General features: G+C 47.0%; 1 protein-coding gene across 1 annotated transcript; it reads left to right on the top strand.

The window, feature by feature from the left end:
- The first annotated feature begins 28,801 nt into the window (after positions 1-28,801).
- On the top strand, positions 28,802-56,424 carry LOC147748548 (galectin-1-like). The gene is made up of 4 exons (XM_086963013.1): positions 28,802-29,061; positions 32,819-32,898; positions 33,791-33,962; positions 56,123-56,424. Exons 1-4 carry the CDS (start codon positions 29,053-29,055, stop codon positions 56,264-56,266), a joined length of 405 nt encoding a protein of 134 aa, XP_086819139.1. The 5' UTR covers positions 28,802-29,052; the 3' UTR covers positions 56,267-56,424.
- Positions 56,425-72,089: the final 15,665 nt, after the last annotated feature.

Below are 72,089 nucleotides of genomic sequence, written 5' to 3'. Positions count from 1 at the left end.
CAGGGCAGCGATGGGGGTCATGATAGCTCAGCTCGGAGTGCTACTGCTTCTGTTTGCCCATGCCAAGGCTGCTTCGAGGTTCGTCTGTACTTGGGTCATTGAGGCTGTAGTGCAATTATTGGATCTGTTCAATAGAGCCGACCTCCAAAGACTGCCAACGAGCAGGGGATACATGATCCCAAAGAGATACCAAAAATATTTCACAACACCGGTTGACCTCGTTGAAAACATCACCCCGTTCCAAAATGGCTGCGCAAGAGGTGTTTTTGTAATCTTTCTATTGTCCTACATGCGATTGCCTGACCACTGCTAGTTTCGGTCGAGAAGTAAGAGAAACAGAAGTGATGTTTGAACACATAACCACGACAATGCAAGAGATGAAAATACTGATACCATTCACAAATTCAATAGACAGAATCACACGTGCACTCGTAGTGATCAAAGCTAAATTAATTAGAAAAAGTATTTTTTTTATTTTTTTCATTTGTTGAATTTTCCTTTTAATTTTATCCTTAATGATGGATCATTAAAATTCCATCTTAATACACCAAGGTTCAACCAGCCCAAAGCCCCAACAGAATGAAAGAAACAACAAAGAAAGAATAAGAGAAAACCAAGGGAAAGTGAAAACAAATACCACAGAATAAGGGGGATGTAGCACTCTCCCTCCCAGGGAATGTTGGTCAAACAGTACGGTGTTCTGGTTTTATTGCCTACAAAGCTTCTTAATAATACATTGCTTTAAACCCAGACACCTCTCATTTATTGGCATACTTATTTAGACACAACAGAACAAAGGTCTACGCGTTTCAAACCCATGCATTATTTGTGGGTTTTCCTCAGGGCCTTCGGCTTGAGCTTATTTATTCATTGCGACAGCACCCTTGGTGCTTCACAGCTATTGGTTATTCCAACGACTTTTTCTTTCAGAGATCTGTAAAAGATCACTTGCTGGCCCAATCCTTTTTAGTTGGATAACGTGGCATAGTCACATCAGGGCCACATGACGTCCCCCGCCCCCCACATGCCCAAACCCGCAAATGATACACAGACACAGTGTTAGGTTTGGGAAAAAATTGCTGCAGGTTTATTACATACAACATATGTAATGATGGTGGGTTAACTGACGGGCGATCCCGGGCAGGCCGCATTCTCGCCACCTGCCCGCCTGTTGAGCCAAACAGCACAGTGGCGAACCACCCAACTGCTGTACAATTAATATATAAATACTGACACGCCCATTGCGGGGCGTGACTAGGCAAACCCCCGGTTGCACAGGCCCAAAACCGCCCGAAGGACTACTGGGGCGCCGACACGAATTCCTACACCTCCCATGGGGTTACAGGTTAGGCTCTGGCACCCCTATGTGCCCGCTGAAGTACATCGTTTGTACCTCTCTTCTTCCGGATCGCCCAGTAACTCCGCCTGCAACGAGAAATAAACACATTAAACTCCCCCACAACCTCCCTCATACTGACACTCTGGGTTTGAGGAAGGGAGGGGAAAAGAGTGTCCCGAATAGCAACAACGGCGTCCGGAGCGGCAAAGAGGCCCTCCAACGGGGTACCGGAGCTTAAGTACCCATGGAAGCCCCTCCCCGCCACCCCGGACGAGATTCACCACAAGCCCCCTCCTCCAACCAGTGAGGAGGATAAGCTGATCATCCTGTTGGGGGCGGGACAGCCCTCCGAGACTAGGAGCCCGCCCTCTCTTATGGCCACTGCGTGGCCTCGGGCAGGCGCATAGTCACATCAGGGCCACATGACGTCCCCAGCCCCCCACATGCCCAAACCCGCAAATGATACACAGACACAGTGTTAGTTTGGGAAAAAATTGCTGCAGGTTTATTACATACAACATATGTAATGATGGTGGGTTAACTGACGGGCGATCCCGGGCAGGCCGCATTCTCGCCACCTGCCCGCCTGTTGAGCCAAACAGCACAGTGGCGAACCACCCAACTGCTGTACAATTAACATATAAATACTGACACGCCCATTGGGGGGGCGTGACTAGGCAAACCCCCGGTTGCACAGGCCCACAACCGCCCGAAGGACTACTGGGGCGCCGACACGAATTCCTGCACCTCCCATGAGGTTACAGGTTAGGCTCTGGCACCCCTATGTGCCCGCTGAAGTACATCGTTTGCACCTCTCTTCTTCCGGATCGCCCAGTAACTCCGCCACAGCCTGTGCGGTGGTACCCGCTGCCGCACGGGCCCCCCCACCATTGCTACCTTTGCTACCTGCAACCTTTGCTCATGAGTGCCTCCTTCAAGTCCAGCAGGAAGGGGTCTAAGCCTACGGGCGTGAGGTGAACACCATCATCCTCGAAATAACCCTTCACTTTGTCCTGAATCATGTCATGTTTGATAAAGCCTAGACCTCTGCGCTGGGTGAACTTTTTCATGGCCGCATTGATCCGCCTCCTAGATCTCTCAATTGCCACACAGGACTTTGCACCCGCCAGGATCTCCTAGGCACTATTTCGGACCACTAGACCTCGCATTTGCGCAAAAGGCCACTGATGATGCCCAAATCATTCTTCATTTTAAGCAGAAGAGTGGATTTCCCCAAGTACGTAATGTCATTGCCACCCAAGTGGATTATCAAGTGATGGGGAGGTGGTCCACCCAGGGCAAGGGCCTCCCGAAGCCGAAAGAGTAAGCTATGCCATCGCATGCCCGGGAACCCCCACCACACACAGTCTATACTCGTGAAGGTACTAGTCCACTGCCTGACCGCTGCCCATCGCGCCAATCTGTCGACCATAGAATGCCCCATGACCCATACACGTGAACTTGTCAAAGAAAGACGCAATATGTTCAAGGGTGTTTATTGAGTAAATCACAAGTAAAACAAAACGCCACAACAAAACACAGCAAACAAAGCACAAAATCAAAACATAAGTGGAATCAAGGCCTAATGTAACGTCTATAGCAAGCTGATTCCCAGCGCCCAACAGACTGAACCTGAACTGGCAGCATACCAGCACGGAAGGCCGATGTGGCCGCCCCTATACGGAAGGAGTGGCTAGAAAACTTCTTCCCTGTACCAAAAGACCAGCCCTGTCCAGGCAAGCTAGCATGATTTTGTCCATCTGGTATTTCAGTCAAGGGGCTGCGGTCATCATGTACAAAAAGGTAACCCGGGCCCGCAGGCCGCATAGCAAGGAAGGCCCGTAGGACCGACACCGGGCAAAAACGGGGATCCCCAAGGGGGGAGAGCCTGATAACAGACCCTTTACCAGCTTGATCTGTCTTAGACCGCCTCAGCGTGATGGACAACCCACTCACAAAAGCGATATCCTCCAGTCCCAGCGCATCCCCAGTGGTATCTGTCTTAGAACGGGCCACCAGCTCACTACTCCTGAAGGCCCCAAAAAATGCTAGGACAAATGCTGCAGAAAACAGGGCCGCTTCATACTGCGAGTGAACAACTGCACGCAACACCTGTAACATAGCCTGTAGCGATGGAAAATCAATGGGGGACCTGTCATCTGGGGCCCTGGGATCCTCCCGAGCCCAACCCTTCAAAGCGGCCCTAATCACAAAAGATTTGGCAGGATCAGTCCCCCCACTCAATCTAGCCTCATGGCTAATGGCCGCTAAGTAAATGTGTAAATGTGTGTTTCGATTTATATAGCGCAACACTTTAACCCAGGGGTCTCAAGGCGCTTGCTTAGGGAACCCGTCCTGGTATTCCCCTGTGAGATACCCCGGTCGGGTATCCACAAGGTGAAAGCCAGGCATCCCGCCGCGAGGGGCCGTAGTGGAGATTAAGCAAGCTATTGCCCAGAGTCGCAGAGTGTGACCCCATGAGTCGAGTAGGCACCGGATCGAGAATTATCCGAGACCCGCCGAGGCGGGGAATCGAACCCTGGTCCAGGGCCGATCTCAGCTTCCGGGTCTGCCGCCTCTAACCACTGAGCCACGCTTCTCCGCTAAGTGGCCGCAAACCCAGGAATGAGACTTTTTCTGCTTCTTAGCCCACACAACGAATGCCTGAACTCTACTCTCCATCGACAAGGCCTGCAACCCCAGGTCAAAGATGACTTTAATGAAAGTAGCACGGTGACTCGCATAGCGTTTCCTTGTGCCCAGCGCTAAAGATTTCTCTCCTAGTTCTCTCAATTGCTGCTCCACTCCAAGATGTGCCAAAGCCCTGGTGCAAAGGGGGTCATCTCCTCTCTCGCCTGAGGGCAAGCTGCCCGGAAACGATCCAACTGCAAACGAGAAAGAGCGTCAGCTGCGACATTAGTGACCCCTGCAATGTGTCTAGCTCTAAATTCAACATTGCAGCGCAGGTACCTGCTAGCCAATTCCCGGAGTAGAGACAGCACTAGCGGACAGCTGGCGGATAGACCATTGATTACCTGCACTACCGCCATATTGTCAGACCAAAACAAAACCTTCCTGTTGGACAGCGTCTCAGGCCAAAGATGTAGAGAAATCACAATGGGAAAGAGTTCCAGGACAGTAATGTTAGCAGTAATATCACGCTTGCGCCAAGAATTGGGCCATCCCTGCGCGCACCACAGCTCTCCCAGAATGGCACCGAAGCCCTCACGGCCCGAGGCGTCCGTGAACATGTTCAACTCAGGACTCTCCACCCACGGGGACCTCCAGATCACAGTACCATTAAAATCAGATAAGAAGTCATCCCACATTTGCAAATCCTTCTTGAGCCCAGAGGTCAATCTAACAAAGTGGTAATGCTTGTGAACCTTGGCAGTAGCCCTGGCTAAGCGTCTCGCAAAAACTCGCCCCACCGGAATAACCCTAGCAGCAAAATTCAGCTTGCCTAGAAGACTCTGAATGACCCCCAGAGGTGCCTTATCCCTGCCTAGCAATGCATGAATGTCGTTCTTCAAGCCAACCACCTTTTCTGCCGGGAGACGAGACACTCCCTGGAGCATGTCGAGCTCGATCCCCAGGAAGGTCAGCACCTGGGAAGGGCCCTCAGTCTTACCTGGCGCCAGCGGCACGCCTAAGCGACTGGATAGTTCAATGAAACAGTCCAGGCCCTCCTGACACTCCTGCGTGCCCTCCCTCCCAATAAAGAGGAAGTCGTCCAGGTAATGTGACACTGCTGCCACTTTGTATTCCTCTGTGAGGGCCCACTGCAAGAAGGTGCTGAAGGCCTCGAAGAAAGCACACGAGACAGCGCAACCCATTGGCATACACTTGTCAAAGTAGTACCCCCCATTCCACTTGAAACCTAACAGATGCTGGCTGTCAGGGTGTACAGGTAACAAGCGGAAGGCTGCCTCAATGTCCGCCTTAGCTAGCCAGGCCCCCTCCCCTGCTCTCCTCACTAAGTCGATGGCCATGTCTAGGGAACAGTAAGAGACAGAGCAGGCCGCTTCTGGCAGCCAGGAGTTGACAGAGTTCCCCTCTGGGAAAGACAAGTTATGAATCAGCCTGTAGGCCCCAGGATCTTTCTTAGGGACTACGTCCAAAGGGGACACCACAAAGTCAGGAAGGGGGGAAGGAAAAGGGCCTGCCACCCTCCCTAAGGCCACCTCCTTGCTAATCTTCTTGTCCACCACCTCAGGGAGCTCCCTGACAGATTTTTGGTTCTCAGCATCCCTGCTGACCCTAGGACCCTGATAGGGGATCTTGAAACCTTCCAAGAAACCTAAGGTCAGGACATCCCTATCCTTTTAATTGGGATAAGCACGAAGGAGGGACAACAGACTGGGGATGATGACTGGAGACGGGCCTTTTGAACTAAGGGGTTGGGGGTCCCCCCAGGGTAGCACAGAGAATGAACCCCCCTCTAGGGCAGGAGGAGCAGAAAGCAGAGCTGGAGGGGGGGCGCATTAGGGGGGGGAAAGGGGGTAGATGGGATCATGGGGTCACTATTTATCCTTATTGGCAGCGCTGGCAGAAGAAGACCGCTTCTCGCAGGAGGACTCTGGGTGGGAACCTCCGCATTTGTTGCAAACGTGGGAGAATCTACATGCTTTCCCCCAGGTACAATTACCTGCATTGTACAACCTGCAAGTGGAAGAGACGTTCTTCTTGGCGTACTGCCTGTTGAAACTGCCCCCCCCGCGCCCCCCTCGAAAGGACTGCCTGAAATTACTTTTCCTCTGAGTAAATGACTTATCATTTTCTGTCTTCTTAACCTGGACAACACTGTTGGCACTACTCTCCGCTTTTCCTTTACCCATGTGTACCATCCACAGTCTAACTTCAACCTGGTCCCACTCCAGTTCTGGACAGACAGACATTTTTTGCAGAACTCACAATCATATAAGTACCACCCCATCCCGGCTGAGGCTTCAGCTTCATTGATTATGACACTGTTATACTGGAATAGACCTTACGCCTGATCTGGGAAGCGCTCTGTGATTACCGCTGCCAGGATGGCGAATGCCTGACGCCAGTTTTTAATTGTCTTTTCAGGCCAAGACTGAAAGCGCGCCTTCTTCTCCTCATCCTTGGAACCCATTCTCCTCACATCCACCCCATCAGCCCCCAGCATAAGGAGGGAAAAAATGTCTATAAATTCTCTACGCCAGATGCCCTCCTTCGCTGCCTGCGGGACCTGCCAGGCCAGGGAACATTTGCCAGACAAGAGCGGCGCCATAGTCATCAATACTGTGGGCGCAGGAATGGCCACCTCAGAAGACGGGGAGGCCGCAGAAGCGGTAGCTGGCAGGACAGGGGCGCGGCCGGGGAAACAGCCTGTGGCAGGGCCGAGGTCGCAGTGGGTGAGAGGGCCTCCTGGGACGCACTCGGGGCCAACGGCAACACTTGGGTAAGAGGCGCTGAGGAAAAAGACCTTTGAGACGTGCTGACCGGCAGTGCTACCACACCAGTCGGGGGACTAGCCTTATCCCCCCCTTGAACAGAAATTGCCCCCCACACTCGAGCCACGTCCGCCTCCCCTGCGGCCTGAAGTGGCGCCGCAACTAACGTTGCTACAGTCTGAGAATGCATTAAATCAGGGGACTGCACAGGGGCAGCGCGCAGACCGGCTCTGATTTCCGACATGAATAAAGCCAGCGAGTCTGTAATCTTACCCAGATCTTCCCGGGTGGCAAATTCCACACTAGGCACTGCCAGGTGAGGGGGCGAGGGAGGGCACACCCGGTTCACCGCCGGGGGGGACGCCGGGGCGTGCACAATGACATTCCTAACCGGGTCCGCCGCCCTGGTCTTAGTGGGGGGTTCTGCTGGGAAGTCCTTCACTGTCGGCTTCCTAGTGCGCTTAGGCCTCACTGTGGCCGGGTCCTCTGCCACTTCTATTTCAGTTATCTGTGGGGCAGGGGCCGGCCCGGGGGCTTTAGGGGGGTTGGCCAACAAAAGTTCACTGGCCCACGCCACCCCATTTGCCTTTATCATATCCAACAAAGCTTTCATCTGTGGGTCCTGGGAAGGTCCTATACCCGAATCATCAACCTGGGACGTCTGCGTAAAAAGCGAGGGGGACCCCTGACTCTTCATGGTGCCTTCGAATGTATCCTGAAAAAGAGATAACCATGAGCCACCATGTCCAACATCTTTTCCAAGAAAGCACACACACCCCACCCAATGACTGGTCGCCCCCCAATCCTTGCACCCCCATGAGGTACTCTCCAGCCAAGGCATGTAAGGAGAGGGCGGGGAAGGAGGTATGGGAGGGAATGCACGCTCAGGACCTGTCGAGAAAACGAGAACGATATTGCAAATGAGTGGGGGGGGGGCCGAAACCAGCACCCCCCCCCATAGAACAGGCCCACTCTAAAGACATACATACCTCTTCAACTATTCCTGAGAAAGCTACGAGCTTCGTGACTAAGGGGGGCGCCCCCGGATGCTGCTCCAATGACTGAGTGCACTGCGTAAGACAAAGGAGAGTAAGCCACTGGACCTGAAACATACTACCGGCTGTAACCGGAAAGCAAATACCCAGACAACCTAATTTGACGAAAAGCGTCCCCCCGCCCATGCCTGTACCCAGCCGGAAGCGGGCATTACCCCTTGATGAAACCAAAGTAGCGCCATCACTCTATGTAATACATACCTTGAGCTAGCACTGGCGAGGGGGGGGGGGGGGGGGGGGTTCTGACGGCAGCTCTGACAAGGGCCGAAATGCGGTAAGCGAATGCGAAACTGAAACTGAAATCTGCAAAACAAAGTACGACAGGTTACCAGATGCCCGCGCCCTAAGCCTCAATGGCCTTGCGCCCCTAAAACAGAAAGAGGATCGTTAGGACTGCTGCGCACATCCTGGAAGGAAAACATGTCCACACACAGAGGAACAAGTTAAGGACCAGCCTGCGCATGGACCCCTGCACCGACATTGGGGGGTGCAGGGCTGGCAACTTACAACGCTACCAATGGAATGGGTAGGGTCTGGGCCTGACCCAAGCGACCAAAGCACACAGGCGGCTCCTAGAGAAACGAAACTTATATAAGAAACGTTATTACGTACATACGCTACTGGCACTGCGCGGGAGCATGTGGCAGCAGGACGCTGGAAAAACCAGGTGGTAGCCAGGGGGGCATTCTCTCCTCAAGACATCGACCACAACGCCCCAAGCACGGTAAACCCTTGTGCGCACCCACGGGGCCTAAGGGATGGGGCCACCTTCCCCCCCAAGCCCGATCCGCCTTCATCGTGCTCGCCCCCCCCTCTAATCAGCAACAATTGCAATCCAGGCATGTACACTAATTGCCCTGTCCCCCCACGCGCACCGCAAACACGAGCAGGACGTATAGTGACAACTCATTAAATAGTCAGGCAAATAGGCAACAATGAATAGGCAATAGCAGAATATGCGCACAGTAGATACGTTAAACACAGCCTGAAGTGCTCGTTGGGTCCCGAGCCCACATGGACCGAACACCGACACGCACCACATTCCCTGAAAGTGACAATTAAACACTCCCCGGGTACCGGAGCCCATGTTTATGAAATAGCCAACGTTAATTTATTCACAGAAAGGGCGCGAGCGCACATGCCCGCCCAAAACAAATCTGCTGAAAATGGCCGCCCGAAATACCCCCGCCTAAGATGGCCGCTGGAAGCCGGATACGGGGTGGGGAGGGGCTGGATTGGGGGTATGAGATTACTTCTCGGCTGCCGGGGCTAAGGGGAAAAACCTTACGTTTAAGAACCAGCGCGTGGACCCCCACCACCACGAGGTTGGGCCCCCCAGAGGTTGCGAACACAAGCGTCGCCGCTGCGCCGCAACGCGGGCCACGCCGAAGGGGAGGAACAGAATTACTGCAGGACCCAGATCGGAAGAGATCCGAAGGCATGGGGACACGCCATCAGCAAGGCCGCTCGATTGCCGCGGCTGGGCCCGACGAGGTGCAGGCCGGACCCGCTAAACACACCCGCAAGAAAAGAGGGAGAGGGCAAGGAAACGGGGCCCACATCGGGGAACCGGACGTCCCCCCCCCCACAGCAGCCCACGCTAATGGGCCGCCTCGCCAGGCTCACGACTCCGTGGAGGGAGCAGGTGGAAAAAAGGGGGGGGCGATTAGGCCAAGACCTCGCTCACCTCGATAGCGAAAAGAGTGTCCCGAATAGCAACGACGGCGTCCGGAGCGGCAAAGAGGCCCTCCAACGGGGTACCAGAGCTTAAGTACCCATGGAAGCCCCTCCCCGCCGCCCCGGACGAGATTCACCACAAGCCGCCTCCTCCAACCGGTGAGGAGGATAAGCTTATCATCCTGTTGGGGGCGGGACAGCCCTCCGAGACTAGGAGCCCGCCCTCTCTTATGGCCACTGCGTGGCCTCGGGCAGGCGCAGATAAAAGATGAAATCCAGCACACCACTACAGGCTGGAGATCCAAACTTTGCCTGCAGCCCTGGGGTGGCTGAGTGAGCTAAAGAATGGTGATGGATTAAACCCAGATCAGTTGACTGGGGGTGAGTCTTTGATTTGCTCAAACGCTCCGTCCATCATCCCCTTTTGTATCGCCCTCTTCTATCACAGCATCCTGTTCGCAATTTCCCACCAAAGGCTGATTAAAGGAAAAGGTAAGAGCTGCTGCAAACAGCATAGGGTATTATTCAGAGCATACACCTGCACCGCACATATAGCACATCCTTGGGCTGCTTCGAACTTGTACCCCATTCAAACGTGTTTTACAGTTTAGTCCAGGGGTTGTCGGGTCTGTACCAGCATGAGGCCTTCCCATGCCAGCAGGGGGCTGTAGGCAATCCAACAACTTATGCTCATCTTCATCTACACAGCACACACAGCATTATGTTTGTTCTGGGGCCTTATGTCACAATTTGCGGTGTAGAAAGTGGAAAAAAAGCCAAATTCATAGTGAGAGCTGAGACAATACCGAACAAAAGATATGGTCCTAAACGAAGAGCCAAAGTCTGAGCTGCAGCATCGAACTAATTGTCAAGTAGAATATTAAAACAAGGACATTTAATGAACTGTTTGAAATTCCAAATGATGTATTTTTCTACAATTGTGGTGTAAAAAATAGGAATTCCTGGTAGTGGCAACAGACAAGTAAAAGATGGCACTACATAAATTTTGAGTCATAGATATGTGATGTATTATGAGCAAAAGAAACCACAACTTAGCCTTAAAGTTTTGTTTCTTTTGTTGGATATACTACAGCCAGATCCCAAGTTTCTCACTCCACTTTTCCCAACCTCCTGTGTGGTCAGGAATGGGTTCATATTTCTTTGGGTACACACAGCCAGGATTGGCTTGAGGACATGGTCTGCAGCGAGATTCTGCACCCAGCACACAACGTGCCAACCCCTTCTACACACAACTTCGACCATGTGCACAGAGCATCCAGCCAACTCCCCAGCTTTGGAAATGTCTGCAATCTACTTTCTTTCCCTTCAATCTAACGACAAACATTCATGTTGGCCATGCTATGCTAAACATTCCTCATTCCCCCCAGCGTTTGACTGAACTTATTACTCTTTGGGTCTTAGTGTGGCTTTTGATTTGAATATGGCACTCTCTGGCAATAGGCGTATGACACCCTGTACATAGCATGGATCGCCCCATGCATGTTTACTTAAATTTACCTATTTCTTTGCTCAGTAGATTTAAACTTTCTTCCCATAAATATGGATGTAAAAAGTCTTCAGGAATTTTTTGGCTCTTATGTTTAGGGATGTCTTTGTTGAGGATAGAAACCAAAAAGCAAATCTTGTTTGTGCATACTCCTCTCCATTCTTTTGTGCAAAACCACTATTTGGGTATATAAATACCCCATATACCCCACTTAAGTGTACTTAGTGAGGATATTTATGTTGTACCCGTTAATGCCATGCCAGCATAAATTATCCTGTTACAATACCTGCTGGGCAACTGGAACAGATACAAGAATTCAAAACCGAATACTAAAATTCCATGATGTAGCGTCAATCAGGGAATAAGCAGTCACAATGTTGGAAAAACAAAACATGATCTGAGCCCCAAGTGACTACGCCCAGCCCCTTCCCGGCACTTAGGCCCAATTACGAGTTATATGGTACTGCTGCAGTGGAAACTTTGCATCTGTAAACTCTGGTACTAAGCTTTAAACCCTCTCCAGTACCATGTACTTACAAACGAAGTTCCACAGAATGAGGAACACCTGCATGAAACCCGATCTACTGATATGCTCCCCAGTGCTTTGACTTAGAGTTGTGCGGGTGCTGGATAATGGGTCTGGGCTGCAATACAGCCCTTTCCCGTGCAATTTTTTTGCCAGCTGGATTTTCCAGTAATTAAGATTTGGCTCTATATTCCTGCACCTGGAAAATCTGGGGGTGGGAGCACTGCCAATGTATGAATGAGCAGAGAAGAGTTCCAAGCAGGAATTCTGGCCAACTCTTAACTGATGTGTGAGTATCTTACATGGTTGATCTATATGTTCGAATAGGTATGTACTAGAAATAATGTACGATGGTGTGGATGATTGTCAAATCTGCGTGACCGAGCTATAGCTCTGCTGTTTGTGACGTGAGCCGCGTACGGTCTGTGTAACTAGAGCAGGGCTCTCCAAACCGGTCCTGGAGGGCCGCATCCATGCCAGATTTTTTGGATATCCCCATTGAGATACATGTAGTAATTTTAAAAATCTGGCATGGATCCGGCCCTCCAGGACCGGTTTGGAGACCCCTGAACTAGAGTGAGAGCTCTGTGGTCCAAAGCAAATGTTTTCTGTGGTAATGGTGGATTGCTCTGCTGCTGAAGCTAGAGCCTGTAAGGTTTGTGCAGTGTATATAATATTGCAGTGTAAAAGCTACCACCTCAGAGGTATAGCTCTGCTTTCCAAACGTATGCTTCCAGGATCTGTGTAGCCTGAAGGAGAGCTCTTCTGTATGAGTCACACATCTGTGAATTTCGTCTCACCTGAGATAAGGTTTAAGGAGTGGAGAGTGGGCAGGCGTCGCCGGAGCATACACTAACAAGCATTGGAAAAGCCAATAGGTCTTGCCTATGTGAGATCGATTGGCTTTGCATTTTCTTAGCCATGTTGCAACTTGGCTGAAAGTGAAGAAAAAAGCTTTATTACACAGCCAGCGTCGACTGCGTTTTTTGTTTTTTTAAACTTTTCAGCCATGCGACACTGAAGCCAGCACTGCTGGACAGCATGGCAAAAAAAACATTGACAAAGCCAATAGATCTCGCATAGGCGTGTGTTGAGCACCGCAGAGCTGAAGTTACACACAAGCAGTGCAACGCATTCTCCATTCAGCACACTGAGCAGATCATCGGCAGTCTATACTACACGGAGTTCTAAACTGAAACCGAGGCTGCTCCCAGCTTTACATCTTAAGATGGTCTGGCAGCGTTTGTAGTTAATCACAACTTCATGTAGGAAAGCGCTTCTCTCTGCAGGCTATATTTAGAATCCATCTGGAGCCCATCTCCGGCACTGCATGGAGCTCATCTGGGCCTTGGTACAATGGAAAAGAAACAGCCCGTTCCTTATGGCATCCATGCATCGAAGGTTTACATTACATTTCTGTGTTTATGATTCTGTGCAAAAGCTGAAATACTGTATATATGAGGTCATGCAACAGGCGTTTAAACGACTTTTACACAAAGATTGCTTTCAGATGTACACAGATCTGTGTACATTTTTATTTTTTTGCAGTTTTATGTAGCACAAACTCGACCTGAAAGTATCAGGGTGCTTTACATGAGCACCAGTTGCATTACAGGAGGACACATTTATGTTTAGGCACAGGGAGACGGAGTGATTGCCCCAGAATCACAGCATGTTTGAGCCTCCTGCCAGATCCAAACCTGGTTCCCCAGCTTCAAAGTCAGACGCTCTAGTCCCAGTCCTAAGGGACTTAGGGCAGGCCATGGTAGAAGTAGGGGCAGTTTAGTGTCTGTATGCCACTACTAACGAGGTGTGCCTTAGGGAGCTGTACTGGGTGTACGACTCCATGTTTCCACTTAAGTCTGCCATCTGCTTCTTGCTTCTTGCTTATATTTCCCCCCAAATACAGAGGCCCTCTCTTAAAGCACTCCATCACACTAAAACAATCTGTCGCAGTCCAGTTTCTACCATGAAGTGGTCATCACTCACTGGGCACCAAGCAGTGCCAGCCCTCATACTCCCTGCATGAGCTTCTAGCCCAAGCATAGTTGCAACCATGCCCCTGCCATACAGCTCCATCAGAAGGGGGTTACACAAGCTGTCATGGCGCCAGCACTCTCTTCAGTGCTCTTAAACCACACTCACGGTGATATCAACCAACAGTGACTCCCCGCAGCCCTGTAGTAGCTCCACCCCTTTGGCGGTACTCACTAATATGTCCACTTCTGTCAGTAGAGCTCCACCACAGGCTAACTTCACTGAGTCCAGGTGCCCTCTATTACTGAGGTCCCATCGAGCGACAGTACACTGTGCATTTCCTGCCAGCCCCAGTATCAAACCTGTATACTGCATACCTGCCAACTTGAAGAACAATTTCACCATGTGAGAAAGGGGCAGGCCTTGAAGGGGGCGGGCCTTGTACAAAAAAGTACCTACTAGGCCCTTTGGAGCCCCAGCCCAAACCCCCTTCTCCAACAAACAAAAAGAAAAGCTTGCTGAGGTTGGTGCTGATGTCCTGGGGTGTTTTCACACCTCTTATTGTATGTAAGCAGTTCAAATCCTCGGACAATGACCTGAAAAACCACTATATACAGTGGTATTCAGCTTGTTTTCCCTGTCATCGTGTGATATTGGCTCCTCACTGGGAGACCGTGTGATGGGAACCGATATCGTGTGTCACTCAGTGAGACCGTGTGAGTTGGCAGGTATGCTGCCTAGGGAAATGCGGCCTATGTGCCATGCATCTATGATGCCCAAGACAGGAGCAGTTCCCGTGCATATCCGATCCCAAAGGTAGTTCAACCTCTATGTCTTACATCTCAGGTCCCAAGGGCACTGCAATCCCCCATGCCACGCCTGAAGTCAGTGCCAGGACCCCTTCATACCTCTCCGATCCCCAAAACAACGCCGCTTCCCATGCCATACATCGACTGAAGTCTAAGGCAGAGACAGCCCATGCTGTTTAATGTAGGCTAGTTACAGAGGTCACTTTGGGTACAGCTCTGATCAACCTGATGTAGCGTCACCTGTGGTGTTTCAGTCGCGCTCATAGGGCCAGAAATTGAGGTTTAATCGCGGACACATGTAATCACATTGTTTCCTTACATAGACTGCATTGGTCTGCACCCAGACCGAACACTTTCAAAATAGGTATTATGGCGTAGTCAGACTTAGACTGTGTGTGCAACCAACCCAGTGTGTATCAGTCTGGGTCACTGTGTACTAAGCTCTGTTTTTACACAGTTTGCCATTATCTATTGTGTGTGTCAACACATGCATGCGGTAAGTGAGTTAGAAAATGAGAGTTTGTGGTTTGTCCAGTTGTGTCTCTACCACTGTGAGTTCTGCATACATTTTGTGTGACTGTCAGCCAGCTAGCACGTGTGTTTTAATTTAAAAGCCCTTTTTTAGGTTTCGCCTAGCGGAAGCTGCGCTCTGCGCAGCTTTTCCGCGCAGGCGAAATCCTGTTGAGAAGAGTAGTGTGGCTTTTGTTCGGCCCTCGTCCTTGATTGGCTGGCTCCGTAAACGGAGCCTTGCCATTGGACGAGGGGCCTGTCCGTCAATGCCGGACCAGACACGGGGGCGTTCCCGACATTCTTTGGCTTTTGCCGACGTCACGGGACGCCGGGAACGCCCCCGTGTCTGGTCCGGCATTGCCGGCACTACTGCGTCTCTTCTCCTCCGTCGCCGGCCTCCAGTCTCCTCCTCCCCGATTGCATTGCCCCGTGACTGGCCGGCCGGCCAATCCTAGCGCGGCCGGCCGGAAGTGCCCGCCCCCCCGCCGCCCAGGGGAAGAAGGAAGACGGCGGCCCACAACAAGTATGGCGGCCCACGCGGGGCTCCCGTGGCCTGCCTGGAGGGAGCCCCGGAAGAAGCGGAGGACGTTGCCGGGCAGGTGTTGCCGAGTAGGACAGCTGCAGCCCCGCGCCTCCGCCCACGGTGAGTGCTGTGTTGCTCGGGTGTTGCGTGGCTCCGCACGCAGGGTGCACACGGCTGCTGCAGCGGCACGGATCCCCTGAACGGTGTGAGGCTCTCTCTACCGCCATGGGATGCGATCACACGAGCCGGCAGAGGCACCCGGGGGCTCGTTTCCCAGGTGCCATGAGGAATTTGGGCAGAATGACACATTCCCAAGGCTTGACCTTGTTCTGAAGTACTGTGCGTCTCACGGGATGTGTGCCTCTTGTCTGCCAAACCACTCTCCTTCCATGTACTGTTAGGTTCCCTTTGAAAAGGGCTGTCGGCAAATACTAATACATCACCTGGATCTTTGTAAATAGACATACGTCACAAGATCCTGGTTAGGCCTGTTCTGTTGCAAGCAGTAAGAGCCTCATAGAAAACCCTTGCGAATCCACATGCCAAGTGGAATGCATTTCAAATACAGATATCTCGGTGTCTGCTGAGGCACACTATACAAACGTCTCTTTGTTCAGCAAAGCAAGCTGATTCTAAGATGTGTATTAGAGCTTTGGAATAACCAAGTACGAAGTCATAAAATGTACTAGCAGACCAGCACAAATCTCTGCAATATAAATGTGACCAATATATTTACAGGTAACTTGTTATCCAATATTTATTGGAAGGGCAGCCGTAGGAGCTCAGATGTATCTGTATGTGAAGTGTGGTAGGCAGCAGTAAGATGCTTCAGAGTGTTTTGGGTGTTGTGACGAGGTAAATACATATGTAGAAGTGGATCTTGAGAGGGGGTGTGGGGTAGTGGAGATGCTATGTTCAGAAATTTGACAACACTCCAGACAGCCAATGTGCATATGGTAAACAAAATCCTTTGTGAGGATTGAAAATTGTAATTCAAATGACTTACTTAGGCAGAGAGGTGGGTCTGACCTTGGGTATCCTTCCATCCAGCAATGCACAGTTTCCAGTGAAGGGTCTATTGAATAGCTTGCGAATGTGGTGTGCCGTTATTCATAAGCTAAATGGAAGAAATGGCTTTTCGGGGACTGGAAGTATTTGAATCGCCCATCTGGAGAAGTGCCTAGCCCAAGAACAGAAACTGTCATTGCTATTAAATCCATGATCAAGAACGTAATGTATGGGACATGTTCGGTCAGATGTGGGAAACCTCACAGACCAGACGAAGTGAAGAACGGTTAAAATGTGGGACGGAATGCTTTAGGTGCTCGCTGCCGGGTTCAGATACTGAGCTTTTTTGACTCCCAATCCTCCCGCCGTCCCCCCTCACCCCCTCCGTGTGCCCGTCCCCCCTCTCCCCTTTCAGAAGCAGTAATATGCCCTTAACACGATTTTCCTCCCGCCGTCCCCCCTCCCGCTCTCTCCCCTCCTCACAGACCAGACGAAGTGAAGAACGGTTAAAATGTGGGACGGAATGCTTTAGGTGCTCGCTGCCGAGTTGAGATACTGAGCTTTTTTGACTCCCAATCCTCCCGCCGTCCCCCCTCACCCCCTCCGTGTGCCCGTCCCCCCCCTTATTGACACAGGTGACTTTCGCCCACAAATGCAAATTGACCCTTTTTACCCCTGCTACGAATTTTACAAGGGATCACAGGCAGGTTTCACTACATTACAGGTACCGGATTTCACCCACCAAAACAGTGAGCCCCCCACTTGTAAACACCCAGCGCAGAGGGTGGGTGGCAAGCACATGTTCAAAATCGTAGTGTGCCAACTTTTTGGACGAGGCTACTCCACCCGTACTATTCGGATATAGTGGAATTCAGATATGTAGTGATACAGGCATGTTCATGTTTACCATTCAACCGGCCTCCGAGGTGGAGCATCATGGAATGAATTGCAGCCACACGAGCTAATATTATCAGAGCTGGCTCTTTCCTGTAAATAAAATCGACAGGCGGGGCTGACCCTTCTCACAAGCACTTCTGGGGACAGCATGGTGAACAAATAATGTTGCAGGGAAGGTAAATGTTCTCAGCAGGTGACAACAATCGCTCTTTTTAGCACTTTAAAATGTCCTCCTGAGTTGAGCACAATCCCATTCCAATTTCCCCTGATTTTCTGGGACCTTCATTCTGCCATAAACTTTTTTGCTCGTACAGAGCCTTTATTTATTCTGAGTGCGATAGCGAAGGGTCGTCCTGTAGAGGGCCCTCGGATTTGGCCATGAGTCAGCTGCCTTTTCAACTGTAGTTTTCTCCCAAATGCAAATGCTGGAAAACTACTTTTGTCCGAGAATTGCATAGTATACATAAATCCAGGCTGAAATGCCGGGATATTGCAAACTTTGGAAGTATTCTGTTTTCCACTTTGAGAAGGACTTAGGCTGGTGATCTCCGGTTTGCATGAACATGTGTATGGCGGTATCTTCGGCCTAAATTCTTACATGGTTGCACCTCTCAATGTGCACCTTTCGCTCCTAGATCGTTTCTCTGGCGCCGGACATGGACGTCATTTAGGGGTCACCAGGGTTGCTGCTGCGACCCCTGGCATGCCCCTTGTCACCCCTGGCACTGCCTTTGCGACCCCTAGCGTCAGCAGTGCCAGGAACAGAAGCATTTCATACTGGACGTCGGTAAGGGCTTCACTCGCCTCTGTTTTTGTAACATTTTTGTTATACAAATAGTCAATATTAAATGATTTGCTATTAGTTTAATAAAAAATGGGGTATACATAGCTGGCGAATGCTTTTCCCTCGCAGCTGAGGTAAGGGGAAAAATGCTTTTAGATATATGTATGTTGTGTGCGTGCTGGCAGTTTTAAGTGTGTTTATGTAAGAGTGTAAATGAGTAGGCAGAGTGTGTGTTTGTATATGCATAAATATGTATGTGTAAGTGAAGGTCAAGTGGAATGTAAAGGCACTTCCGCTACCCCAGGCATTTTGGTGAATTGACCTTGGAGCCGCATCTTAAGCGGACTGCAGGCCACAGGGACTAGGTGACGGGGACTAGGTGACGCAAAATGATGGCAGCAATGCTGGAGAGCGGTCAGCAACCCGGAGAGTGACGTCAGCAGAACGCAATCCACCCAACGAGTCCCCATCATGGGGTGTGCCCTTACTTGACCCATCAGGCGTAGATAAACGTGCAAGTGTGTGCTCTGAGACCCCTGTTAATGGTGAGGTGAGCTGGGCGCCTCGCGTCCTTTTGACCTTTCTTCTTTCTTACTCCTGGCCTCTTTCATCCCTTCCCTTTTATTTCTGCCCTCTCTCTTGCTCTCCCACTCTTTTCTGCCCTCCCACTACTTCTTGCACTTTCTTATTCCTGCACTACCTCTGTATCCTGTCCTCTCCTCTTTGCATTTGCCCTCTCAACATGCGCGATCACTGCACACAGCCTCTCTACACACGGCCTCTCTGCACATGCCTCTCTCCATATGATCTCTCTGCACAGGTCCATGTGTAGAGAGGGCAAGTGAAGAGAAGGCATGAGTAAAGAGGGCGTGTGCAGAGAGGGTGTTTTCCGGACAGGGCAAGTACAGAGAGATCAAGTGCAAATAGTGCATGTTTAAAAGGGCATGTGTAGAGGCTATAAGTTGACCAGTGCTTATGATGAGAAAGTGAGTGCAGGTGACAACAAATCTGCAAACTCCAATGGTGTTCCTTATGTGATGAGAACAAATCTGCAAACTGCTACGGTGTTGCTTTCCTGAGGCACTGTCAACTTTTTCACACATTTTTTCCTCTTTCTGTCTACATTACTACACTAATACCTGCCCCCTCTCTCCCTTCTACCCTCTCTCTTTCTTGCCCTACATCCTTCCTTCTCACTCCCTCCCTTTCCCTCTCTCCCACTCTCTCCCTTTCCACCTCTCTTCTGATCTCTTTCACTTTACTGTCCTCAATCTTTTATCTCTCTCCTTTGTTTCAATCTCACTTCCTTTCGCCCTCCCTCTACATCTCTCACACTCCTGCCTTTCACTCTCCATCTACATCCACATTTTCTCTACACTTTCTATCCCGCACTCCTTATCTTTTCTTTCAACACTCTCTCGCTCCTTCCTGCTCTATTCTTTCCTGACCTCCCTATCTCTTCTGCCTTCTCTCACTCTATTACCTCTGCCCTTCTCTCTACTGTTATCCCTCTCTCTCTTCTGCCTTCTTAGTCTCTACTGCCCTCCCTTTCCACCTCTCTCTTCTGCTCTCTTTCACCTTCTTGTCCTCCATCTCTCTCCTCCTTCTCCTTCCCGCACTCCCTCTAACCTGCTGCCCTCTCCTTTCTGCCTTTCTCACACCCTCCTACCTTCCCTCATGCCCTCACACTCCTTTATGCCCATTCTCTCTCTCTTCTGCCAGGGAATGCAGAGTCCAGAGAGCGTGCATAAAGAGTGCATACAAAGTGCATAGGGAATGTATACAAAGTGCAGAGTGCATAGGGAATGCAGAGTGCATAGGGAGTGCATACACAGTGCAGAGTGCATAAGGAGTGCAGAGTGCATAGAGAGTGCAGAGAGAGAGTGCATAAAAGTGCAGAATGTATAAAGAGTGCAGAGAGAGTGCAGAGTGCATAAGGAGTGCAAAGTGCATAGAGAGTGCATAGGTAATGCAGAGTGCATAGGGAGTGCATAGACAGTGCAAAGTGCAGAGAGAGTACATAGAGAGTGCAGAGTGTATAGAGAGTGCAAAGTGCATAGGAAGTGCAGAGTGCATAAGGAATGCAGAGAGTGCATAGGGAGTGCAGAGTGCACAGTGCATAGACAGTGCACAGTGCATAGGTAATGCAGAATGCATACAGAGTGCATAGGGAGTGCAGAGTGCATAGGGAGTGCAGAGTGCATAGGGAGTGCAGAGTGCATAGGGAGTGCAGAGTGCATAGGGAGTGCAGAGTGCATAGGGAGTGCAGAGTGCATAGGGAGTGCAGAGTGCATAGGGAGTGCAGAGTGCATAGACAGTGCAGAGTGCATAGACAGTGCAGAGTGCATAGACAGTGCAGAGTGCATAGGGAGTGCACTCTGCACTCTTTAGGCACTCTGCACTCTCTATGCACTCCCTATGCACTCTGCACTCTCTATGCAAAGTGCTGCATAGGGAGTGCAGAGTGCATAGGGAGTGCATAGGGAGTGCATAATAAGTGCAGAGTGCATAGGGAGTGCAGAGTGCATAGGAAGTGTGGAGTGCATACAAAGTGCACAGTGCATACAGAGTGCTGCATAAAAAGTGCAGAGTGCAAAGGGAGTGCATAGGAAGTGGAGCGTGCAGGGTGCATATAGAGTACAGAGTGCATGCAGAGTGCACAGGGAGTGCATAAGAAATGCAGAGTGCATAAAGAGTGCTAGGGAGTGCTAGAGAGTGCCAAGTGACTGCAAAAAAAAAGGTAATGGCAATGTAAATGACAATGCCATTTACTTATCTGTTTTCGAAACAAAAACATAAATACAAATTTTGGCATATACAATGCCAATAACTCTAACTTTTCCAAAGGCGAAACCATTGCATTGTAAATGCTTGTTCTACTTGGGAATTGCAAAATAAGAGGGTAGACCACATTAGGACTACCCTGTCTGCTTATTATCTGCCTATATTTTTTAGTAACCGAATGATTGCGTTCATAATGATTTTTGTCACCACCAAGTTTAGTCTGAAGCTTTTAAGTCCTACCTTAAGTTCCTTCATGTTGATATCACTCACAGATGTATTTTATTTGGCTTTTTTATATTGCTCTGCAGCTTAACTTGTAAATGTGTCCAACACCTTAGGATAAGGATGCATAAATATGGAACAATAGCCAATACATCTGAGTCAGTGGAAGGGTGGGATCTGCTGATGCATCCTCATGTGTTTATGTCCAGAAACTCACCCCATCTGTCCCACCACCGGTTGTTTATTTGTCCTATCCCTCTGCCCCAATTCTCCCCTCCATTTTTGCCAGAAAAAAAGTGCTATGGCATGGCCACTGCTGGCTTTATCATAGCGTTTTTTCCCCCAATACATACATTTGTTGTTGTGGCGTATAAGAAGTGCTGTGGCCACCCTGGCAGGAAGATGAGCTTGTCAGGAAATGCACCACGTCTGACGGAGGAGCAGAAGGTTGTCACCTTTCTTAGAAAAATGTATTGCCAACGTATTACCCATTTGTACTTGTTCTGAGATTCTGGAAGGGCTATAAACTGGTATTTGAATGTTTTCATCTTGTATTTCTCACTTTGTGTGCGTGTATGTGGTATCTCTTTAGCGCAAACCTAGCCAAGGGCAGTGGAGTGCTGCACGTGGTCAAAGTCAATGAGTTTTAGGAAAGGTAGCTGGTTCGTGGGCTGTTTTTTTGATGGTGGAGTAGTGCATGGTGGGCCCTTTTGCCCGGCTTACTGTGCTTCTTGTTGGTGGCTTGACATGGAGAGTAAAATGTAAGTTGTGTGTTTGTGCAGAGTAACTCTCACTGCGACCACTGTGTTGCTCTCACATTGCATGAGCATAACTTGGAACACATACTTTTGTTTTCGAACCTGCCACAAGGTCATTAGGTGCGCCAGGCTTTCTCCAGAAGGTAGTTGATGATTATCAGACCACTTTCATTTAATAATTTTAGGTTTTGTGATGCATTGGGTAGTCTGATAATGTGCTGCATGGTTAAACACTTATAAGGTCCCAAAGGCGAGACCTATTGGCTTTGAGAATGCTTGTTTTGGTTTGGCACAGGGAGATTAAGTGACCATTTTCCCAGAATCACAGGATGTTGAGCCGACGCCGAGACTAAAATCTGGTTCCCCAGTCGCAAAGTCGCAGCTCTCTGGCGGTTGCACCACAGCTGTCCGTCAAGATGTCTATAATATGCTGGTGTCCAGATTACAGGATGATGTAGGAAAAGTAGAAAGTGTCTGGGCAATCAAATTGGGAAACCAGGATGTAGATTTGGACCTAGCATTATGGTTAAATAAAAAGATCTTTCGGGCATCCAACTTACGTGCACAACATTTTAAAACAGTTTTTAATCTGTATCATACACCGGCCAAACTATTTGCCTGGGATGCTAGGAATGATGATTGCTGCCCGAGATGCAATAAGGGACAAGCAGACTTATTACATATGTTTTTTACCTGCGAGCGACTGGCCCCTGCCCTGGATGGAATAACAACATTTTGGGAGGGGCTGCTAGGTCATAAGATCGATCTATCCCCAACATTGATGTTATTTGGCTCAGATTCTAAACTGGTTTTAACAGAGGATGAGGCTGCTTTGGTTTTTATGTCGGTCGCTGTGCTTAGAATCTTAATCTCGGCCGGATGGAAGGATGTTACAGCCCCGACTTTTCAGATGTGGATCTCCAGATTCTTGGGTATTTATAATAGTGAGTCTTGTCTCTATGAACTTAAAGGTGTTAAAAAACGAGAAATGGGAAGACGATTATGGGCCCCGCTTAAGAAATGGCTGGAGGACAGAATAAGAACTTGAAATGTCCTGTATTGTTATATTTATTGCTAGATCTTCTGTATCATTTTTATCCCCACGTGAAATAATGTGTTTTTAGCTGCTTATATATGAGCGATCATGTAATTGTATCAGATGTTCTTATACCTTGCTTCAGGCTATCTATGTATTTTCTTATTGCACCATGAACTCCAATAAAATTTTAAAAAAACAAAAAAACCAGATGTCCGCCACTCTCGTGTGATTACTTGGTAGTGCTCCGAGTGTTCAAAGGTCCCTTCACGTCCCTCCATAATCAACCCCATACACAGTTGTTTTGGCCAACGTTCCAGTGCTTTCCCCTAATGCACAGGAGCTTTGGTCAAGACTAAGGAACAAGGCCATACACTTGTTGAACACCAGGATCGGTTTAAATGATCACCTTTTCACAGAATTTAAAATGACACACAGAGTACCATGGCTCGGAAAATCACATAAGACCTTAGACGGTGACTGTGTGGTCTTGAGTTTTATGGGCACCCTTACCTTATGGCCGACCAAAAAATGTTGTCCCTATAAATAATCGCTTTGAAGTCCTTGCTTCTCTAGAAGACATAGACTGACTCAGAACACTTGATTGTTCCACCTTGACTGGTACCCATGCATCCAAGGGGCCTCAAGAGTCCGACCCTGAAACAGCCATATTCATTTGTAATGATCTCCTTCAAAATAGGGACGATATAAGGGCAGGGGCTGTGTCTGCTCATAGGTACAGTATTTCAGGGCAAGATCACCAAACGGGGTGGGCATGAGCTTGGTGGTCGTGAGGGAGAATGGCCTATAAAATCCCCTCTAGTAAGATCCTCCTTTCCTAATAGCACCTCTGGACTGGAGGTTTTGGGTAATGTCAATATGCCTGTTACCCCTAGAATTTTTTTCAAAAGCGACAACCCAAGGGCATTCTAAACTAAATCTGTCCATAGTCACTTGGAATATAGTGGGATTATCTTCTAAAACTACTTCAATTGAGTGGTCAGCATATATTAAAAATTACGATATCTGGGTATTCCAGAAAACTTGGTCCTTGGGGCAAGTTTATCATCCTGGGTTCCTAAATTTCTCTAAAGCAGCATTGGGGGGACAGAGAGGTAGACCTATAGGTGGACTTACCTGTTGGGTTAGACAGCAAGCAGGTTACAAGGTGGAGGAAGTATATATTGATAGTCCGGACATCATGGCTATATGGCTACGGTTGGCACAATCACCTGATATATTGAATATTAATGTCTATGCAAGAAGGATGCCGGGTGGTAGAGGTTCCAATATAGTTACCCTTCTTCAGTTTTATAGAAAAGTATAGGGAATGTTGTAACTTGATAATAGGAGGAGATTTTAACTGCTCCTTCGAGCCCCTAGACCAAGATGATGGTAACCTCAGTACAGAGGAGGCTGCTCAGTGGGATATTCCGCAGCTAGATTTATGTCCAATTAAAAAGTGGACTAAGGCTGCTTTGCAGCTGAAGGGGCTGTGTTTGGAACAGGGTATGAGGGCTGTAAATGGGAGGTCCCAGTCGGACAGAATGGGCTCACACACATTGAATAACAGCCTGAGAAGTAGTCGGATTGGCTATATATTCCGCAACATAGAATTTTGGTCATCCCTATTGGATATGGAAGTCCAGGAGCGGAATGAAAGTGACCATAATCCTCTGGTGTTATCATTGCAGGCATTGGGTCTAATTAACTCTAACAACCTACCTGCAGAGCTGCCTATAGCAGATGTCATGCTTACTAATGATTCCAGGGGAGTTCGATGGGCTATGATCACTGATAACGATAGGGATCTAGAACAGATTAAGATAATGGTAGCTCTCTCTGTAGCTACCTTTCAAAATTGTGATACGCAGGACGACATTAATGCAATCATGCTCCAGGTTCACAATGATTTGTTTTTAAAACTTCCATTTTTGTTATTAAACCTAAAAAATGGATGACAAAAATGTGCCCAAAGACAGCATCCTGGTACAATAAATCGTGTAGAGAGACTTATAAGTTACTCTCAAGAGCCATTAGATCTAAAAGCATGGGTGACATCAAAAAAGCAAGAATCGGGTATAAGAAAACTAAACATCAAGCAAAGAAGGATTGAGACGAGCAACGTTGGCAAGATCTGCTCATAGCCAGTAAAAGGGAAAAACATGGTAAAATGTTGGCAGTGTGTTAAATGGGGTAGTGGTGCACTAATCCAAACACCAGACAATCATGTAGCCCCTGAGTTGTAGCCCTTGTATTATGAGGCGCAGTTTACCACTTCCGTTCATAGTAATGACCTCTTTAAAAAGCCTATTCCTAGTACCGCTTTGCAATTTACTAGATTAGAGGCCGCATCTGTCCTTAAAATGATCCCGAGAGGTCGGGCCCCAGGCACTGATTGCATTCCGGCAGACCTGTTTTTGCACGACACAGAAGTATGAGTAACCTATATACAGAAACTGGCCAACGCAATAGCCTGTGGCGCTCCCATCCCAGACACATGGTTTGGTGCTGAAATTTTCCCGGTATAAAAAAAGGGTGATCATTCCCTACCAGGTAATTACAGGCTGATAAGTCTTATAGATTCCACCCAAAATATTGTTGCTAGACTAGTGTTGTGCTGAATCCAGACCTGGATAGAGGATATGAATATCCGGTCTCCATTACAGGGGGGTTTCCGCCGATAGACTAGCACTATACCAACTTTTTACGATGATGGCGGGAGTACTCTCCGTGACCTGAATTGATTATACTTCTTATTGCTGGACCAGATTATTTGTCCTCTCTAAAATACTTGGGCATATATTATGCCAAAACGCTGAACGATACATCCTGTATATAAGAAGGAAAACGTTTTATATTTTAGGCCCATGCTATATGGGACCACATACCTGGAATGTGGTGATTATATCAACAAAGATTTCTTCTTGCCCTGATGAAGTCGTCGGTGATTTTTTCCCGAGACGAAACACGTGTCGGATGTTTGGCTACATTTGGTGATGTCAACTATACCAACTCATCATCATGAATCATTGTTTCAAAATTCTGCATCTGTGATAAGAACAAAAGGAAATAAGAAAATAAAGGAGATATCATTTTGAACCCTCAAAATTGGATGTTTAATTGGACTAACTACTTGATATGATTGAATCTGTTTGTTAATTTGTCCTTTTGCTCGGGAACAATAATTTGTTTACACTTGCACTATAGATCAGGTCTTTAGACTTATGCTAATTTACTGGTGGGTTGTCATTATCGGAGGGGGCTCAATTTATGCTGCTTTCGTCCACCTTAAATCAACATTTGATTTGGTCCCTCAAACCAAAATGTGGAGTGCTTTTGTGGATATGAGGATGCCTTTGGAACTACTGGCCATTTTAGTTAAATTACATAAGTTTAACTATGCACAGTTACGCTTGGGTATGCATGGGAATGTCACAGGCAGGTTCTCTGTCACTAAGGGGGTAAGACAAGGGTGCGTGTTGGCACCTACCCTGTTTTCCTTATTTATTAACAGGGTGGTTCAGTACCTTCTTACTTATCATACAGATGCCCCCACATTAGCTGGTATGAAGATACCCCTGCTCATGTTTGCGGCCGATACCTTGATCCTTTCAATAACTCAGAAAGGGTTGCAGTCCGCCCTGTCTCGCTTTGAGGTCTTTTGCGGCGATAATGAGCTAGTGGTAAACGTGGAGAAAACCAAGTTTATGGTTTTCCACAAACACAAAGCTATAAAAGGAAGAGTCTTTATGAACAACGTCCTCCTGGAGCAGACAGACGTATTTACTTATCTGGGGATTACATTAGGCAGGAGATTGAAGTGGAAAACCCAGATCGTTATGCTGGTCCTCAAACACTTTCAACTAGCTGGTGCACTCATAAAAGAAAATAGGCGTTCACAGACCAAGCCCATTGCCCCTGCCTAAAGATTTATAATTCTAAAATTTGCTCCTCAGTATTGTATTGTATAAAGCTTTGGCGCTTTGAGGTTTTATCATCACTCTCTGCTGTTCAAAATAAATTTATGAGAGCTCTAGTAGGCCTTCCGCAATCAACTCCACTCACGCCCTTATATTTAGATCTGGGTTGCAACACCATTGAGGCTACAGCACGTCTCAGACCCATTGCATTTTGGAGAAGGCTCTGGACTACTCTCGAGCTATCCTTGCATGCTAAAGCTCTCTATGAAATACGGCGGGCTGACTGCCTAAGTAGGATTTCTTGGTTAAATAAAGAAAAATTACTTTACTTGACATGGGGATGAGCAGTCTTTGGGAGGACCCCATCGACAACCTATGTCCGCCAAAAAAAGAGTTTAAGGCAGCTTACTGGAACATGGTTAAGATTAAGCGCTTCTCAATCGTAACGAGATCCATTTTGTCAAGGGGATTTTTGGAGTTCAAACATGATACTGAGTTTGAAGCTTTTGGGATGTCATTACTAAACCGAGTGACAGGAAGTGGTACCATCAATTCAGGGTGGGTTCCCTCCCTATAAAAGCTTTCACAAGTAGTTGGCATCCCACGTCAGATGACAAATGCATCACATGTCCAGCACAGATTGAAACAGTAGCTCACACTTTTTTGTTTGCCCAGCCTACAAGATTCCTACGAAAAAAAGTGGTGCAAACCAATCTGTTCTAATTTGGGAACAAGATCAGGCGTGGAGGCATTTAGAATTTTGAAGACAAACACACAGGAATCTATAGTGATTGCAGTTGCTAACTTTTTTTGTTGGATGTGGGACATCCGTGCTAAAAAGATGAGGGTATACCAATCCTGTCAGATGTAATTAATGTTTTAGTCCCAATGCTTGGAACTCTAGTCCTACTACTCTCTAGACATATGTATCGGTACTTTTAATGTGTGTTTATTTTATTTTTGTTCCAGTGTTGTTCTATGTATTTTATTATACATTTATAGATTTTTAAATCAGGTTTTTAAAGAATATACTTTTTATCCTATTGTGGGCTGTTTTTAGCTATAAGTTGGTAATGGAATCTTATATATTCTTGCTATTATGCATTTTTTAACTTGTAAAATGATGGCTTTTATGATTGTTATAATCGAAATAAAGACTAACTGAACTCAACTGATTACTCACTCAGTCAGAAATCGGCATGTGTTACGTCTCCCACATCACGCCCAAATTCTCTGGGTTGCCCCCGTTGGGGTCTGCACACAAGTAGTTCTTGCAGGTAATCATGGAGTGAATAGTTAACGTGTTTACCTGACTTCGCACAGTATAAACACTGTCCTTCCCTTCCTAATGCAACCTTAAAACTGTCTATTTCGGTTGAAGGCAAACTTAAGATTGTCTCATGCCACAGAAAACCTTTGCAAGAGCTCTCCGACTTTACCAAGGCAGGTGAACAATGCTGAATCATTCTCGGATTACTGGCTGAATTCACTTTGCATTCTGGTACTTGTAGTTTTCCTCTTACCATTGTGAATTGAGGTCTAGAACTTGTGCATAGCTACACATGCCTTATGTGGGTTGATACTAAGAAGTTGTGTTGTGTATTTATTCATGCATGCCTATTCAACTTTGGTGTGGGTGGAGTCTTGCGCCAATAATGGAACTAATCTTCAAACCTTTCTGGCAGTTTAGTTAATCGGGTGGCACAGTGGGCTGTACAAATATCCAAAGTAAAACAAACACATGGAGGAGCCCACCAGAGAGAGGCCAGGGATGGAATGGGTATGCTGTTCAGGTCGTTAGAAAGGGCGCTTACACTGCTCCTTTCTTTCTCCCTTAGAGAAGAAGGGCTGTGCTTTTTTTTCCCTCGATGTTTGTAGATGTTCTATCTACCCCCCTTACTCACTTAGTTCATCTACAAACTATTTTCCACTGAAGGAAAAAAAATCAGTACTTTTACCAAACCCTCCCCGCCCTGCTCCAGCCTCCACCTCCCCTCCGCCCTCCATCCCATTGTCTGGTATCCCCTCATTGGTCGTGGAGTGCCTGTTGCAGTTCTGGTCTACTCCATAGGGGGCGCAGAGACTCCAGCTGCCTCCAGTTCCGTCCCGCGTCTGTTAACTTAATTCCCCAGCTGGGCCGGTTGCCAGACCCTCCCCGCGGATTGGCTGCGTGACTTTGGGTGCACGTGACACTCTTGGGTCCTTTCCTAGTCATTTAAGGGGGGGCGGGGAAAGGAACTGCACTATTCGGGGCTGAGGAGGGAGCAGAGCGGCAGCACTTACACAGAAGAGGCAAGATGGAACAGGTGAGGGAATGAATGAGTTTATTAGTTAAATCGGACTGAGCTCCTCTCAGGGACAGTGGAAGAGATGAGTGAATGGGGGATGCATGGATAGATGTATGAGCGGCAGTACTCGAACTCAGTGGCGGTGGGAGGATGAATAGAGTATTGGAATGGAGAGCTCGCGCCCAGTCGTTGAACGAAGGAGGTGAATGGAAGTGTCAGTGACAGTGTGGATAAGGGAGGGGGCGGGAAAGTTTGGTGCGAGAAGGGTGATTTGTCAGTCTTCCCAGGTGACAGCACAGACTCAGTCACTGAGTGGACGATCCGCCCCGTTCTCTCTAGTGGGGTTAATACCTTGGAGTTTCATTCATCGAGTGCGAGTCTCACTGTGGGGGAGTGTGTGACGCGCTTCGAGCGCTCTCTTCCTCCTCGAGCGGGTGGGTCTCTTGATCTGTCTGGGGGAGTGTGTGTGTGAGATTTCTGGTGGGAAAGACCCATGGGGTGCGGGTGCCGCTCCTGATACAGTCCTTGATGGGTTTGAGACTCGCTCCTCGAAGCACTCACTAGTGGGCATCCTTCATAGCACCATTTGTTTAATCGCGCCTCGAAAACCACGTGCCAGTGTCCCTCAGTGGGGAGTGAGTGTGATAAGGGGTGTTGCACAGCACTCCGGTTGTGGGACTGCGTGGGCGAGGATGTGACCAAAGAAGGGGATGTGTTCTAGATTGGGAAGGGAGTGGTCCATACTGTAGGGCGACCATGGCGGAGTTAATGTTGGTGGGTTTGGTTGACGCGCATATGATTATGAATAACACGTGTAGTTGAGTGTCATTTGTTGCTTATGGTTTCTTTCTCTATGCTTAGGTACTCACAGCCGTGTGCCTCTTGTGTGTCTTCAAAAAGTGCGTCCTGTGCAAACAAGGTCGTGCTGCCTTGGGGGCAGTGCGTTCGAGTGAAAAACTAACTTTCTTTGCAGCAGCTTCTCCACACTACACTGTGCAGTAGGCAACGCTCTGCACTTTTAAGAGGGGGAGAGATTCTTCCCCCTCCCCCTTGCAGGCGGGTGAAGTGAGTGACTGTACTTGCTTGCAATGGGCTATGTGAGGGGTCCATAGGACCTTTTTCCCTCTCTCTGGGGGGCACCAACAGTGCGCCAAGGTGGGGCACTCAGTGCACCTTCTGACAATTTTTTTATTTTTCCTCTTCACTGTTGTCTATGATGATGCAGGGCTAAAGGGGTTCCCTTATTTGGATGGGACCACGCCCGCATGCAAATAGCGGTGTAACATAGGACCTGCAGTGCAGGGAGGGCCCAGGATACAGGGGCCCACTCGGCATAGTACCATGCTTTATGATCTCCTGATTGATGAGCTTGGTGCCCCCCCTCCAGTTTCTTTACCCCACTGACCCCCTCTGGTGATATTACTGATATGAGCGCCAGTGCTATCTGTATACGAAAAGGGCTGCACAAGAATCTATAGCCCTTTCTGTAATACCAAAGTGCTCTGGGGGTGTGCAAAACGGGGGCACAAACCCATTGTGCCCACGGGGCACATGCCATAATACAGCGTGTATGGCACATAGCTGACCGGATTTTTATATGGCTGTGCTGGGAGGTTGTGGTGGCTGGTCTGGGTGTGCTGATCAGGTGGGAGGGGATATTCAACATCTGCTGTGTTTGATTTAGTTTCACAGTGGATACCAGTGTGTGGTTGGTCATAAGGTGTGTGTGGGATGGCTGTGGTTGGTGTGGTATACACAGTGGGCCGGGCATTGGCTTCTTTTGTTCAGCAATGATGGGTATTTGGAGGTAAGCTTTGGTGTGTCAAACACTGAGTGTATTCAGATTGTTGTTAGTGTGGTGGTGCCTCAGGTGGAATCAATGCGACTGGATGACCCTGAAGGTGCATGTGGTGAATCAGTTATGGCACACATGGTAGTAATGGTGTGGATCCACCTTGATGGCTGAAGGTGGGTTGGGTGTGGATCCACCTTGATGGCTGAAGGTGGGTTGGGTGTGCTGCATGCAGGGTGAGACTGGTGTAGTTTTGGTGTGTGTGGAGTTCTTTGACATGTTGGAAATTTAGGGGCTAGTCTGGCAGAGTATTCCGTCTGGCTGGGTGGGTAATGAGTGTACCCTTAAAGCATTGGCTAATGTGGTTGGGTTAATGCATTGAGAGCAATTGGTGCAGCATTGGTCCTCTGTAGACATGGTTGTCTGGCAGTGCATGCGGGCTGACTCGCATGTTCTTCATTGGGTCCTTCACTCTCCCTCTCCTCAATCGGTCGCCGCACATGTACAGATCTAATGACCCGATACTGTCCCTGCCCCACCCATGCCTTGTTTGCACCATGGGTCCATCTGAAGAACTACACGCCAAGCTGACCAGTGTCGGCCAAAGTTGGAATTTTGTGGTGTTCACCCTTGCCTTCTGTTTCCTCCTGCCAGCATCTGTTCTGAAAGATTTCAGTTGGCATAGGGGCTTGAAGTATTTACATGCTATCACTTTAGTGATGAACCAGCATGAGGCTGGTAACCGGATGTGGTTCTCAAATGCCATTGTAGAGTCTTGGTGAAAGTTGCAAACCATAAAACCTTATGTTGTGGTCCTGTATTAGCATCATAGGGTTCAGATGACACAGACCATGAGATTGGGTACATGTATCCCAGGGTTCTTTAAAAAGTTATGATCCAGAGATTGTCATGGGTTCTGGTATCACTCTCAAACCTTGAGACTGGGTATAGAGCCGAGGGTTCTTTCAACATTTGCGGAGATGAAATCTCGAGGCGAAGTAACGCCAGTCTTATGATGCTCTCTGGGGTTTGGAAACATTTTTGAAATCACACAGCTGACGTGTGCAGTGGACCTATCGTGCCTTTGGCCAGAGTCTATAATACTGAGCTATCTCGCACGCTGCCCTGGGGCTGCAGGCTTTACATTACAGTGGAAGGATTTCACTTATAGGAAGGGTGGGGACTTTTGCTTACTCATGGAAGTGTAAACTGTCCATTTCTGAAAGAATTAAAACTTGGGTATCGGCTGCCACGGGCTAATCTCAGATCGGGCAGCAGTCCATGACACCAAATATAGTTCTCTCTTGGCTTAAATTTCATTCCCTCACAGCTCCTCCGAAATACGTAGCCAGCTCAATTGGGTAAAAATAGAATAGCATCTCTAGGCCCCACCCATTTGGCTTCACTGCAAATCCTATTTTAGTTTGGTGGTGGTCAGATTAAACCCAATCTGGACACTGTCCCTGAACTCGCCACAAGATTTACTTACTCGTAGTTCGATCAAGGCTAGCTCTGTTTTTAAAGTATAAAACCGTGGTTTCTAACATGGGTCCATGATGGTCAGATGCATTCTGATGATGGGTGTATCCCAAAACCAGTTCCAGGATGCTTGTTTCCGGTCCGGCTTGGCAGTTCGGACTGGACTGTTTCCATGAGGCACAGGGTCAAGACTGATTTGCATATGGTTGGGTCTGATCTGGGGTGGTAAAGAGAGCAAAAGAGCGATGATTTGATTTAACCCAGATCTGTGGCTGGAGGGGGAGTGTCGGAAAAGTTTCAGCACTACGTCCATCTTTGTGTTTGCGAATGCCTTCCATTCCAGTTTCAGGATATCCACGTTTATACATTTAATTATAAAAATGATAAATGCTAGCTTTGTTTTATGTTGAAATTGGGTAAAAAAGCACTCCAACCCCCCCCAGCTGCCCCTTTCATAATATTCTATCACCCCCACAATGCTGATGTCTTTTGCTTGCCTTGCAGGGAATGGAAGTGCACAATCTGAACCTCCAGCTAGGCAAGTGCATCGACATTAAGGGCATGATACCACCGGATGCCAAGTGGTAAGGGGCCGGGGTATCGGAATCATTGATTGGGGGTGGGTAGAGGAAGATGGGGTCGGGGTATCTGAGGGTAGTGATGTAGAAACAGACGGGGCTTTGTCTGAATATGACCACTTATGTTTAGGGGTAGGTGGGTCCAGTGTTATGTGGTTGGGGGGGGCGGGGGGCGGTTAAAGGTTGGTTAGGTATAAGTAGACGGGACAGAAGCATAGAAGGAGAATAAGACCCGCAGGAAGTTGGATATACAGGGGTGGGGTATACAGATTGTGCTCAAGGCTGAAGCAGAGGAGCTTGGGGTAAGTAGGGAGAGGTTGAGACCTCACAGGTGAGGGACCACTTTAAGTGGTGAGCGCCTGGGTACCTGGAGGATAAGGGGTGGGACAGAAAGAGGATTAAGGTGCAGGGCTACTCTGATGACCGAGAGGGCAAGCTACTTGCCTGGGGTAACGTGAGGGTGCAGGACAATCACCTGTGGTTGAGGATGATGGTGCGGGAAATGCCTGACTGGGGCAGTGGGTGAGGGAGGGCTATAAACGCCTGGGTATCTGGAGGCTAAGGGCGCAGGAGATCCTGGATATCTGTGGTGGTGAGGGCATGGGGCAAACTGAAGTTTGTGGTACTGGTTTTAACTTTAGTACGGGTTACAGAAGGTTGTTAAGATCTAGTTCTGGGGCAGGGAGGAGGGAAGCGTGGGCGGGAGTGGGTGTCTTGTACGGTTTTCCTGTGGTCACTGGTTTTTGTACCAGTTGAGTGGGGCATGTACTGTGAAGATGTAACTCACACTAGGACCCTTTGAACGTGCCACCTCACGCCCCCAATCTCTACATTTTAGAACACTGCCCCTGTGCTGCTATGTCTGCCTATTCTGAGCGCAATATTTTTTACCCTCCAGCTTCGTTATTAACCTGGGCAAGGACAGCTCGAACATTGCCCTGCACTTAAACCCCCGCTTCGACCACGAGGGCGACGTCGACACCATCGTCTGCAACTCCAAGGCGGCGGACAGCTGGGGCGAGGAGCAGCGCGAGACCGCCTTCCCCTTCAAGCTGGGGGAGAAGACCGAGGTGAGCAGGGGCGGCCGCACGGGGGCGCACTCTGGAGCTTCCCCAGGCAGACCCAACTAAGTCTCTTCTTTAGTCATTAGGAAACTACATACACCTTGTAGGCTTTTTGTTCACATCCGCACCCCGTGCACATTGTCGAGTGCAAAGCAAACTTTCTACAATAAGTGAGGGTTATTTGTAAAAATATTGAAGTGTGGGTTGTAGGTACTTCATCCATCCGACTGGGTTTAAAGAAAAAAAAACAGGTTTTCTTATTTTATAAGGAGTACGATGGAAATAACCGCACTGCTTTCTTTACCTATTTTTTTGTACGCTTCTGAGAACACCTATGTTAACTTTTCCTCCGTTTTCTTGGCGCCTCAGGCCGAGGTGACGGCTCTAGACTAGGCCCTAGAGCTTGGTGACACTCTCGGCATGAGTTGAGCAGACACTGCAGCACGATATGACGTATCTAACTGTACTCGTGACACGGAAGTGGTTTTTGCAAGCGTTTGCATTTTGGCTTCATGTTTGCTTGGTGTTCTCTAAACTGTGGGTCACGTGCTTGGGGCGCTCACTCCTCTCCTACATGAGGGTAAAAAGTTACTGTGGGTGGGGGAGGAGGGCTTAGTGGGCCGTGAGCTCTGGAAATCTCGCTTTCTCTTCTGTGATTCTGTGAAAGGGAGGTAGCTTTTAGAGCACTGCAGATGCACCCCCCCCCCCCCCCCCCCATCAGTACTGGGGAGGTGAGGCTGAGCAATGGCGTTGTCTCCTTCCACCCCCTCCCTCACATTGGAGAAGGTCATTTTGAGCACTGGAGCTGCTCTTCACCACATCAGGTGGGGTTGAGCACTGGTGGTCCACGCCGATGAGGTGAAGTAGCAGTGCGGTCACCTTTGCCCACAAAATAGAGTGATGGAGCAGTTGGGCTCTCCTTATCCCTTCCTGGGTGGGATGATTGGGCAATGGGGTGCTGCTGACTACCCTGTATGTTGTGTCAGTGGTAATGACATTACTGCCAATATGCTGCTGCTGATGCAAAGTCTACCTTCATATCTGGTGCCGCCCCACTTCTGCAATATTTCTCAGCACGCCTGAAGGCAAACCATAACTGGCTGTCCAACCATCACCTTAAGCTCGTCTCTTCTGAAACAAAGTTCCTAATCTCCTTCAAAACTTCAAGTTACCTGTGCCATCATGGATGGGTCAAGTAATCTGGGACTATTGCAGACACACCTAAATCCCTAGGTCATCCTTAATGACACATGACTGTAAAAATAAATTCATCCTTTCCTTGGCCAAAAGTGCACGTTAATGTTGCAATAGCAAATGGGATTTCCATCATACAGATTATTGGCACAATGTAGAGTAAACACTGCACTTGAAGAGATGGACCTTTCATCCCTGGCTGAGGTTTGAGATTAACAAATCAGCGCTACATCAATTAGTTGCGCACATTTGGCCACTCAACAATGACAGAATAGGTTTGCAAGCCATAAAGGTATATTAGCAAATCAGGAAAATTACAAAATCAAGTTTAAATTAGTCTTTCATAACTCGTCAAGTGAACGGGCAAATTGAGTAAATTTCAGTTTCTTCTGACACTAAGCTAAACAATTTAAAGAAGTGGGGGAGGAAGGGAGTTGAAGGTGTTTGCAAGTAAAACCTCTAAGAAGCGGAATCTGCAAGATTCAATTGGGGCAATAAGGGAATTTGTTCCGGAGTCTCTTTAGGAGGCAACAAAAGCCTTGAGTGAAAATAGGGCATCTGCTCTCGAGCAAGTGGAAAGGGCATTTCTGAATCCAAGTAGCTAAGCAGTCCACAATTAAACCTACAATTTTCATTAGTTTACACACCCCACAGTTCCAAGAGATGGCTAATGAGAATAGCGCACTGATGACAACTTTAGCAGTCTTCCCAGGTATCTCGCAATGGATGTTTTTCAGCTGCATGGCCTTCATGAGATTTCCTAACTGGATGATACATCGCTGTCTGCTTTGCACAGGCGTGGAACCTCGCTAAGTCATTCTATACAAAACCAGCTTTGGCAAAGCCATTTGGTCTTCACTCTGGGAGAGCTTTTGACTTTGGCAATTAGTTGGGGGGTGGCTAACAGGATGATTTTAAAAAGCAACCACACTGACTGCTTGGCACTTTCTTGGTCCAGATTGCAGAGATGGGTGGCGGGAGGGGGCGAGCAATGAGGAAGAAGGGGAGAATCAAAAGGGTAATCTAACTATGAAGGGTGGGGAGAGAGGTTGTAAGTATGTCAAAGCTAACTTATAGAGTAGAGAAAGGGTGGCATTGGAACAGAACAATTTAATTTATAAAAAAAAATAGTGATAGGAGCATCATGCAAAGACTGATATATGGGGCGGTGAAGGGCGGGGGAAAGTAACATGAACTGGAGGGTGGGAGGGGAAAATGAACCAGGTAGGGTGGAGATGCGTTAAATAAGTAAAACAAAAAAAAACTATTGAAGGAGCAAAGAGACCATGATGCCAACGAATGGTAAGTTGCAGGCTTAAAGCCCTTTAGACTTGAGTTTCGCAAGTGAGAGCACATGCGCTAGCTAGTGGCATAATGGAATTTGCAGGGGCCCCCTGCGCTGCGAGCCCTTGGGCCAGAGGCCTGCCACCCAATCAGAGTACCGGAGGGAGCACCAGGAACTCTGAGGATTGGGGTGGGGGGGGCGGTGTCCTCACACTGGCTATTAAGCAGCTAGCTCATGCTTTCGCTGGCTTTGCCTAAAAAGGCAGGGCTGAACTGCGGTCACTGGGCGTTTCCCCAGTGGGACAAAGGGGTGGTGGCTAGTTTTCTGACCATGGACTTTTTTTTTTTTTTGTTTCACTGGGGGCTGGCTTGCTGCAGTATTGGTCCCCTGTAACAAAAGCTGGAACAGTGCTATTTACTAACCCCCTCTCGGGGCCGGTTGAGCAGCAATCGGCCAGGGCTGGTTGCTGTTCCCAATCCGTCCCTATATAAAGGAATACATAATTGTACTTCATAGTGTACCTGCTAGGCAAAATCAAAAGATGGGAGTATTTGAAATACACAAGTTATGTCTGTATACTGCTTTCAGAGCGATGACAGCCCACCAACTGCAAAAGCAAGTTGGAGCAACCTGCCTACATCAGTCTCTCTGGCGAATGAGACAACACTTGTGAACCTGTGACTTTAATACAGGCCCATGTAAGGCAGCGACAGTAGCAGTGTAGGTACCAACAATTTAGAAATTATGCCAGTGTGGTGCAAGGTCGATACAGTGGACGCTTGCTACAAAGTAAGCTGTGGTGCTGTACAAAATAATATATTATGGTGTTGCAGACTGCAAAAAGAAATTTGCACTCCAAGTAAGAAGCGCATATGACCACATCTGCAGTGAGAATTCAGTTTTTTTTATCATGCCTACATAAGCATGACAAAGGTCCAGATGTTAAAGTATGCCATCATGAGAATCCAGGCTAATGGTTGGGAGGCAAGGGCCGCATAATTACAGAGCTCTAAGTTGTGCTTTGTTCAGACATTAACGTTCAAACGTGCAGCATCAAGCAGAACGTGGACACCATCGGGAAGCTTGTATTACTTTAGGTTGCATTGGGGGTGCGTTTGATCAGGCAACAAATGCACCAGTGGAAGAAAGCTGCAACTGTGCAAATATAGGATGTTCTGGAAAAGAACGGTCTATCTCAGACCCAGCAGTGCATCAATTGTGATCCAGCTTAATTTAGCTGCAAATCGTGCACATCCTCACCAGAGGTAGAAGTTATTGTAAATCTTAAGTATCTGCATACAGGGCACAGAATTCCCTTAAAATGGAAGTCCGTGCAGCACTAACAATTCAGACTTATTTTAGACCTTACTGTGCTTTGAATCTCATTGACAGCATGCCTTAAAATTCATAGGTTTACTAGGACCTAGGTCATTTGGAAAAAATATGCTGCCCCAAACCTCATCTGTGTACCCCCCCGCCTTCTTTCTCTACGAAACTTCCTAATCTCCCTTTTGATTTTCCTCTGTACCTTGACAATGGGCACCGGCCCCTCTTCACCCACAGTGTGGAACTAGTTTACTCCACAAAAATGAGTCCCTGCTCAAGACCTCAGTATTTCCCCCATCTGCCTTCAACAGCGCCAATACCTTTCTCTGAACCAAATTTTACCCAAGTGAAGGACCAGTGCATCTGGGTAGTCACCCGAATCCTCTAAACAATTCAAACTAGGAAGCCATTCCGTCCATAATGTCCCCCCCCCCCCCCCCCCCATTCCCAACTTTAATCACCTGTTGTGACACACCAAGCTGTGACCCAGAGCTCTCACTTTTTCTGTGATTCTGTCCTCTTTCAAGAGTTTGACCATCCAGGTGCTCATCCTGGAAATCTGGTCCGAGCACAACCTAAAAAGTGAAACCTATAATTGGATAGTTACAATGTACCTCAACGCTCTCCCAATGCACACAAGCTAACAGCAGTCCAACGACCTCCCCAATCGCTTTCTGTTCTCTTCCCCACCCAGTCATCCCAGCCTCAGTAGCTGCTCCTATTCTGAAGGACCAATTCTGTATTCAGTTCAAAAGTACTTTATTCAAATTTAAAAAATTCATAAGTCATAACATTACAGTGTGTCATAGAATCTTTGAAAAAACTTGGGCATATTTAAAACAAATTAATTTTGACAGTTTCAAGACGGGCTAATTCATGGGTTTTCCATCATTTTACGAGTACGGATAGATAAGTTTCAGAAAAATGCTGGTGCGAAACACTAGTTCTTCAGTGTCCAAAGAGAGCAGCAACAAATGTGAATCTCCCAGGAAATGGGTCCATGTTTCCTGAAATAGGTAGTTAAAAACCATTGAACATATTTTAAATAAAATTTACAGCAAAAGAAAAATGCAAATCATTTTGTGTCCTCACTCCATCACAAGGGCAGGGTTCACAATAGTTTTTGACCAATAACCCTAGGGAAAACCTAGTAAAACTCATACGTTTCCGGCACTTAGGTGAAACAAAAGCGATCTTTCCCAGTTAGACATTGGTAGGGTGAGGTAAAGAGGTAGAGGAAGCCTCTGCATTTCCTTATTTATATATGCTGCCACAGTTGATTTACGAAGTGCCTTATCTGTTCCCTCTAATTTATAAAGTGCGTATAGTGCAAGTTGAAGCTCCCTCTTATCACTGGGCATGGTTCTAGTAATATCCAAGAAAAGATTACCTTTGCCCACGCTACATGAACTTTTGTAGACTCAAGAGAGCCAGGGGATCTCCATGCCTTTGTCACAACCGAGACAGTCACTTATGATTTCTTGCGTCAAGGTGGCTGAATTGTTCCTCCAAATGGAGAGCCAAAATAGCGCAGGTCTCGTCCCAATAAAATGCAGTTTCAGTTCCCTGTGGCAAATAAACTCAGAGGTTGAAAACTGTGCACCCAGGATTTTCCTGCAAAATCGGTTTTCTTCTAATTGGATGCAGTGGGTTTTTGCCTGGCCCCATATCTCTGCCCCATATGTAGCCACTGGGGCACATTGCAATTTAATTTTTTTTTTAAATGGCCTCAGTAGCACCTATTTTCTTGGGCTGGGTAGGCTGAGGATTGAGTTAATGGCCTTTGAGAACTTGCTCACAGAGTGGGCCAAATGCCCAGTCCACGAGCCGTTCTCATCAAAGATCATCCCTAAATATGGAAATTGGCTGGTATAGTGTAGTCGACTACCCCCCCACTGAAATGGAATTGAGCTGTCGTTTCCCTGGCCCACACAACATAATAAAAGATTTTTTTTAAATGTACGTGTAGGTCCAGGTCAGCCATATATTCAATGAATCTTTTCAACAGGATGCGCAGAGAGTTAGGGTTGCAGCCCATAAGGACTGCATTGTTTGCGTAAAGTAATGCCAGGAGTAATTTCCCATTGATTCTTGGTACATCTGGAGTTGCCTGCTTTAGTGAATTACTTAGCCCATTGATGTAAATAATAAAAAGCAGGGGTGCTAAAACGCACCCCTGTCCAACACCTCGGCCCACTTTAATCCTACCTGAGGTTTCCCCACCCAGTCCAATCTTTACCTGGGCATTAAGAACTGTGTGTAAAAATGCCAGGAAGTGTACTAGGGATTTATCTAATCCATAATCCAAAAGAATGGTCCAGAGTTTCGCCCGATTAACTAAATCAAATGCGGACGATGGGTCCATGAAAGCTAGGTAGATTGGTGAGGATCGTGCAATATTATATTTACCAATTACTAATTTGAGATTTAAACACTGCTCGACGTACCGATCTTACTTCTAAATCCCTTCTGATGGGGATCCAGTATCCTGCTTTCCTCCGTCCATTCCAAAACCCTATTGTAAACTACCCTCCCCAGTATCTTCAACGTGTTGTCCAACAGTGAAATCAGCCTATAATTAATCGGGGCTGATCTATCTCCCTTTTTATATATCTGCACGATAATGCTAGTTGACCAGGTGTCGGGCATGGGAGCCAAGGGCACACTGTTAAAAACATTTAATAAGTTTGGGGCCCAAAAATCTGCTTATGTCTATTGGGAGGCAGTCGAGCCAGGCGCCTTGTTACCAAGGCTCTGTTTTGATGGCTACTTCTACCTCATGTAGCGTAATTTGCAAACAACTTAACTGTCCCAATGTATAGCATGATTTCTTTTCTGATGGGGTGGCATACTTTTGGAAAAATGGTTATCCCATATTTCACTCGAAATGGTGCAACTAATAGTTAAGTGTCGGCCTAATTCTGTATTTTGCTAGCAGCCCCTCTTGCTGCAAATCCTTGCACAGTACTTGCAAAATCTGGAAGGCTGACACCAGCGACCCATTGTCATGATGAAAAACCATACCCTGTGCATCGCCTGTTCGTCTTTTGAACTACCAAAACACCAGGCAAGATCTGACTTCAACCAGTCGTCCATTCCACTTTTGATCCACCTTGGACCACTGAACTTCCCCCCCCCCCCCCCGTGCTCTGGCTGCACCTCTGACCAGCATAGGCCCATAACCCCTTTTCGCCCCAGAAGTTCTGACATCCTAAACTTCCAAAAACATGGAACACTTGAGACAAATAAACTAAACAGCTTCCCTCAAAGCTGGAGGGCAATGCATTAATCACTTAACAAAAAACTGGCCGGACCAAAGGTCTCGGCTGACTTGCTGAAACCACGGTCTTCTGCCAGGGGCACCCCAATGTCCACCATGAGCTTTATAATCTATATCCGCTTGCAGCCTGTTGAACTGTGAGGTCCCACAAAGAAGAAATTATCCCAATAGTGTCAGTCCAAATCGACACACAAATGTGAAACACCATTGGAAATGTGAACTGAACCTTTCAAATGAAGCACGCAATCGAGCAACAAATGGTTGTGATTTATCTATCTAGTTACCAGTGTCCCTCGAACTGGGTACACAACAGTTCAAACTCCTTGGTATGCATTGGCAGCAGCCTGAACAGAGTTACCGAACATGCCACCCTCTGATTCAGATGTCCTGCTGCACCCACCCCAACCTGGGTGGGCCTCATGTAGAAGGGCTGATAGGTCCGTGGCAGTCCACTGGCTGTAAAGACGGTCAGCGCAGGCCATGCCAGCCCCATGGTATGGCGCCCCAAATATTTATCTAACTCTCCACATATGCCTTGTGCATTGTCAGCCAAGCATGTCTTGAATTCCCCAACGCACCTCACCCAAGCATACCCTCCAAAGGTGATGCGAGCCTGATCACATCCGTATACTTGAACAGCGCTACTCAGCGTTCTGGGAATTTCTCACAGTATGCACTGGTGTAAATCAAAAATACTGCTTTCCAGTTGTCAACCTACAGCCTAGGCCTCATGGCGAACTCTTACTCCTCCACTTTTTGAGTCTTCTTTTGACCTGATCTCCCTATGCAATAGTTTAAAAACCTGCCTTTTCCGGATCATGTCCTTCATTGCTTTCATCAATTGAGCCCCCAACGGGTTTGCGCTGTCAAAGGGCAATTTTTGCATCCCAAGCTCTCTGGGTTCCTATAGCTCCTGGACACTTTGTTTGAGATGTCGTGCGTTCTATAAATGCTTATTGATTGACTTACTTTCCTTCTTGCAACCTTCCACGTCCCTGAATGCCTCCTCCAGGCAGTTTGTTGCTGCTCCCTCATTTTGCCCTGCGCACGCACCACTTCCTCCCATTTCTTCCCGTCACCCTTCCCATCACTACCTGTGGGGACCCCCACCTGCACTTTAATAACTGTCCCTGCCTCTTCTGTCCCAACGCCTCTTTCCCTCCCATACTTACCCTCTTGCAGCTTCATGTCCAAATGCTTGTCAATCACTCTTGCTAGCCTCCCCCCCCCCCTTAATAACAATTTAAGCCCCTCCCACGCCCTTTCATGCTTACCTGGGTGCAGGATCGCTGTTTGCACATAAACTTGCTGTCCTGTCAGCATCTCTAGTCACCAGTCTTCCTATTTTCAGTCTAGTCCTGCATGGAACTAATACACCTGTTTACAATGCACCACCCATCTGGCCACCTAGAGGACCTCTCCGCCTCCTGTATCCTCACACTGAACAGCTCTCCATCTTACAGGTCGCCTTCCCCCATTCATACCTTCTGTCTTCTCCCCAAACACAATCCAGCCATAATGCCCCACTAGGAGGGCATTCACCACATTGGCATCCCACCACATATGAGGAGTACTGTGTTCTCTCTTTTTGCTAGAGACCACACAATACCCACCTGCGCTTCCCGAGGCAGAGGTCCCACAAGACCTTCCAGAGCTGTCGTCCTATGACACTATCAGGCCGGACACTCCAGACCATTCTATCTCTTCACCTTGGGGTAAATGAGCCACACCTAAATCTGCCAAGTCTGATCCACTGTCAATCACTGCTACTAAAGGGTCTGTGTCAAGATCCAGTGCACTAGCATGTCCTGCCCCTACCCTCTCTACCTGTCCTGGCACACAACTACCTGTAAGTCACACCATGCCGGAACGTCTCCTTTCTGGTCTTGGCCCCTCGGGAATGTTCCAGAGCCTCTGCAGTGACCTCACCGCTTACATGGCAACTGCCCCAGACTGTCACCCATGCCATTTACTCTAGTGGATTATGAATCTGCGCCAGGGGGCAAAAATATCACGCTCAGCTTGCCCAAGTTCCTCTCATGCCCTGTCCTCCTACCCCCTTATCCTAGCTGTCACTCAATACCAGAATTTCCCTGGCTTATCCTGGGCCTCCTACCGTTCCTGGCTTGACTGTATTCTCCCTGACCCTTGCACCTGTTCCCTACAACCCCCCACCTCCCCATTGGGTCCCAGGTTTGCATGACTCAATTGTAGTGGTTAACCAAGCCCCCCTCCCTACCATCTGTGTGACCATTGGCACCTCGTCTAGGGGGTGTGGGGCTTCCCTGTGTGAACCAGGCACCAGATTGCAGTGTTTGCGGCACAGCTTGGAGCACTTGATTGGCCTGTTATGGTTTTGTTTCCATCTGGTGAGAAAGTGTTTCACACTATAGGTCGAGACAAACAATTAACTTGGTAGCTATGCTCTAATAACTGTATTACCTTTGTAACGATGTAACCTGCAACTATGGTCTTGTAAAGCGCTCTGATACCTCCGGGTCTAGCCAGTGCTATATAAAACCTTTCAAACAAACCACCCCTTGCCGAGCCAACTCACTTTTTTGTACTACCTCCCACTGCCACATCCTCTCCAAAGCAATCTCCAGATCACAGGAAACAGCCTTCATAATTAGGTTTTTACCACATGCATGCATTGAAGGTAAGTTTGGGTGGTGTGCACTCCACCTTACCACAGCCCTCACAGCAGGACCCTTCTTACAGGGGCTCACAGAATTGATGCGCCTCTCTGCCCCATTAATTCTGGCGTGGAGAGCAAGCCAATGCCGCAACGCTCTCCGAGGCCCACCATGGTCAGCCCCCACGCTCTGTCTTGGGAACAAATTCATGCGGCTGGCTTTGCAAAGAAGCTGGACTGCTTTTCCAACCTGGGGGAGCCCTCCATTGTGATTCTCCCATAAGAAATTATCAACACATATTTAAAATGTTTATTTTACCAGCCCCAGTGTCTACCTTAAAATGGTGACTGGTAGCCCGAATTTTGTGTATGTGTGTTTTTTTTTTTTTTTTTTTTTTTTGGGCAACAACAAAAACCTTTACGAAGACACCGCACCCCTCTTGAAGTTTTAATTTCTGTTTATTTGACCTGTGTCCACATCCCCCTAGAAGTTTTTGTTGCAAAATTATCGCGAGGCTGTCCTGACCTCCCGACCAGCATTGAGACGCTACCCCCGCAAAGGACGTTTTTGCTTTAAAATATATATATTCAACCCAATTGTAGCTCATGGGTGTCTGTCATTTTGGACTCAACCTCTCCCCCTCAAATCTCCTGGAGAGCAGAACTGTTATTATATTCCCCATTGTGTAAGGTAACTGCTGTTAATGTAAAGCACTCTCATACCTTAGGGTCTTGTTCGTGCTCTATAAATCTGGGAAAAAAGGATAGGAACCGGGTTTAACACTGGCATTACATTACAAAACTAGTAAAGTTTTCGAAAGTGAAGTAGCTCATTAAAAGTCCTTCCAACAGCGTGTGACATCACAAGACGTGATGAAGAGCCTACCTTCAGGAGACCACTTTGGAACACTTAATTGATTGCTTTACAATAACTGTTTAATGTATGAATGACAAGGTTACTTGCTGCTCTAGTACTTCATGAAAATATCAAACGGTGAATTATTTTTATTAAATTATCCAGATGAAATCATTAGCAGATACTGCCGCAGGTCAAGTATTTTTAGCTTTAGGTATACAAAGTGCCCCCACCCCCGGTTGTGTAAGATGAATGGTTTTGAGAAACTGGAGGCAAACCTAAAAATAAACATAAGTTGATTTATAATCGATATCCAGGACGTTATGAAAAACTGGGAGAGGGGGGAAATATAACTTCAAGAAATTAGCTCTTTAAAAGCTATGACTTGGCGTTGACCTCGTCATAGCGCATAAATGGTACTTTAATTCCAGTGTGAGCAGGAGAGTAACTTGTGTAAGAGCCAGAGCTGGCAACATTGGAGCAGGAGAAACTGGTTTCAATCTTGGCGTTGACTCCACATCCTGTGATTCTGGGCAAATCACTTCATCTCTTCATGCTTAATAAAATAAATGAATGTCCTTGTGTAACGTAACTGGTACTCATGTAAATTGCCCTAAAACATTTGATAGTTTGCGCTATAAAACTGCAAAAAAATATAAGCTAACCAGCGGAGGGCTAATAATCTGATGTCCTTAATCAAATTACATTAAGCTTTATTTGCTAAATAGTATCATAAAAGCGTTTCAGAATCGTACAACCAGTGTAAAATGTAGGATTGCATAAAATGTTAAAACAATACAGTTCTGGGCCGTCCTAGGGATAGATTTACTTTTCCATACTAATAAATTGCCTTTACGGAATAAAATACTTTTCTATTACAAATATTTCTGGCATATCAATAAGCAGCAAAATAATCGTGGAACTGGGTTTGCTCTTACCGCCTTTGTTTGATTATCATCTTTTGTGCTTTTGAGCGCATGATCCATGCACAACCCAAGTACTTGGCAACTCCATAAACAAGGACCTTGAAGCATCCGTTCTCAGAATACGGAGGGCTATAAGGTGATTCTTTGTTCCCAATTGGGCACAGATTGGCTTGCGCCATTTTGCCCCTGCCTGTTTATAGGCAGGGCAAACAAAGAATAAATGGGCTACCGATTCGTGCTGGGCTTCACAGCTCGGACAATTTGTTGAGATATATTTTGTTGGGTCCATTTGAGCAAGCGTGGAATTTAAATGGAAGGACCCAAATCTGAACTGCATGTAGAGTACCCTGTCTCTAGGTGTTCTAATGAAATCAAAGTATGGTTCCTGGTAGCCAGCTTGTTTGTGCTGAAGAAATTCGTCAGTTAATCTCCCAGCCCTGGAGTGGTGTAAAAGCTGGTGATTAACCCAGTTCCAGTAGATCTTTTTTTAGCTCCATCTTGGTCATAGGGGCCTGATTCGCCCAGGCTTCGGCAAAGCCCAATTTAAGCATTAGATCTTTCAAGTCCCTTAGCCATTTGGCCCCTTTACTAGAATCCAGGGTGATCAGCTCAAAGGCCAGCCGCATAATGAGTGCAGGGGTGTGTCTTCTTCTGGCCCAGAACAAGAGAGGGCGAAGTCTGACCACCTCACTGATCGGGCGCCTACCCATGTCAAGAAATAAAGGTTTTAGTGGTGTATATATTGGGGTGGTCACCAAGTCTCTGAACTTGTTCTCAGATCTTTGCATCTCCTTTTTTTTTTTTTTTTTTTTTTTTTTTTTTTTTTTCAAAGCCCCAGAGTTCGGCGCCATACATTGCCTAACTCGCCGCTTTGCCTTCATATGACTAAGGCCGGGGCTACCAATCTGAACGGGTAAGAATGTTGCTCTCTAGAGATGGCACCGCAACCCGCTTGTGGTTCAATAGCATCTTACTCAAATGTGGCCCCCATAACATTTTGTCTACACTACCTGGGTATCAGGCTTTCAGAGTGAACTCGCTCAAGAGGAGAGCCATTGAGGGTGAGTTTAGGTCTAAAATGGATCCCAGGGTTAAAAGCCATAAACTTGGTCTTTGAAATGTTTATGGAAAGGCCCCTTAATGTGTAAAACAATTGGAAACGGGTACAGAGGTTTTGGAGACCCATCTGAGTTTTCGAGATTAGAAGTGTCATCCGCAAAAAGGAGGGTAGCAATTTTTTTCCCCCCGCCAGGGTTGGGGCATCTGCTGGAACTTGGCTCAAGAAGTCGACCAAACCATTCACATACAGTGAAAAGAGGGTAGGAGCCAACACACAACCCTGGCAGACCCCCCTATTTACTGGTATCCTCTCTGTAGTTTGCCCTTGTGCCCCCATTTAACTTGAGTATAGGTGTCATCATGTAGGCGTGTTAAGATTCAGAATGTAGGAGGGAATGCCCATATCCTGTAGCACTATCCATAGCTTTTCGCGTGGGACTAGATCGTAAGCAGTCTTGAGATCTATAAATGCGAGGTACAGGCTTCCCTTACCAATGGCTACCACTTTCCAGTAGAGAAGTAGTCTAAAGACTTGATCAACTGTACTGGTGGTTTTCCTAAACCCTGCTTGGCAATTGGAGAAGATTCCCTCCTCCATCCAAAGCTGAATCCTATTTAGGCGGGTTCTGCCTACCACTTTCTGCTTAGTCTAATAAACTGATCGGCCTATAATTGGCTGGGTCCTGGTGGTCGCCTTTTTTTATAAATGGGTATTACCTCAGCTTCTTTCCACGATTTCGGAACTTCCGCTCCTTCCATTATACTATTAATCAAGAGCAGAATGTATTGGGCCCACTTTTGCGGTTTCATTAGGAACAGGTCGCCCGGAATTTCATCTCGTTCTGCCGCTTTTGCAGGAATTATACAGTTTATGGAGCTCTCGACCTCAATCGATCTGAATGAATTTGTGACTTCGGAGGAGGTTGGAGCCTGGATACAGTGCAAGTTGACTGGCTCCCCCACAACTTCCTCCGAATATAAGTGAGCAAAGTGATCCCACCAAGCCTGACTCTCAATATGATTGGGAATGGAAGAGTTATCGCACCTTTCTCTCAATTAAAGCCCAAAAAGAGGCAGAATTTCTCTTGCTCGATGCCACTTTTAGTTCCTCCCAATGGGCCTCCTCCCACTCATGCCTGGCTTGCTTCAGAGATAAATTATACTCCTTTCTCGCTATTTTAAACAAGGGATAATTTTTCTCTTTTACAGCTGCTATTAAAACTTGCCTTTTCTCCTTACAGGTCTCAGTGTACCATAGGTTAGGGCTTCTAAGTTGTCTTTCCGTGGCCAGTACGGGAACCTCCTAGGAACTGTGCACCAGTCAAACGAATGGTTTCTTGATGGATTTGGGAATCGTCTCCCGCCCCTGCACTACCGCTGAAGCTTCCTCCAGATCGCCTGTCTTCGATGCTAAAATTGAAGAGATATATGTAAGCTTTAGGTCCTCCCATGCCACCTTTGGCCACCTTAGGCGCCTGCCACAATTGGACAATATAAGTTCCTTAGTGGAAAGTTGGGTTTTCAGAGTGGAGTTGGACTTTGAGGTATATGGTGCCCATCGATTCTTCATTTTTAATGTTGAAGGGTTGTGGTCACTATCAACGGTAAGGCCCACCTCCATATCAATGACATCTACCCAAAGACGCAGATCCACCAGAATATAATCAATTCGAGATGGACATGTTAATTTGTTAAAGATGTTATCCCCCGCGAATCAGAAGGGGTTCTGCCTTTAAGCGCTCGAAGACCAAATTCCAAGGTTAGGGCGTTTACATGTTATGATCTCGGACCATCTTTTAACTGGCGGCAAAGCTAAAGGGGGCACACCCCATTTGCGGTCTTCCGTTGTATCAAAAAGGTTTTCATGGCTCAGTGGCTCAAATGTGCAATTAAAATCACCAGCTACAATGATTTTGGCGGTGGGGGGACATTTGGATCTTCCAATTGGTTCAAAATTGTCGGACTTGCCACTCACAGTCCCCCTTATGTAGACATTAAAAAGTTCAAGGTAATCGCCACCCTTAGGTCCCTTTAGTGTTGACCACATAATATCGTGGCTACCACTATCATGTATAAAGGCAGACCATCCCAAATCTATTCTAATCCATGCTGGTAGGCCTCCAGAGGGCCTGCCTTTTCCACTAGTAATGGCGGGAGTATGGAATGAAGTGTAGCCAGGATTATATAGCGCTACTACGCTCCAAGTCTCTTGGAATAGGCATACATCGTGAGTTCCCGCAAACCCATTCCAGGAGGGTACAGACATATTTTTCTTTAGTCCGGCTATATTCCAGGAAAGGACTTTCAAATGTGACTGAGGGTATAACGTTTGGGAAGGAGGGTCATTAATGTTAGTGTTTGTGTGTAGGCTTGGGGGGGGGGGGGGGGAGAACCAAGTGGTGAGCATAGAAGTGCAAGGCTGGGGGGTCAATGACCTAGAGTGCGGTACCTACACTCTGCTGCTTTTGGAAAGTTGTCCTTAATCAGTCCTTGGTCCCTGCACCATGGCAGTATAAGGAAGTGGTGCACGGCAAGTGCTGCTAAACGAGAAGCCAGCAAAGAGCGAGAATGTTGCCAACGAATGGTAAGCTATGGGGAGGTTCCAATCCCATTGCTACACACGTCTCGCAAGCGAGATCACATGCTCGACCTAAACCTACTAATCTAGTCTCACAGGTACTAAACAATTAAAACTATTAAATTAAACTACTGCAGCTTAGATCTTTTTTTCTGAAACGAGAGAAGGGGGACAATGTTGGCATGGGTTGTTAAACTGAGGCCTACATTTAAATATAGCTCACTTAGCGTGAACACTCTTAAAGTATGGTCAACTACAACATGATCATGCTTTATGTAGGAGTATATGGCTTGTATGTATTAACCTGGAAAATGGTAACCGATTGTCTTCAATTCCCACTTTTTAGGGAATTGGGCAGTTTATCCTGGAACCTGACCTAAAGTCCGTTCTTCAAGCTATTTTCCTCTGTATCAGAATAGGAGTGTTTCTCACTGGCATTTCAAACCCCAAGTTGGCCCTCCCTTTACATAGGTGTCCCATATGACCCCTCCTGTCTTACCTCTCAATGCATGAAATTTGACCACATTACTCCTATCTTGATTCCATTACAATGGTTTCCATGAAAGTAAAAGCCCAATTCAAGACTCCCAGCATCTCCCAAAAAGCCCTACACACTTCTAGTTATTTAGCTTGTACATTGAGACACTCTGACCATGGTCCAATGCAGAATGTCTCCTGCTCATGCCACCCACTTTCAATAGTGTGTCATGAAGCACACTTTCGGGTGCAGTGTGCCTAGAATCTGGATTTGTTGTACCATGCCCTTCCCAATAACATTCACCCCCTGTTCTAAAGACGCTTTAGTCGTTTGAGATCTGCTGGCTCCATTATTTATATGTAATCTTCAGAGCAACTTGAATTGTGCAGCAGGGCCAAAAGATGCAGAAGGGTTGACTAAATGATGCAGTAAAATTATACGGTACATTTTGTAATGGTTTATGTTCCTTTTTACACTTGCCATGCTTAACATTGTTTCCACCTCATAAATACACTCACATATAGCAATCAGCAACAGAAGGGTTCGGTCAGCTTTGGCGAATGGCCTTCCACTGTACTCCAACACGTCAGTGTTTTTAATAACTTTTGAACTGCTTGAGCAAGAAACACTTTTTTTGTTAATCCGCAGATGATGGATTATGTGACTAATTTAATCCATAAGGATGCGAAGAACGCTGCAGCCGGGCAATCTCCTAATTCCAGTGGCCTCAATAATTTGTTCACAGGTTTGACCTACATCAGTTCCTCTTCCCTACTATACTGTTTGCTACACCCATGTGGCCCTCATCTACCCTCTCTGAAGACTATTTGACTCTTAATGTCCAACATCGCCACATTTTTAATTCACCACATTTTTGATTGTATCCCTTGTTTGGGTGAAGCGTGGTTTTCTTTCCTTTGTCTATTTTAGATTAACCTGTTTGTTTGGCGGATGGATTTACTAATTTTAAGGTGAGGCTTACTAGACGACGACATATGCGCTGTCTATGGATAGTTCAGTTCAGTTCTTTTATTTATTTCGAAGGTTAAAAACAATCATAAAAATACATAGTAATACATGATCACATAAAACCATACTGAACATCATAACACTTTTAAAAAGAGCGACAAGTTAAAAAGGGGTTTTTGTAGATAGTAGAAACAAAATGCCAATATGACACAAGGCCCCATGTGACTTTTTAGTTTCCTCCCATTTCAACCAACTTTATCAGCCCCTTGTGTTTATTAGTTTAAAAGCAATTTTTAGGAAACTTATGATAGCAAACAAAGTACGCATTTCAGTGGCTCTTTGCAAAAACAATAAGGCAGATTTGGCATGGATAATGTTGGAGTCCTTTAAAATGTCCACCAGGAATCTTTGGCGCGGTGTTTTATAAAAAGAACACAGTAGTACAAAATGAAGGGTGTCCTGCGGAGACCTATTGTCGCAGGCACCCTTCTGCTCAATTGTTTGCGTAAACCCAGACGGATAAGCTAAAATGTGGTGCAACAGATTGAGCCTAAAACGAGTCATTAAAAACCTCTCGTGTTGACTGTACATTATAAAGAGATACGGTTCCATGCCCACTTCATTGCAAACAAGCGAATGAGCAACTACCGAGGGTTTAGTAGAGTCAAGTTCCCTCCTCCTACCATCATATTTTTCCAGTAGTTGCTTTTGTACAGAGTGTCTGGAATATATGTCCACAGTTGAGGGGTCCAGAAATAACCTTTGCTGGTCAATATCCCCCCAATGTGCCTTTGACGTATTTCAGCCAGGGGATTTGGAGCCATCTCTTTCCGCAGGCAATCCTGGATGATCTGTCTGGACAGTTCCGCATTGGGGTTTCACCAAATTTTAAGCCAGGCCAGTATGGGTCTCAGTCTGATCAGGTCGGATATGTATGGGGTACCCAACTCTTCATGTGTTATCGCTGCTGGGATGCTCAACGGGAGCTTTAACAGTATTTTAAGAATTTGTCTTCCTCATCGTATTAGTTGTGCGTCCCTGAAACCCCACACTTCAGCTCCATAAATGGTCTTTGAGATGCTGACCGATCTGTACAATGTCATCACCTGCTCTGGGGACCAACGTCCCATTCGTCGGACAAAGTTTAATATAGCTCCATTTGCTGAGACTAGTCTCCTGGCCCTCTCCTCTATCGGGGGCAAACTTGATCTTTTCGTCAAATAAAAGACCCAAATACGGGAATGAGTTGACAGTGTCCAAGACATGATCCCCTAGTTTGAACACAAATTTCTTATGGTTTCTTCCCCACTACCATGATGAAAGATTTTGTCAGGTTGACGGAGAGGTCCAAATTCTTCATAAAGTCAGAGAAACCCTTAATTAGGAGCTGCAGACCAACTGCTGTTCGCACCAGGAGGACCGCGTCATCAGCGTACAAAAGTACCGGCAGATGACGCGAGCCCACCTTTGGACAGTCAGTCCCTAGTGCTATCAGGGCACTCTACAGGCCATTTATGTAGAGGAGAACAAGAACGGCGCCAGGATACACCCCTGCCTCACCCCGCCAGAGCACGGGAAGGGATCGGTACTCACCCCCCCGCACTATAGCGGACCTTGGCAGTGGTGTTCCAGTGCAGCTCCCTAAGAATGTTTGCAGCTCCCTAAGAATGTCTATGGATAGATCTCTTGTGGGCCTACTAAGAACATAAAGCGGCTTGGAGCCCACCCATTGCTTCAATTGGTTGACTCAGCTGGCATTGTTTTTCCTGCTTTTTGTGTCCCAGCTTGTCAATCTTGTTTGGCCTCTTTACCGTCTATGTTGCCTGGCTTCTACTGCTTGATTTTCCTTTTGGGTTGAGCGATGTATAGAAGTGTATATGTTGGGTGTCGCTCTCGTGTATCTCTCCTCTTGCACTCTATTTTGATGTCTGTCACCTGTGTTTCTTCCTGCCCCGTCCATGTTGCAATTGCCTTTAGTATACCCACCCTCTTGCTTGCTTGGCAGCCTTGCTTCTAACTCGATTATTTTGCGTTGTTGTCATTGCCCCAACCCCTGCCCTCTTGGCTACTGTTATGGGGCAGTTCCTGTAACTCCATAGAGGGAAAACTCGCAAGAATTGTGTATTTTCACTGGCTTTTCCCTTTGGCACCAAGCCCTCGGTTTACTGTGATTATGAACGTTTCCTTGTGTGATCTTTATGTAATCCTCCAGCTCGAGGACCTCTTTCCGTGCCTACGCCTAGCTGCAAGCGCCTTGCTCCTTTTTGTGGAGCCACTAGCTAGTTTTTTTTTAAAAATGTGATGTGGTTGGCGGGTGGGGGGTTGTTTTCTCACCACATCCTGACTTATAAAGCGTTACTTTCATCCTTTCTTCTCGCAGCGTCTTTCCTGTTTTACTTGGTGTCATGCGACTGGCTTCTCACATGCAAGTCTGCCTCGTGCCTGTACACTAATTAAAAATATTTTCTCCAGCGCACAACTGTGTCTGGGTTCATTCTGATAATCTAATTTGCACAGGAAATGCAATATTACATTTTTAATCAGCTTTCTGTGTATAGCGTTATGAAAGACTTCTATTTATTTTTTTTAATGAAAAATTATTCTAACCAGCCCTCTGCACCCATTGGTCGGTTATTGACGTTAATTTTTCATGCACCCACGACTGCAGTGCGGGCAGGCCACGTCAACCATTGGCTTACTTTGCTGAGTGATCGCGTTCTTAAATTTCACAAGGAGCACGTGCACGCCCAAAGTAGTTCCTGAAGTGCCAGGGCCTACTATGTCGATGGTTGGCATTTTTTTTATTCAAATTTTAATAATTGAATGTTTTGGGGCGATGTCCCCAACCCCTATCTTACATTTCGCTCTCAAGGCTGCCTTGCCAACTTTTAGTTTATTAATTAATCCTTAAACTGTTGCGGCATCTGGTGTCGGCGTCTCATTAGTTGGACAGCGACGCACATTTCTCCACCCCCCCCCTCCTTGTTCCTAATTGGAGGTGAAAGTCTGCATAATTTGGTTTGCATTTGAAAGTTGGATTCACTTTTATGAAAGCTGTAGCCAGAGCCATTGGAATTATGCAGCAGGGGAGGGTCAAATTATGCATATTGTGCTGGTATTACTTCGTTATTTTGTCATTTTTAAACTTAAAACTACCGGTTTGTGGTTTTTTTTTTATTTATTTGTACTAACTTTTTCTTAGTAGAATGTTTGGGGGCAAACTCTTGTTCGGTAATGCTTGTAACACCCTTATGCATGGGAGCACAGGGTGTAATGAGAAATGTAAGATACCTACCTATATTTACCCAAAAATATTTTGTACACCGATCAGCTGTGGAATATAGGCTGCTTTTCTACTGATGTATACAGAACTGACTTATTGTCAAAGTGAAATTCCAGTTTCGTTTTTTGAATGTCTTGGTGTTTACTGAAATACGGTTCTGTCCTTGGACATGCACTTACTGTGCTCAGTGGCACAGTTATTTATATATTTCCTGTTAACTCATTGACATGGTGCTGCTTTTTCATCATTGATTAACAGGTAAACATTAACCCCTTTACTGCTAAGGCTATATTCCTTCTTTTATGTAATTTCCATTGAAATCAATGGAAAGTCCATGACGAGTTACCCTTGTCATTAGCGGCGAAGAGGTTAACCGCTTGAACAACTTTTCTCTAGTTTTATTTGAGACTGCATGTATTGGTTGCTAAACATGCTAGAAAGTTGGCAGAGTAGTAGCAGTGGTCCGGAGGGGTCCTGGTTCTCCTTTGGGTTAGCTGTCTGGCCATTCTCCCCCACCATCTAGTGAAAAATGCACATAAAGGAAGCTGTTGAGCATGCGCAGTGCCCATCAGTAACCCTGTGCCCCAGACCTAAATGCCTATGCAAGACTTGACCCAATTTGTTATCACCTTTTCGGCAGCATCACTGAGAGCATTAAATGTGTAGCTTTAGCTATCTGGGGAGGCGATGGGTCAGAAGGGTTAGAGCTGCCAACTTTGGAACTGGGAAAGTGGGTTTAGGCCCTGCATTGGCTTAACATCTGTTTGTATACAAATCAATTAATCTCCCCTTAAAAACTGACCTTGTGTAATGTAACTGCACATGTCAAGTGCTCTAATACCTGGGGGTGGGAGGTGGCACCTGCTGGTCTCGTGTCCTGCTCTTAATATGTATTAAACCCATTACAATCGTTCGTTTTAGGATATTTGAACAGCCATCACCTGTTGCCAATTATGTCTGGTCAAATCCGGCTTTCTCGAGTCCTGAATAAATCGACATGCTCCCCTTGATATCTGCTTCTATCGTCCAATGAAATGGATGGAATTATCTGTCCTGTTTGGTCCGACTTGGGTGGGACAAGGTTTTAAGATAATTTCTCGATCTTTCTGACAAACTACACTTGACCACTGTTGGTGATTAGCTTGCATAGTCTAGGATCTTGGCTAAAACTTTCTAATCTGTTTGAGAGAGGGTGACGGCCAAAAAAATTGCTGGAACCTGATGCTCTACGCATTCCCCCCCCCCCCCCCCCCCCCCGCCACACTCAATTGGGTTAGGCAGAGATGGTCAGTCATTTCTTCTTTCATGATACATCACTCCAGTAGGGCACTTTCATTGGGGATGTAGCTGCATATGTAGGAGGCATACAAAACCTTCTGTTTGGGGCTGTCCACCTTGTTAAAACTGTAGTGGTTCTCGTAGTACGACGCAAAGGTGTCAATGGCTGTGAGATGAGGAGACTTGCTCCCTCACCAGGGGAGAGGAACTTAATTGTGAACTCCATGCCTTCTCTGAGGTGTTCCAAAACTTCTAACATGAGTCTTGGATCTTTTAAGTTCTCTTCCGAAAGGAAGGGTTGAGGGGGGGCGGGGGGAGAGAGAGAGAGACATTCTTTAACCAAGGCAGTTTAGTGGAGTCCTTGGGGACCTCACCAGCTCGTCCTGAGTGTTGATCTGATACCAAGGCCAGATAGGTGGGTGGGGTAGGAAATTGTCTAGATGCTTGGGGGCTATCAACACTAGGTGGGTGGGACAGAAGAGTGTAGGATAGATCTGATTGCTATCTAGCATAGTCTTGGTAGGGCATAGGGAAGGAGTTTGTAGCTTCAAACTCTGGTGTAGGGATGAGAAATTCAGTAGGGCGTCCACCTCTGTCATTACTGGCAGTTTCCTGTCAATCTTTCACCTAGAAATCGCGTTTTTAGGCTTTGGTTTATATTCGTTTAGTTGAAGCAAAATGTGAATAAAGCACCCATAATGCAGTGGGTTACTACACCAAACTGGTGGACCTGTATGTGTCCATATTGACCTGGATGGGTGGTGATCACCTGAAGGATAAGTAGGATGCACCAAGGGCTACCAGAATTTGGAATACAGGTGGGGAGAAGAACATTGGATAGGAAGCATTTGGGAGCTACAACCCTTTGCGCCGCCTCCACGCACTTGGAGATCATTCAGATGGTGTTGTGGGGGGGGGGGGTGTGACAGTTGTAGTGTCTGGGTATGGGCGCGTTGTTGCCATATTGCTCCTGGTAGGAATGCTTCCCTGATGCCATCTTCTCTCGCCCACCCTTGTAGATCTGCATACACTTAAACCAGGATCATCTGACCATCAAGCTCCCTGGCGGCCAGGAGATGAGTTTCCCCAACCGACTGGGCCTGCAGAAGGCTTCCTTCTTGTCTGTGGAGGGATTCCATGTGAAATCTTTGAAGCTGGACTAGAGCAGCCACGCCCTACAGATGACCATTCTTTCCAACAGAGTAACCTCAGTGTGTGTATCCAGTGTCTGCACCAGCAGAGGACCTCAGAAGCCAAGGAACCTTCTTTCATCGTGACCTCTGTTTTCTGCCATCTGCTTTGAATAAATTATTTCCTCCGATTGCTGGTTCTTCATTAGCTCGCCTCTTTTCCATTGATTTTAACCGCAAATTATCTACAGTACATATCGTTACAGGAAAAGTCTATGTTTTCATTTCCTGCACGTAGGATGTCTGCTGTCTTATGGAAAGGGCTAGCGCATCTGCTTTGTCTGAGCTGCAACATATGTCTTGTAAAGCTGCTATAGTGGCTCCTCATGGTGCTTCTCTGGGGCAGTGGAAGGTTGGGGATAGACTGGACCTATTGTGGTGGCTTTCCTTCTGCCCTGGGGCTCCTCCAAAGTACGGCTGGGCAGTGATGTGGAGACGGTGGCTGCTCCCGCAGTCACATGGGAAGGGTGGGGGTGAAAGAGGAAAGAAATACTTCCCTTGCTGTTTGACCATCACATTTCCCTCCTCCACGGTTTCTGCTTGATGCACGAAGCACACCCAAGACTCCCCTAAGCCAATCACACTGCCGCAATGCAGGATTGTGATTGGTCTGAGCACTGTGGTTCTGTACTCTTGACAGGTAGTGGGAACATGTGCATGTTCTTCACCAGGCTGGTATTACAGCCTGCTGGGGAACATGCAAGTGCTCATGACTGTTTGGGTGGCCAAGAGGGCCTGCCAAACCGTCCTGCGCACTTTTAAGTGCCTACCACTCCTTCCCTTGCTGGCTATGCCAACAGCTAAGCCCCGCAAACCTGCCCGACAAAGGAAAAATATTAGTTTTCAATTTATTTTTCTGCTGCACAAAATGCACCTTAGCAGAGGAGCCATTGCTGTGTGGAGGAGTCTGGAAGGGTTGCGATATGTTATGGATAATCTGCACAAAAACACATTCATAGCGTCCTCCAGAAGCTTGGTGTCTACTGGTGCGTGGGGATGAACCGAGCAAACACCCACAATGCTATAAAGGGGCTAATGGGTGGGACCAGAGACCATCTCAAAGGCAGGCGTCATGGGTGCAAACTCTTATAGCTAAAGCCAGCCCGAGTGCTGTTAAAAGTCCCACGGGGTGTCTCTACCAGCAGTCTGGCCCCACCTCTGAGTTACAGATGTCTAATGCCAGGAGAACACCTTACTCACTACACAGGTCTGTGCTGAACCAAGGTGAATTCAGTGAGTTCTTTGTGGCGAGTACTGACCTGTGTAGGGAAAAGGGGGAGACATGTCTGCACGCTTTCTAGTTTTTGTATAGGGCCAGCGCCATATTCTTAACTCTATGTTCCATGGAGCTCACTTGTTGCCTTCCAAGCCACAGCCTGCTGCTTATGTGTCTGGGTCTGCCCCAGTGACAAGGCCCGATTTGATGCTCTTCCTGAGGAGGGTATCGCACACTAGAGAGAAACTGGATGGGGACTAAGTTATTACTTTGGCTTTTTTTCTTTCTATTTTTATTGCTTTCTACTGAGATACAGACTAAAAATTAAACTTGGAAATGTAGTATTTTGGCTGACTTTCACTAATGCCAATCATGGGAGACCGGCTTGTAGCGCTGTGTGTGAGATGGTGTGTGTGGGGGGGGGGGGAGAGGGATTATATGCAGTTGTCCTAACCAAGCATAACTGCAGATGTACAGCTGTTTAAGCTGCTTTACAATGCAAGTGTTCTTAGATGATTTCATGTAAATGGTTAATTGGAGCTTTCATACTTGAGTCTCCACTTATTCGGTTAATGTGAACTGCACTTATTGTAGTTCAATCTTTAAACTCAAGACAAATTGAATATGGATTTTTAGACAAACTGAGCAAAAACAAATATGGATAAATACAGTCGGGACTGTCCAATACCGTAGCCTTCATTCTAATTGAAGCCATGGAATTGTGGTTCGGTGGCTGCAGTTTTAACCATATTTGGGTATAAACATCTGCTGATTTTAACCCAAAATAATCAGTTCTAGGTTAAACGGATCAAAGGTTCTCCAGTATTAGGGGTGTCTTTCATAGATTCACATGCTTGAATATTCCCCGTCGAGTGGGAGTCCCACGGTACATAAAATAGTAGTAAAATACATAATTTCTATACACAAATGGAAAAATTATATGATTATACATGTACATAAGAAATGTAATATATATATACGTAAAGTTAAAAAGTACCATAGAACTGAAAGAAGGCCCATAGAGGCCTTAAAGGGAGAATTCACTTTAGTAACATATCATAGTCATTATAATAGTCCACATTCCAGCCATCAGGCAACAGCACCCTCTAGAACCTTCTCCTCTGAAGCTCAATCCCTCAGATTTTCTACCGCACGTCGTGTGAAGGGAGTATCCCTGAGCTCTGCTCAGTTTCTTCAACTCTTTTGCTAATTTTTTCTTTTAAAATGTCTACACCTAAAATCTTTATTTAGACCTTGTTCATCCTGTGGAAAGCTTCGCCTTTTTCATGAAGATCCTCGCAGTAAGTGTATTTACTGCCTTTATCCGGACCATGAAGTTAAGAACTGCAAGTTCTGTAGGACCTTCTCCTCAAAGACTTTGAAGGATAGAGAGGCCCGTCTCCTTCTGTGGCTACAGAAGTTGAAGACTTCCGAAGCTCCTGTTTCTGACCTGGAAATCGTGTCTTCTTTCCATTATAAAGCCTCTCAAGCGTGGGTCAGAGACTGAGATACCATCTCCTTTTCTGAAGAGAAAGAAGCGCGTCGACTCTTCTAGATCTGTCTCCCGACGGGATTTGCAAGCTTCCACGCCTACGGGACCTGGTTCTCTGGCGTCGCAATCCCAAGCTGTGCCCTCGTCATCAAAGTCAAGCGCCAGCTCGTCGACGCGTCCGTCGACTACTACGAGATCAGTCAACGCTGTGCCAACGTCGACGACATGTTCAATGTCTACGAAGACTACGACGACATCTACCTTGTAGGTGATGCCTATTTCTTATATTGTTAAAATATAGTCGACGGCCATTAAACCTGCCTCGTCGACGCTTATGGTGAAGCATTCATCGTCGACGCGTCCTTCGTCGACAGCCTCCTCTTCGTCGATGGCCAAGACCTTGTCGACTATTCCTCCTGTGTCGACTATTTCCCTTCGACTATTCCTCATGTGTCGACAACTTCATCTTTGTCGACTGCTCCGTCGACGGTACGCAATCTATGTCAGATATCACCGTCGACTGCTCCATTGCCATCTACATTGGTTTCCACTGATATCATGTCGACGCAACATTCACTCGCTACAGCCACAACTTTTACGGTGGTTACAGCTTCAGTGGTGTAACGACCAGTTCCTTTGTGTCCTATGACTGAAACTCTGCCAACGCAATTATTTGAGCCTGCAGAAGACTACTCTGATGATGGCTCTTATGTCAATGACGTTTTTAGTCCTGCGAACAGTCCATCTGAACTCAATTTAAGTGCCAGGAAGAAGATGAGGAGTATGAAGAGGAAGGATGTGCTCTCTTTCCTGTCCAGGAAGCTCGCTTTCAGGCACCACATGAAGAACGAATGACTCGAAATACAGTGTTCTTTGGTGACCAATCTGCAGAATATATTGGACGATTACAATCACAGGTTCCCTCCATCTGCTCCTATTTCACCAACTCCTCAATCTGCGGCGCCAACATCCATGCATACAGATGCCGCAGTCGCTGGTCCATCCGCAGCCGGATACTGATGAAGATGCGGATGTCAATCAAGACACTGATCAAGATGTAGATGACGTCCTTGCATATTGGGATGATTATAGAGCCCAAACGCCATCTACGCCACCGACATCGCCTTTCCCGCCGGTGGACATTGGAAAATGTCATAACTTGATGGTGCGTGCTGACAACGTTTCCATTTAACCTTAGAGATGCAGCAAACAGACTGCTTCCTCTATGACTTCAAAGATCAGCCTCTTAAACTCATACATCCAATCATTGAATTTATATGGCAGGAAGGCCTTAAACTCATGGCACGACCAAACTCCAACCCAGCTGTGTTACCACGTCTGGACAAAAAGTACAAGGCGCCTGCAGACTCTCCAGTATGCCTTGTTTCGCACCCCAAGGCGGACTCCGTTGTAACGCAGGCTGCCCAGAAACGTTCAGGGACTCTGGCCACTCCTCTAACCTCCCCTCCAGACCAAGAGGGACGCCGGTTGGCCTCTATTGGTAAGACGTTCTGCCACAACGGTTAGAGCGGTGAACTCCCTGGCTATCCTTGGGAGCTATGACCGCCAAATGTGGTCTGAGATAGCAGCCTTGATTAGCCAGCTACCAGATTCCGTCCAAACCGAGGCCCAGACAATAGTCCAGGAAGGAGAGTATCTCAGCAGAGATTCCGATCTTCTGCCAAACCTCCGTTTTACACCTGCATTATTTTTAGAGTAAAAAAGCAGGCTCCCCGGAGCTCATTAAAGCTGCCAGATAGAAGGCCTTTGCTAATTGGCCTCTTTTGTCTGTTTTTCTTTAAGGAGTAAGGAGCTCTATCTGCACACTTCTGACAGGTTACCAGGATAAAGGACCCTCGTCCCCAGGGGCTGGGGCTGAATACATCCATTTACATGTAAATTGCCACACTTTCCCTGGTCCAGCAGAGTCTGACTTCCTGCGAATGTAGAAATAGTGAAAATTTTCAGTTATGCTGACAACAAACCACAGGGAAGACTGCCCCAGCCAGCGGGGTTGAAATGCACTTTAACCTGCAGGAGAATGGAGAAAAAACGCTTTGGCGTTTGGTTCTGAGGCATCATAACATCATTTTCTCAGTCGCCAGATCAGCGGAAACTCCCACCAGGCCACTTTCGCAGGTATTTTAAAAACCCAATGGCTCAATAGTTTGTCACAGACATTTCTTGGTGCTCAGCACTGCACTGCTGTTTGGAATGACTTGGATGTGTTGTGTTTTTGCACTTATTGATTCTCGCATTAACCCCCACAAATGTGCCTTTTCAGGCATCCCTTAGTGAACGAGTATGTCTGCCAGCATTGGGAACACAGACAGGTAAAGGAACAAAGTGATGGAAGGAATGCTTACCTTAATGCCAGCCATTGGGAGCGTTCATGAGCATATTCCAAACCCTGGTTCCCACCCACTGCAACTCTGGACAGACATGCCAAACGCAAACAGTTTTGGTCCTATTCCAATGGGAACAGTCTAGTTCAATCTGCAAGCCCAGGTACCTGCATATGGGAACACAAACGCCCCAGACCAGTTTCCACCTACTTTGACCTCACTGAACTGTTTATTTCTGGCTTTATCTTTTATGGCTGTGATTACTGCCAAATAAAGATGTATGTACTACTATACAACTTTGACCTCGCCAGTGTGGCATACCGTGAGTCCTGTAGCAGTCAGCATGTGACCCACGTGTGACATAGCCATTACAGCACCTACTGATAACATGATAGAAGCAATTCTTGAATAGGGGAGGGGTAAAAATTGCTATTCCCACTCCAGTGAGTGAAACCGTAGGGAAAATATTGGCTAGCGGAGGAATAATAATCACTATTCCAACTCCAGTGAGTGCAACAGTAGTGAAAATGTTGGATAGAGGAGGGGTAAACATGACTAATCCCACTCTAGTAAGTGCAAAAGTAGTAAGTGTTGGATAGTGGAGTGGTAAAATATACTATCCCCACTCCAGTGAGTGCAACAGTAAGGAAAGTGTTGGATAGCGGAGGGGTAAAACGTACAATTCCCACTCCAGTTAGTGCAACAAAAGGTGAAGTGCCTTGGCTAATTGGCTTTTTTTGTCTGATTTCTTTAACTAGCTCTGTGGAGCCTGCTTTTTTTTACTCTAAAACTAATGCAGGTGATAGTGTAAAACAGAGGTTGGGCAAAAGATCGGCATGGCATTTGAATATCATTAATTAATCAAATGCCATGCCGATCTTCTGCCCAACCTCCGTTTTACACCTGTATCACCCGCATTATTTTAGTGTAAAAAGGCAGACTCCACGGAGGTCGTTAAAGACTCAGAAAGCAGGCATGATGCCCCCCCCCTAGATCCGAACAGCTTACAGATGCACATTTGGCTCCCCTAACATTTATTGGGAATGACCTGGTAGAAGAAGTTTTGGATGTTATGGTATTGTAATCCTATTCTAACATGTTTGTTACTTGACTTAATATGCCAAATATTTTTCAGACTCGGCTTGTGTGCAGGCTGTCAGAGCCCACTCTTGACTCCCCTCTAGCTCGGCCCTCCCTGTTAATTTGTTGTCTCACTCTCCTCTAAAGACACTCATCTGAATGCAGCCTCGGTTCTGAGAACCCACTGACCTCTGCCTGAGGACTCTTCGATATTCATTATACTTCCGCAAGGCTCTGCTGCTTCAGCTCTGAGGACACACTGTCCTCTGTCTGTGGCCTCCTCAGTACTTGTCATACTCCCACAAAGTCCTGAGTCTCAATTTTGAGGACACCCTGTCCTCTGTTTGACTGCTACCTCTGTCTGAGGCCTACGTGCATGTCATGCTTCCACGTGGCCCTGCTGCCTCATCGCTGAGGACATGCAGTCCTCTGTCCCGTGCACCTAAAGAGCTCCAAATGGTTGCCTCGGAACACCAGAGGGACCTTCATGCAAGCACTCGTCACCAGCAGGCTGGACCACTGCAGCACTCTGTGCCACAATTTCTAAACAACTCCTTCAGACTCCAGACCATCCAGAACACTGCCGCAAAACTGAAACTGCCCACGCCGCACCCACATCACACTGCACCTCAAGCGTCACTGGCTCCCTATTTATAAAGACAGCCAATTCAAACATTTTACAAACACATACAAAGCCCTACATAACTGGATATGTATAGCTTTCCACTTAACACGTTTTTATTAACCAACTGTTATATTTTTGCTTCGTTACAAATGGGATTATACCTTCATTCCTCGTTGCATCCCAATTAATTTGTGGAAGACAACAGGAAGTACTCCAGAGGTTGGGCTTACATCCCCTCCCACTGGTAAGGAAATGGTGGGGAGCCATCGCCAACTGCCGATTAGGTCAAGGGAAACACAGGTCAAAAGTTTTGGAACCACTGCTCTACGCCCTCTGCCTCACCTGCTCACCATGCACAAGGGGTGGATTTGCCATCCGGATCTGGCTTATCTCCAACTGCATGCTTGGAACCTGAACACAATGAGTTCGCAGGTCTGAATATCACTTCGGAGTGCAGGAAGGTTCTGGTTCATGCACGTGCTCCTTCCACCATCAAAACTTATCAATTGAAATGGAAGCGTTTTTGTGTCTGGTGCCACAAGGAAGCCCTTGATCCACTGCACGCCAAGCCGGAGCAAATCCTGCCTTTTTTCTTATCTCTAGCCAAGTCAGGACTTTCTCATTCCACTCTTAAAGTTTTTCTGGCAGTGATTTCCTGTTTTTGACATGATGGCACCACCTCTCTGTATTTCTCTCGAATCATTCGACAGTTCTTCAGAGGCCTCTTTCGAATGTATCCGCCCATACGTAGTCTGCCACCTTCTTGGCGCCTGAATCTGGTTTTAACTCGGCTCCTCCTACCGCCTTTTGAGCCCATCCACTCAGCGGACTTACAATTCCTCACGTGGAAGATGGCTCTTCTACAACCTCCCATTTCTTCAATTCTCTAAATACACTGTTACTTTATGGACAAATCTGAAATTCATTCCCAAAGTTCCTTCGGATTTCCACTTGAATGAGCCCATCATTCTCAGAACTTTCTTCCCCAACCCTTAGTCTCCTGCTGAGCGTGCTCTCCATTTCTTGGCTTTAAAACGTTGCCTGAAATTCTACATCCAGCATACTGTTCCTTTTCGAAAGCCAGCTCTTTGTGGCCGAGTTTGTAAAGGACAGGCAGTCACTAAACAAACTCTTACTAGATGGATCTCTTCTGCCTTTTCCTTCTGCCATTGCTGGGCAGGAAAGCCTCTCTGCTCAGGTGCGAGCACACTTGACAAGGGCTGTGGTATCGTCTACCGCCCTCTTTGCTGGAGTGCCTCTACGCCAGAGATGCAACGTGGTCGAGCAGACACACGTTTACGAGGCACTACTGTCTGGAATCCGCGTATGCTGCAGATGCTGCTGTGGGCCAAGCTGTGTTACGAAATCTTTTTAACTAAGGTGAGCCTCTGTTGCTTCCCGCCTCCTGTCATAAAAGGTTTTACCATATGTCTAAATGTATGCTATCAAATCATGCAATGGTTGTACTTATTTGGTTTTGAAATACCTTGTATGACCTATATATTATGTTACTGCTTTCTACTCTTATTCAAGCATGTGAATCTATGAAAGACACCCCTAATACTGGAGAATAACATTAGTTACCTGTAAACTGTGGTTCTCCAGTATTGGTGTCTTTCATAGATTCACATGTGACCCACCCTTCCTCCCCTCAGAGGCTCTCTTGTCCTCATGCACTCTTGGTCACTTTGGTGCTACGAAAATCTGAGTGCTTGAGCTTCTGAGGAGAAGGTTCTAGAGGGTGCTGTTGCCTGATTGGCTGGAATGTGGACTATTATAATGACTATGATAAGTTACTAAAGTGAAATCTCCCTTTAAGGCCTCTATGGCCCTTCTTTCAGTTCTATGGTACTTTTTAACTTTACGTATATCCACAGTTTACAGGTAAGTAACTAATGTTCTTGGTCTCCGTGGTGACCAGTGTCATGCAGTGCAAGGCCTTATGCCAAAGTTACCTGGCCATTTGTATGTTGCTACTTACTATATTTGGATTCTAAAGTGGTAATAGTGAGATGAAACCCTTGCCCAGTGTTAACATGAAACCATAATTATGTAGTAATACGACCAGTGTTGCATTGGGCATTTTAACTTGTGCTATCTTGGTGCATAATTAGTCCTCACATGCCACAATTCCATTGACAGTGGTTCTAACTTGTCTCGCTTGAATACATCATATAATCCCTTGTCTAACATACATCACATCCTTCTCCACCATGGGTATTTCCTGGTGATAAAATCGTGTTGTAGGACTAATTTTGAGGGTGAAGCCTACCAGACAGCACTGCTGCCTGGCTTGCTAAAGACCTTTTGAGGACATTCAGAAATGTGATCCAGGAATGCATTCCGCCCCTTGCTTACCATTGGGTTTGTAGCTCTCGTTTCTATTTGCTGGATCTATTTGCTTTAAGCATTTCCAGCTTGAGTTAATCCCTCCTGTTGCCCAAATCTTGTTAACTGTATTCTTCCAGAAACTTACTTTCTGTAAGCTGGCCTTTAAATCTTGTTGTCTTGTCGCATTGCTGTGCATTCAAAAACGGTTCAAATGTAAAGGGCTTCCAATGGAACTTGGTGTTTACTTTTTTTCTCTGACTACAAAGTAAGAATTTGTAACAATCTTTCTGAATATCCATGTAAAATGTTGGTGTTTTTTTTTGTATCGTTGACTCAACCGAAAAACTTCTCCTGATTCAGAGTATATCAATTTGTCAGTGGAGGAGGGGTGACATTTCAAAGTGGTGAGGCGTAAAAGTTGGGGATGAGTTTTATTCTCCCCTGACATAAGGGGTGTATAGGCGGTTCTCCTAGAGAAAAGTCTGAAAAATAGTGGTAAATGGTTATTTTTGAAGTACATTTAGAAAGTGTGTGTGTACCTAGAGATAAACCGAATTAAATCTTGGTTGGTGCATTGTGAAATTGTCACTTGTGTGTTTAAAGTGCTATAAGGTCAAAGCCTGCGACTGAGTAGGTACTGTTAACATTCAATCCAATATTTCAAAAATTGTGTTGCACAGTATTGGACCGGTTGCCACACAACACGTTTTTTGTTTAATGCAATACGTGTTTGGAAAATATATTTTGTGGTGCACAAAGGAAATTGCTTATAAAAAAAATTACACACCTTAGGTCAAATATGAATTAAAGTAATCCATCATAAGTACACTTCTTTACGCCAATTGGTAAAGCAATCACTAAATATATTGGTGTGTAACCAGAGAAAAAGAAACCGAATTGAGTATTGGTTGGAGCATTAGGGACTGATGACTTGTGTATTTACAATGTTACGAGGTCCCAGCCTGTGAGAAGGCAGCGTACCATATGGCAGGTATTACTTTACAAGTTTATCGCATAGGGTAAAAGGACCTCATGACAGTAGTGTCTGTCATAAGTCCACTGGAACTATGGAAATGCCACACAAGCAATCTGAAAACTTGGCATTTTGAATTAACAGTCCACTGTTAGATCACTGAGAAGCAAAACCTGCCATGGAAAGCAGATGTGCCACTACAGAAATTTTTTTTTAACGAGCAAACTGGTTTTAAAAAAAATGTTAATGTTGCCATCTAAAATCGAAGACCAGCTTTCCCTTCACCACAACTGTGTGGAACTGGAATTATTCATTAGGTTTAATTTTTCCTCTTCATACTCCAGCAGGCCGCAGTGACCAAGACCAGCAAATTCCAGCTCACACTTTATGACTCGTGAACAAAACAAACACTTTGTCCTCACCAGGCACCCACCTGCTTCCCCCTCTGCACTAGGCTGGTTTTTTCTCTGCCCACAACAAAATCCCTTACAGCGCAAACAGATATTATTATTATGTTTCTGATATATCGCCAGAATCGACCCCCCTAAGGGGTATCTCCGCGCTTGCCTTGGGAACCCGTCCTGGCTTTTCCCTGTGAGATAGCCCCTACAGGGCATCCCCAAGGTGAAAGCCAGGCATCCCGCCGCGGGGGGCTGTTGTGGAGATTAAGCAAGCTTAATGCTCAGAGTTGCAGAGTGTGAACCCATGATTTGGTCAGGCACCGAAGCGAGAATTATCGAGTCCATGGACATTTGAGCTCAAGACCCTGCCGCGTCGGGAATTGAACCCTGGTCCCGGGTCTGACCTCTGCTTCCGCCTCTGCGGTAATCCACAGAACATCTATTAAAAAAATGCAGCCCTTTTCTTCTTCTTCGCTTTTCTGACTCTTTTTACAGTGCCAAAGCTCCACAGGTACTCTCTCCATTAAGACCGGTAAGCAATCACTTCCATTCAGCCCTTACGGATTGCCCAGCTCTACTTTTTTTTTTTTTTTTTTTAGCATAAACTCTACCCACTCTACAAATCGGTACAACTGAACATTCTATGAAAATGCAATAGAGGCTGGTGAATTGCCTGTAGTATCTGGTAAAGGACGCACCAAGGAGAGGAGTTTGAATGTCTGGAATCAGAAGAGACCTTGTCTCCCAGATCCAATGTCAAGAAGACCTGGCAGGCTTCTAAGGCAAAGGTTAAAAACCACTTGAAACACGGCTGGTATTTCTAAGCAGTGTACAATTCCCTTAAAATATTGTTTTCACATCTGGACCCCTATCTAATTAAAAATCTATCCATCCGCCTTCTTTTTACAGTTTTATAGAACATGAACTCGACTCAAAGGTATTGGAGCTCTTTAGAAGGTCTCATCAATTTGGGGGAGATCAAGACATTTGCCCAAGATGACAGGGTTTAAGCCGACTCCAGTTGGAAGCTCCGTCAATAATGCCACGATCTCCTCTAGATGAAACATTGGTGGTTAAAAGTAAATTTAGGGGGACGTGGCTAACCATCATGGCCGCGACTACATGACTGACTCGCTCTGCGATGAGCCTTGTGACTTTGTATTCTATGCTGTGCGGCACCCAGTGAAAACCTAGAGATGCCGATGCCCAGCGCTCAACCATAAGAGGACACGACTGGGAGTTCCTTGGCTCGGAAGAGAGAGCGCACTTCACTCCCGGATTGAGGTGAGGATGCAGAGCTGTGAATCAGTGATTGGGGGGTGTGCCTCCAAATACACTGCTGCTGGGTCACAGTGAGATCTGTGGCACGCCCAGTGAATTGTGAGCCGTGAGGGAGGGTGACCCAGCCGTGAGGGAGGGTGACCCACCCCGTGATGCTCTAAAGAGGTGGGGATCTTCTGATGAGCATCGGAGGGTGTGAGAAACAGACGAGCTAGCTCTGTGTTTTTGGCCTTCCACCCCCAGGGGGAGAGGGCAGGCTATCCGGGCTTGCTGGACCGCTTGAGGCCTTTGCCTGACCCTGACATGGTGCCTGTTACCAGCAGCATTTTAGATATGGAGCCAGTGTGCTACAGCTGAGAGTGAACCCCACCACCTGTAATAAGCGCACTGGAATCTGACTGGGAGCCCCTGGAGGGGCCATCGCCCGGATCTCCAAAGGGGACGCTGAAGAACCCTTCTGCACTACATTCCTGGTGAGTGGCCTCTTTTGGCCTGCAATCTCCACAACCGGCCTCATAGCACATTCGGTGGGTGACGCTGCGCGGTGTGAACCGTGATACTTGCCTTAATGTCATCAAAAACAGCCCAATAAGGTCTGCAGCTGCTTCTGCTCTTCCAGGCCTGGTGTGGGAGAAAGGGGGGAACCCGGCGGCCGAGGGGATGGCGCTCACCCGGGAGGACCTATTGGCGACCATAAGGGAGTTCAAGAGGGAGCTTAGAGAAGATATTAAAGCTGACATAGGCGCCTCATTTGACTCCTTCCGGGCAGAGATGGGAACAATAATGGTTGCATTTCAAGCGGATGTGGATTCGATTGGCACCTGCACACTGGATGTGGCAACTGCAACTGAATGAGGAGTGTGAGTTGAAAGCGTCCTGAGGCGGAAAGCCGGGACTGTTGCTCTGCTTTTACCTGCTATTTTGCACATTGTACCTAGCAATTTTAAAAAACTTGGCGATATTGTTTTTTACTTGTTTAACGTGTTTGGCTGATTGAATAAGCCTGACAAACGTACTGCCCAATTTAGCGCTGCCACTCACCACGATGTGCCCCTGATGTTCCCCAGTGCAGCCGAGTAAACGCTGCCGGGGCCCCCGCCATCTTGGGTGAGGGCAGGAGCAGGGCGAGCAGGCGAGTGCTCAGCCCCTCCCACCCTCCCGCCCCTCGCCACTATAAAATGGAGCCATCACGCCGGAAGCGCAGCGGACGGGCGCAGCGGGCGCGCCTAAGGCTAGCCCGTCTGCGCCCGTCCGCGACAGACCGGGACCCGGGGCCACAATCCCTGTTTCACCCACTAGCCACCCACGGTCTCCGAGCAAACGCTCCATCACCTACTCAGGGAGCGAGTTAAAAAATTTTAACACCGCTTACTCTCAGACCCAAGCATCATGTGCACTACTGGAGCCCTCTAACACCATGGGACCAGTCAGTTGTCGGAACTGCCACTGGCTGAGCAACCCCTGGCACTGCCCTACCAATCCCACCTCCCTTGAAGTGACTCTAAAATGTATCCACCTTAACATAAGGTCCCTCCCCAAACATGCAATCGAAATATGGGATATCCTAGAAAATGACAAACCAGACCTAGCCTTTCTCACAGAGACCTGGTTAGATAACCATAATACTCCGGACATTGCATCGGCCCTCCCAGACAACTACAAAATTCTTAACCTTAGTAGGAAGAAGAAGGGAGGGGGGTAGCACTACTGTTTAAAGACTCATTTAATTGTAAACAGGAAATGATCACTCAGGTCGGGATCCACGAAGTTTTGGCATTTTCCCTATCCACTAATACCACTATCCTATTTTGTGGAGCCATCATCTATAACCCCCCGGGCTGTACCGCGGAATTCAATACGCATCTTCTAGCACAAGTCATGCCAATTTGTCTCCAGAATAAAAACATATTACTGCTAGGAGATTTTAATATCCACTATGATGATATTAATAACAGATACTGCAGCTGTCCCAGCGAATTGAGCAACCAACCCACCAGGCCGGACATACCCTTGACCTGATTTTCTCCAATATTAACCCTATCTCCATTTCAGGGATAAGACCATTACCATGGACAGACCACTTTATGGCTGAATTTGATATTCACCTACCGGTCAAAAACACCAGACCTTCTCACCAGATGGCAACCCACAAACGAAGTTTTGCGAACTTCAAGGTGGAAACTTTTAAGAAACATTTTATACATCCCCCTTCCGGAGTAACAAGTGTCGATGAAGCGACAGAGACTTCAGGACCACATCGCATCAGCCCTAGAGCACTGTACGCGACAGTGCCGGAATCCTAAACCCAGGCGCACTATGTCTGAAAAATGGTACGGTCAGGAACTAAAATCACTTAAAAGGAAATGCACTATGCTCGAACACAAATGGAGGCTAACGAGATCCCAAGAGACCAGGGCAACTTACAAAAAAGAACTGTCGCAATATACCAAAGCCATTAAAAAGGCAAAAAGGATTACTTTTCCAACAGAATCCTAGAAAAGAAAGACTCCTCCAAAGAGCTCTTTAAAATTGTCAAAGAGCTATGCTGCCCGCCCAGCTTATCATCTAATCTGGTTCCCTCGCAATTCAGCTGTGATAAAATGAACAACTTCTTCTGTGAAAAGATAGACAAGATCTACTCTTCCTTCCCCAATACTGAGACGGGCCTCTCAGGGGAACAAGAGCCACCTACCTCCCATGCCCACTGTACCAGCTTCGGCCCATTCTCCGAAGAGGAAGTAGGCAAAGCAATGCTCGAAATAAAATCCGGCTCCCCCTTGGACCCTTGCCCCCACCATATCTTCCGTCAACTTATTCCACTGATTTGCCTGGCAGTAACCCAGGTGCTGAATCACTCATTAGAAACAGCAGAATTTCCATCCAGCTGGAAGAATGCTACAGTCACCCCCCTTATAAAAAAAGCAGGTCTTGATATCCACAATCCGGCCAACTACAGACCCATTTCCCAACTTCCATATCTGTCGAAAGTACTAGAGAAACTGGTCAATAGACAATTGGTCAGTTTTCTCGAAACAAACAACCTCCTAGACATTACACAAACAGGATTTAGGGCCAACAACAGCACTGAAACTACTCTCCTTGCTGTGCTTGATAACATCAGAATGCATGTGGACAAGGGGAAAACAGTTGCCCTAATCCTGTTAGACCTCTCGGCAGCATTCGACACTGTCCCCCACAATCTGCTCCTGGAAACCTTGGCATCCAGAGGCATCAGGGACAGAGCACTGGGATGGCTGCGGTCTTTCCTATCGGAAAGATCACAATCAGTGCACTTGGGCAACTTCTCATCCCCGCGCCGGACTATCAAATACGGGGTCCCGCAAGGGGCCTCGCTAAGCCCTACCATGTTCAATGTTTTTGTGTCTTCCCTTGATGAAGTTGGCAGAAGGTGGGGTGTTGAAATCTGCTCATATGCTGATGACACCCAGCTTACTGTAATTTTAGACGAGGAGGATAACCCCAAGGAGAGGCTTATAAACTGTCTCTCTGATTTGGCTGACTGGATGCACAAGCACTATCTCAAGCTTAATGCAGACAAATCAGAGATACTGCTGTTCGGAGGACATACTGAACTGTGGAACGACACCTGGTGGCCGGTTGCCCTGGGTGTCCCTCCTGCCCCAACATCGACAGCGAAGAACCTTGGAATAACGATTGACACCTCCCTCTCCATGAAAACGCATGTAGCCACTATATGCGGCAAAGGCTTTGCAACCCTGAAAATGCTCAAAAGAGTCTTTCCATGGGTTCCAATAGAGTGCCGAAGAATCTTAGTTCAGTCTCTCTTGATGAGTAGACTGGACTATGGGAATTCCCTGTTCGTTGGCATGGCGGAGTACCTATTCACCAAACTCCAACTGGTGCAGAACGCAGCAGCCAAGGCCATCTGTATGAAAGGGAAATACGACTCGGCCTCAAACTGTCTGCGTGATCTGCACTGGCTGCCAATGAAACAGAGAGCAACTTTCAAAATGCTATGCATCACTCACAGAGCACTGCACCAGACAGGACCACTCATTCTGAGAAATAGG

Source organism: Lissotriton vulgaris, chromosome 1_1 (assembly GCF_964263255.1).
Source record: "Lissotriton vulgaris chromosome 1_1, aLisVul1.2, whole genome shotgun sequence".
Classification (NCBI taxonomy): Eukaryota; Metazoa; Chordata; class Amphibia; order Caudata; family Salamandridae; genus Lissotriton; species Lissotriton vulgaris.
This window is presented reverse-complemented; position numbering and strand designations above follow the sequence as displayed.

What these genes read in the sequence shown, in the direction of transcription:
- LOC147748548 (XM_086963013.1), top strand. An exon ending in ATACCACCGGATGCCAAGTG is followed by an intron (nt 32,899 to 33,790) that starts GTAAGGGGCCGG and finishes TTTACCCTCCAG; the next exon opens with CTTCGTTATTAACCTGGGCA. An exon ending in AGCTGGGGGAGAAGACCGAG is followed by an intron (nt 33,963 to 56,122) that starts GTGAGCAGGGGC and finishes CCACCCTTGTAG; the next exon opens with ATCTGCATACACTTAAACCA.